Below are 72,089 nucleotides of genomic sequence, written 5' to 3'. Positions count from 1 at the left end.
AGCTTGTCGACAGTGCTTTCAAATGACACTTATTCAGCAATAACCTGCTCACTGACACTCTGGGCTCCACCAGGGTCACTCAGCTCCTGGCCTTATTACAGCCTACATCCTCGCTCCAAACATAGACAAAAGAGTTAAACTCAAGAGGTGAGGTGAGAGTGACTGCCCTTGACATCAAATCAGCATTTGACTGGTGCAACATCTAGGAGCCCAGCAAAATTGAAGGTCAATGGCAATCCGGGGCAAATCTCTTTACTGGTTGGAGTCATACCTAGTACAAAAGGAGATGATTGTGGTTGTTGGAGGTCAATCATCTCAGCCCCAGAACATTGCTGCAGGAGTTCTTCAGGGTAGTGTCCTAGGCCCAACCACCTTCAGCTGCTTCATCAATAATTTCCCTTCCATCATAAGGTCAGAAGTGGGGATGTTCACTGTGCAATCATCAATGTTTAGCACCGATACTGAAGCAATCGTGTCCATATGCAGCAAGACTGGACAGCATTCAGGCTTGGGCTGATAGGTGGCAAGTAACAGTTGCATCACACAAGTGCCAGACCATCTCCAACAAGAGAAAATCTAACCAAAAAGGAGGTATCAACCTAGTGTCAAAGCTAAGCAATCCCACAGCCAAAGGATTAGATCAAAGTTCTTCAATCCTGCCACATCCAGGTATGAATGGTGGTGGACAATTAAACAACTAACCGGGGGAGGAGGCTCCCCCGGCTAATGACTTTTAATGACATTACCATCACTGAATCTCCAACTGTCAGCATCTTGGACGTCATTGACCAGCAACTGAACTGGACCAGCCATATAAATACAGTGGCTTTAAGAGCATGTCAGGGGCTGGGAATTCTGTGGAGAGTAACTGACTCCCCAAAGCCTGTCCACCATGTGCATGGCACAAGTCAGGAGTGTGAGGGAATACGCTCCACTTTCCTGGATGAGTGCAGCTCCAACAAGACTTGAAGTTCAATACCATCCAGCACACAAAGCAGCCTGCTTGATTAACATCCCATCCATGACCTTAATTTACTCCTTCAACCAAATCACAACTGCACTGCAGCACTCACCAAGGCTCCTTTGACAGTACCATCCAAATCTGTGACTCTGCCAAATAGAAGGACAAGGTCTGCAGATGCATGGAACCACCTCCTCATGTTCCCCTCTAAGCTATGCACCATCCTTACTTGGAACTATATCACCATTCCTTCACTCCTGCTGGGTCCAAATCCTGGAGCTCCAGATCTAACAGCACTGTTTACCTACATCACATGGACTGGAATGGTTCAGGAAGGTGGGTCATCACCACCTTTTCAATGGCAATTAGGGATGGGCAATACAGGCTGTCTTAGCCAGTGATGGCCACATTCTGCAGAAGAATAAATTTAAAAAATCTTCTGTCATCTCATCTCCTATCACCTTGTGTGGCTTGGTGTCATTTTATAACCTCTTGTGAAGCACCTATTTATGTTTTATTACATTTCCAGTTTGCAGCAAATACCCTTTGCATCAGGCTGTATTACATGACACTGCCATTTTGTTTTCAGTATCTGTGGGATTTCTTTTTTGCATAGTATGACAAAGGATGGACCCACAGAGCTCTTCTTTCTTTCTGCAACAAAAAATAAATTACATTACATGAAAATAGGATGTGAAAATTATTGCACTTATCATGTGCAACACGTCCCTATGCAGTTACAACAATAATGCACATGAGTAAACTAAATTGAGGAATATTTTATATAATCCCAATATTCAAAAAGGAAATGAGACACGGGTTAGGGAACTATAGACGAAACAATTTAACATAAGCAGCAGTGGAAATACCCGGCAGAATTTTACGGGATACAAAATGTTAATCCAAAGGACATTTCATGCAGCCCATGAAGTGAAGCCAGCACACTTGTAGAAGTTATAGGTCATGCCTCAGAAATGGGTTGGAATTCTAAGAAGTAACCAAGTTAGTTGGTGAGGAATATGCAGGAAATGAAGTATTTTTTCTTATTTCTGATTAAGTTCAATACCTGAGGTTTTAAAGGGCTTAAAGCCATGCAGAAATAATGATGCAATTGCTTGCTACCTTAAAATTAATTTGGTCATAGAAAGTGAAAAATATTTTCATTAATAGATAAGTTTCAGTTTCAGGCATAAAAGATCCCACAACACCATTCCAAAAACTGCAGAGGAGTTTCACTGGTGTCCTGACCAATATTTCTCTCTTAACCAACACTGGTGAAAATAAAAAGACTGGTCATTTATTGCATTGCTGTTTGTGACCTTTAGCATGTAAACTGACTTGCCATTAATTCACAAATGTCATTTTGTGTAACCTGCCCTTCCCTTTGAATAATAATTGTGCCTAATTTTCTCTTGCAGTCCTCATAATGCAACCGTCTGGAAGCTATTCTATTATAAACTCTCAGTATCACATTTCTTTGCGAATGTAAATCATTTTTATGTTAATAACTCACATGAAGGACAGTTGTACTTTCCACCTATTATAAACATTATGTGGGAGGCATATAAATAGTTACTGGCATCTAGTGCTACATTGTCCTTTTAAAGCATAGATTCACTACCCTCACCCTTCTGCTTAAGCTTCTTGCATACTGATATCAAGGACTGACGATGACACTATCCATTTAAATTTTGTTTCAGCTCTGGATTCAGAACTAATCATTTATTAAAGCTGTATGGATTTTTCCTGTCTGCCTTGTTTTCAGAACTGTCCTTTTATTAAATGCATATGGATTTTTGAGTCTCGGCCTTGTAATCAGACAGTTCTTTACTAAACCCATATGGAATCTTTTCTGCCTCAGCTGTGTATTCATAAATACTAATTTGGTTTGCAGTTTTTTTCTCCCTCTCTAACTCACTTTGTCTGTGTTCAGTTCACATTTCCCATTCCATCAGTCTCTATCAAACTCCATCACTCCTCTTGCCAGTTGTCCATATTCTTCATGGTCATCATCTTGCCTTCCTGGTCAGCCAAATACTTCAACACCTAAAAGTCCACATCTCAACCAATTGTAATTTTTTCACCCAGTTGCTTTTCCTGGCTTTTGTGTGAAGGAATCAATATTTTCTGATTTTTTTCTCTTTTTTTTTGTAAATTAGCACCTGTATGTGTGACCTTTGGTTGACTGGCGATTATAACAGTCAAGGTATAGAATATGTAACATTTACGGTACAGAATATGGTAAGGATTGGTACATTTAATCTTACCTTGGAATAGGGATAGAACCCTGTTGGGAGATAGTGACAGGCCACAACGATCAGTTCAATGTGCAGAGTGAACGGGAGCCTGTGAAGAGCAGACAAAGAGGGGCGTCAGCCCCATGCACTAAAGCGCTGCCATTAGCTCCATGCTGCTAAGCGAGCTGGGGCTCAGGGAACCCCAGGAGGTGTTGGTAGCTCCACACTGCTAAGAGTTGGGGCTTGGGAAGCCCAGGAGCAGGATTTCACTGATGCAGCAAAGTGTTGGGGTTCAAGGCAGCCCAAAAGCAGTTGTCGGCAGCAGTGTGACTGAGAAGCTGTGTGTTGACGCTGGAGGGTAACCAGGTCAACACAAAGGGGCTGTAGGCTCAGCTCCGCTAGAAAAGAGAACCAAGATGATTGGGCTTGGGAGCAGATTTGAGAAAAAGTCTGGAATAGTGTGCCTTCTGGGTTAAGATTGTGTGCTGGAAATCGGGTAGATCTGAGCTGCTGTCAGTCGAGGATCAGATTAACTCTCTGAAGGATAGGAGCTGAAATCCCTCAGGAGTAAGACAGAATTTAAAAGAATTTTGGTGTCTCATAGTGATGACTGAAGTCTGAGTTGGTTGTTGAAAAATGATATTTGTTCATGGGATGTGGCTAGGCCAGCATTTATTGCCCATCCTTCTTTCAGAAAGCATTTTAAGAATGAACCACATTGCTGTGGGTCTGGAGTCACATGTAGGTCAGACGAGGTGAGAACAGCAAATTTCCTTCCTTAAAGGACATTAGTGAACCAGATGGGTTTTTACTAAAATGGTTTTGTGGTCATCATCAGCCTTTTAATTTCAGATTTTTATTGAATTCAAATTTCACCTTCTGCCATGGTGTGATTTGAATATCGGTCGCCAGAGGATTATGCTGGGTCTCTGGAATACTAGTCCAGTGACAATACCACTATGGCACTGCCTCCTCCAGACCTATCTTTGTTGTGCCTGCCATTTTGTGGTGTGCTTGACCTCAGTTTTCCTGTTAATTCCTGTTTACCTTGTTAATTCTGGATGTTAGCATATTTAATAGATAGTGTAGGTTGTTTGTTGTGCTGACTTTTTTGTATCGTAAACACTCTTTTTTGTTGAAAACTGAGGAAACTTGTGGATTTATTCTTTTTGCGAGTAACTGGGATTTCAAATTTCATATACTTGAACAAAAAGCTTTCTGGTCCCTGACTTGATCATAACAAAATTTGGGATTCTCATCTGGAAATCATAACAAAATTTGGGGGTCTGGTCTGGGATCATAATGATGGAAACAGTCCCTTGAATTTATCACTCATTCACCTTCAGGAATATCTAGTTTTGAACCCTTATCCAGTATTTGTGGTCTTTAGGAAATGTGTCACCAAGTCACTTAACTCAGGGGCCAGCCCCCACTGGTGAAACCTTAAGTTCAGGGTCAGATAATGCCAAGTTTCAAGCAGCATACCTTATACCAGCTTGGCCCAGTGGTAATTCTCTCCCCTCTGACCCAGTGTAGTCATGAGGAAGCACTATATTGTCAACGTTGTTGTGCTGTGCATAAGACATTAAACTGAGAGCCTGACATCATGCTTAAGCGGATGCAGACTTTCCTATTTTGTCAACTTGTTCATGGAATGTGGGCATCACATGCAAGGCCAGCATTTATTGCCAATCACTAATTTCCCTTGAGAAGATCGTTATGAGCTGCCTTCTTGAACCACTGCAGCCCATTTGGTGTGGGTATATCCATGATGTTGTTGTGGAGGGAGTTGTAGCTTGGCAAAATAACAGTAAAGAAGTGGTGATATATTTCCAAGTCAGATGGTACATGGCTTGGTAGACAACTTGTGTTCCCTAGTAGTTCTGGTAGTGTGCCAACTGATGGTAGACACTGGGGCATGGAAGGTGCTGTCAAAGGAGCTTTGGTAAGTTTCTGCAGTGCTCTTGTGGATGGTACACACTGCTGCCACTGTGCACAAGTGGTGGAGGGAGTGAATGCTTAATGTGCTGGATGAGGTGCCAATCAAGTGGGCAGCTTTGTCCTAGATGGTGTTGAACTTCATGCATGTTGTTGGAGCTGCTCTCAGACAGGCAAGTGGAGAGTATTCCATCACACTCCTGACTTTAAGATGGTGGACAAGCTTTGGAGAGTCAGGAGGTGAGTTACACACTGTACAATTCCCCAGCCTCTGACCTGTTCTTTTGGGCACAGTATTTGTATGGCTGATCCAGTTAATTTCTGGTTAATGCTGACCCCAGGATAGTGTTGATAGGGAATTCAGAGATGGTAATGCCATTAAATGGCAAGGGGCAGGGGTGGGGGTGGTGGTGGGGGGGGGCTTGTCTAGATTCAATTGTGATATAATTTGGAGAGGACCAGAGAACTTCTCCTGGTGTCCTGTGACTATCAAGACAGAGGTAATGTATATTTCTTTCACGTCACAGGGTGAACAGCACTGAGGAACTGATCTGAAATAAGAGAATTGATTTTCCATTCTGAGTTCATCTCTAATAGAGCTAATATCACCCATAATAAACTAATATGTCCTCAATTCTAGGATTATATCCTTCTCTAAAATTGGATGGGACAGAAATGGAAAAGGCAGCAAAACTGGACAATAACACCTACTACCTCATTCTAACCCTGAACTAAATTTCCTTCCTGCCCTCACAGGGACCATCACTGGCTGTCCCTTCCCCCATATAAATGTTAGTGAAGGAGATCTGGCTTTGGATTTCTATCCCATTTCCCTCCTGTCCATCTTGATATTGCAAGTCCATAGATCCTCCTAGTGGAAAATGGTGGTCGGTCCAGATTGATAATGTGCCATAAAAGAATGGGACAGAGTGTCGTAAATGCTTCCTTTCCCTCGAACCATTCCTTATGTACCTACCTTTGTAGAGTTAAAGTTCTGCTGAGCTCCTAAAATCTTCTGTTCCTTAAAGGTCCTTTTTCCCTTCATCCTCTTTGGGTGTGCCATGCAGCACCTAGTTTTGAATAGTGGTGGGAGGGGTGAGGGGGCTCAGGTTATATGGTGAAAAACCCTGCCAAGAGCCTGAATTTCCCTTAGGCTTCTTCTGCTCTGCTTCCAAAGTTTTTAAGAAAGTTCAATGGAAACCCAATTTGCCCAAGAGAAAATTCCTGAAGAAATGCTGGGATTTTCCAACCCCAGCACGGCAGGTCCAGCCACGGTGGATGTCGACTTCAGCGGGACCGGAAGATCCCACCGGCGGGTGGGGCTGGAAAACCCTGTCCAATTAGGCTCTGCCTGGTATAAATAAAGCTTAATAAATAACTGTACACAAGCTATACATTTGACAAGTGAAGGGCTACTTATTAACAAGTTCAGCATTGCAACATATATTCATCATTAAGCAACATTGGGCAGAACTGGGGCGGGAGGCGGGTGGGGGGGAGTTGCCTCAACTGCAAGACAGCCCTTGAACCACCCCCCACGCGCCTCAAGCTTGAAGTCCAACAGGTGACCCTCGCATGTGCTGCACATCTCTGCTATGTACTCACCTCTGAATTCCCCTCAAGTGCAGACCGCCAAGTGCATGCCTTTTTTATGCTGATGTAGAACACATCGACGTGCTTTCCCGCCGACATGGACAGACGATCCAGTAGGAGTGGGGGGGCACAATTCCAGCGGGCTGGCCTAATAATGATATGCAGATGTGTTATAATGAAGTCCCTGACGTCCGATGGCAGGAAATGCGGCCCGCTGGGTGGATGATCGCAAACTGGTTTCATATTGTCTGCTCATGCCACTGAGCACACCCGACAGCAGCAGGCACGGGAAATCCCAGCCATTGTTACATCAGAAGTTCAGGCAAAATAAGCTTAATCATTTAATACAAGTTCATCTGAAAGCTAATTTTACTGAGTTCAACTTGTTACTATTGAATCTGGAAGGTACAGTGGAAAAAAAATAACAAAATGAAAAGTATCTCACTGAAAGCAGTAACTAATGTGGTCATGAAAGTATCACATTGATTCAGTAGAAAGAAATAACTTGCTTTTATATGGTGCCTTTTACAGTCTTAGGACACTTTGTTGAAGTGTAGTTCTGTATTTCAATTTTCTATTTCACTTTATTGTCCATACGTAAATCCATTTAGGGTACATTGCTTGTTTGTTAAAAAATTACATATAAATGAATAACAACAACAGAAAAACACTATCACAGAGGTCCAGCTTTAATTAAAATATGTACTAAAAGAAGTCAGTAAGTTCCACCTTGACTGCATATCCTCACCCATACATCGAACTCATGTCAAAATTTCTTATACAGAAGGGCGCAAGAGAGTTTAGGAACGCCTTTGGCCTGCATCCGAGAGATTGTAACCTTTTCTCTGAATCCATCCAACAATCATACTGAGACAAGGGATGATTATCATTGCTCATGACACTTTTTCCTTTTGTCAAAACTCCTCAAGAACAGATGTCATCGAGAAAGATCTGCTGATCAAATACGCTTCCCTGTGTAATGTGGCACAAAATTTTATGCCTCCTGGGCGTGAGCCCAACCCGATTGGACATAAAAAAGCAGGAGAAGACATCAGGCGAGCATCCCGACATCATCCCGCATGTGTGCAATCTTCAGGTTGGTGGGTACGCATGGATGTCAGAACCGCACCTGCCATCAATTAAGAGGCCACGTAAGACCATTAAAAACCCAATTGATCCCGATTTTACATTGCCCATAAAAAACGGGCAGGCGGGCAGCCCACAGTTTGCAAAACCTCATCCAAGGGTGAGATAAAAAGGGTCAGCAGCATTGCCAGTGTGATTAGTGAAGAGTTTAGGAGATAGTTTGCTGCTCGTTGCTTATTTGAACATGACAGCTTCATTCTTAGTATTTCTAGGCTTCATTTTAGGGCTCACGGTGCCTTCGAGGCCCCTGGAAAATTTTAACTGTGTGGACCATTGCAGGTAACAGACAGCCTTCTGTCACCCTGGTAATAGGGATTGTGGTCACCGCTGGAGGCACCTCCTCTGAGGGAGAGAAAGACAGAAGGGAGAGGAGGCCAGGTGTCCCAATACAGTTTCCAGGGGACCGACTTGTAGGAGGAGAGGCGCAGGCCCAAGGGGCGCTGATTCAACATGTGGTCCAAGGCGGAAGCAGCTGCAGAAGACGCCACTATCCTGCTGCCAGGGAGTACAGGCGGCAATGCAGCTACCTCAATATGTTCCAGGTGACCTCCATTTGTCAGATGATTGGGCCTGAGATCACCTCCAACTGTGTGGATGGATACCCCATGCCAGTGGCTCTGAATGTCACAGTGACCCTCAACTTCTATGCCTCTGGCTCTTTCCAGGGATTAGTGGGGGATCTGTGTGGAGTGTCCCAATCAACTGTCCACAGTTGCATCAAGCTGGTGACAGAAGCTCTGCCCAGGCGGGTACTGGCATTTATTGATTTCCATATGGACGAGGCCAGCCAGGCTGATCAAGCCAGAGGCTTTGCAATGATTGCTGGGATTCCACTCAATGAATGTCCAGATAGTGTGTGACCATGGAATGCAGATTCTGCAAGTCTGTGCAAGGTATCCTGGCAGCTCCCATGACGCTTATATCCTCAGACACTCCCAGGTGCCAAGGCTATTCAGTGCTCTAGCCCTACTGGATGGATGGCTGCTGGGTGACAAGGGCTATCCATTGAAAAGATGGCTTATGACGCCTCTCCACCACTCAAGAGCCAAAGCAGAGTAGCGTTATAATAGCATCCGTGCCTCCACGAGGGCGATGAATGAGAGGACCTATAGGTCTTCTGAAGATGCGCTTCTGATGCCTGGACCGTTCAGGGGGAGCACTACAATACCCCCCAGAGCGGGTGTCACTGATAGTGGTTGCATGCTATGCCCTCCTCAACCTGGCATTGGCAAGGTTGGGGGGGCATTGGAGGAAGAGGATCTGGAGGCAACTCCACAGGCCACAGAGGATGAATCCAGTAGTGAGTCTGAAGAGGAACACAGTGAAGAGAATGCTGAGGGTGTGGAGGCAGACCTCTGTATATTTCAGGGAGGCAGGGGCACCTGGGATGCCTAAATCCAACGCTCCTTCAGCTAGGCTGCCAAAGATCTGCTTCCACATCATGCCAGGGCTGCCGCCTCCAGCCTGGATGTCTGAAATGTCCCTTTCATTTGAACACCAGTTCCGCTCAGTGCCTGTGCAATAAAGTTTCGAGCCACTCGTGTCCAGCATTACATACCGGTGTACCCTACACCAAAAAAAAAGGTGAAGCATACTCAGGCCATTATGACAAAAACAAAATTTATCTAAATTTGACAATCTAAACAAATTAACATAACCTTCTCTGGTCTGCATTCCCAGACCAGTAAATATAAACAAAACATTACAGAACAGGAGATCACCTGTGACCAGTCCCTCTTGTGTTCATGGTGCCTTAAACTTAAGTTTGCGGGTGCTATGTCTTGGTACCCACCCCCTCACTGGCAGCAGCATTGGAGCCAGCCTGTTGAATCTGGTGTCTTGTTGGCCTTGATGACCTTGATGGCCAGTGGAGCCTGTGCTGGCCCCGTCTGGTATGGAGCAGCCAGTGCCACAGCTGGCATCTCCCCAGTCATTGCAGCCTCATCAGATGCCACGGTCACTGGCAGAAGGGCGGAGGAGCTGCTGACGTTATCCAGAGCACCTTGAGAGGAGCCCGCAGACAAGCAGCTCATCCGCCAACATGAGGTCGCTCTGGACTTCCCTGCTCACCATTAATAGATGGGTACCTAGCTGGGATACTGTGTGCCTCACCCATCTTCCACACTGGTACTGAACACCTGAGCTCACAAGTGAGGACTTGCAGGTCTGAGTGCAACCCCAGGAACCCCTGATTCTGTCCCTGGAGCTGCCTCTCCATGAGAGTCACCTGGAGGAGACAGTGCACTCGGCCATCAGGGTCAATGCAGTGCTTATGCTCTGCATGGACTCCTTCAGAACAGAGACCATGGCTCTCATACTCTCATGGATCTCTGCTAGATCCTCCTGCATATTATGCTGGACATCCAGCATCTGCCAAATGGACAGCTCCAGAGGCTTATCATCTGCCTTTGACTCAGCATCATCATGGTGTCCAGCAGTCCTCCGACTGCCAGTGCCCTGGGCACTCTCTGCCTCCACCTGCTCCTCAAGTGAATGTGAAGTGCCCTCACCACTGTGGTCTAAAGATCTAATGTCCACTGAGATGTTAGTATCTGCGCTGTTGCCTGGCTCAGGCAGCAGGTCTGTCACAGGTGCACATGAAGCCTGGTGGCCTTCTGGCTCTTCGGGGTTGTGCGGTTGAGTCCATGCTGGCAAATCTAAGGGGGAACAATATGTCATAAGTTTAAGTCATCACGTAAGTCACTGTGTATGCCAGGCACCCTGGAGAGACAATGGAGATCTGCATCATGGTGCTATCGTCTTTCAATGATCAATGGGGACTCCAGTTTTGAGACTCCGGTCAATGATGAGATTACACAAGATTGTTTGCACAATCAGAAACTCTCAGCTCTGCACTCTTATCTTCATCTGACACTCCAGCCTCTCTGCTGCTGGTTGACCGAGGTACGTGGTGCCTCACCAGCTCCAAGGCATCCTGCTCGAATTTGCTTAGGATTAGGAGGATTTTTTAATTAATTCATGGGATGTGGGCTTCACTGGCTGGGACAGCATTTATTGCCCACCCCTAGTTGACTTGAGGGTGGTGGTGGTGAACTGCCTTCTTGAACCACTGCAGTCCATCTGGTGTAGGTACACCCACAATGCTTTTAGGAAGAGAGTTCCAGGATTTTGACCCAGGGACAGTGAAGGAGCGGTGATATATTTCCAATTCAGGATGGTGAGTGACTTGGAGTGGAACTTCCAGGTGGCGGTGTTCTCATGCATCTGCAGCCTTTGTCCTTCTCGGTGATAGCATTCGGGGGTTTGGAAGGTGCTGTCGAGGGAGCCTTGGTAACTTACTGCAGTGTATCTTGTAGATGGTACACACTGCTACTACAATACGTTGGTGGTGGAGGGAGTGAATGTCTGTGGATGTGGTGTCAATCAATCAGGCTGCTTTGTCCTGGATGGTGTCAAGCTTCTTGAGTGCAGTGGGAGCTGCACTCATCCAGGCAAGTGGGGAGTATTCCATCACACTCCTGACTTGTGCCTTGTAGATGGTGGACAGGTTTTGGGGAGTCAGGAGGTGAGTTACTTGTCGCACGATTCCTAGTCTCTGACCTGATCTTGTAGCCACAGTATTTATATGGCTAGTCCATTCTGGTCAATGGTAACTCCCAGGATATTGATAGTGGGGGATTCAGTGATGGTAATGCCATTGAACATCAAGGGGCGATGGTTAGATTCTCTCTTGTTGGAGATGGTCATTGCCTGGCACTTGTGTGGCACAAATATTACTTGTCACTTGTCAGCCCAAGCCTGGAAATTGTCCAGGTCTTGCTGCATTTGGACATGGAGTGCTTCAGTATCTGAGGAGTCGTGAATGGTGCTGAATATTGTGCAATCGTCAGCGAACATCCCAACTTCTGACCTTACGATGGAAGGAAGGTCATTGATGGAGCAGCTGAAGATGATTGGGTTTAAGACATTACCCTGAGTGATGTCCTGGAGATGAGATGACTGACCTCCAACAACCACAACCATCTGCCCTTGTGCTAGGTATGACTCCAACCAGTGGAGAGTTTTCCCTCTGATTCACATTGACTCCAGTTTTGCTAGGGCTCCTTGATGCCACACTCAGTCAAATACGGCCTTGATGTCAAGGATAGTTACTCTCACCTCACCTTGGGAGTTCAGCTCTTTTGTCCATGTTTAAACCAAGGCTGTAATGAGGTCAGGAGCTGAGTGGCCCTGGCGGAACCCAAACTGGGTGTCAGTGAGCCGGTTATTGCTAAGCAAGTGCTGCTTGATAGCACTGTTGTTCACCCCTTCCATCAGTTTACTGATGATCGAGAGTAGACTGATGGGGCAGTAATTTGCTGGGTTGGATTGTCCTGCTTTTTGTGTACAGGACATACCTTGGCAATTTTCCACATAGCTGAGTAGATGCCAGTGTTGTAGCTGCACTGGAACAGTACTTCAGTAATATTTTCAGAATATTGTCAGGGCCCATAGCTTTTGCAGTATCCAGTGCTTTCAGCCTTTTCTTGATATCACATGGGGTGAATTGAATTGATTGAAGACTGGCATCTGTGATGCTGGAGATCTTCCAAGGAGGCCGAGATGGATCATCCACTCTGTACTTCTGGATGAAGATTCTAGCAAATGCTTCAGCCTTATCTTTTGCACAGATGTGCTGGGCTCCCCCTTCATTGAGGATGGGGATATTTGTGGAGCCTCCTCCTCCAGTGAGTTGTTTAATTGTCCACCACCATTCAGAACTGGATGTGGAAGGACTGCAGAGCTTAGATCTGATCCATTGGTTGTGGGATTGCTTTGCTCTGTAAATCACTTGCTGCTTATGCTGCTTGGCATGCAAGTATTCCTGTGTTATAGCTTCACCAGGTTGATAGCTCATTTTTAGGTATGCCCGGTGCTGCTCCTAGCATACCCGCCTGCATTCTTCATTGAACCAGGGTTGATCCTCTGGCTTGATGGTAATGGTAGAGTTGGGGATATGCCGGACCATGAGGTTACAGATTGTGTTTGAGTACAATTCTGCTGCTGCTGATGGCCCACAGCACTTCATGGTTGCTAGATCGGTTCAAATCTATCCCATTTGGCATGGTGGTCATGTCACACAACACAATGGAGGGTATGCTCAATGTGAAGGTGGGATTTTGTCAGCACAATGACTGTGCAGTGTACGCTCCTATCAATACTGTCATGGACACATGCATCTGCAGCAGGCAGGTTGGTGAGGATGAGGTCAAGTATGTTTTTCCCTCACCACCTGCCACAGCCCAGCACTTATGTCCTTTAGGACTCAGCAGCTTGGTCAGTAGTGGTGCTACCGAGCTGCTCTTAGTCATGGACATTGAAGTCCCCCTACCCAGAGTACATTCTGTGCCCTTGCCATCCTTCGTGCAGGTTTCCTTGCCTTTATTTGACTTGATGCCATGAAACTTCATGGGGTCTGGAATTGATGTTGAGGACTCTCAGGGCAACTCCCTCCCAACTGCATACCACTGTGCCACATACCAGGGATGGTGATGGTGGTGTCTGTAAGGTATGATTCCGAGAGTATGAATATGTCAGGCTGCTGTTTGACTAGTCTGAGACAGCTCTCCCAATTTTGGCACTAGCCCCCAGATGTTAGTAAAGAGGACTTTGTTGGGTTGACATTGCCGTTGTCGTTTTGGTGCTTGGGTCAATGCCAGGTGGTCCATCCGGTTTCATTCCTTTTCTTTTTTGTGACTTTTTAGCAGCTAAGCCATCTAAGGGTCAAGTATATTGCTGTGGGTCTGGAGTCACATGTAGGCTGGACCAGGTAAGGACGACAGATTTCCTTCCCTAAAGGGCATTAGAGAACCAGAAGGGTTTTTAATGACAATTATTATTATTCAACTTTTAATTCCAGGTTTTTTATTGAATTTAATTCTACCATCTGCTGCACCAGGATTTGAACCCTGTTCCCTAGAGCATTACCCTGGGTCTCTGGATTACTAGTCCAGCCACAATACTACTCTGCCACCACTTCTGCTGGTTTCTGACCTTTTGACATTGTTATGGGTCATCTTCTCCTGAAAGGAGCAGCAATTAGTCCAATGTCTACTTGCAGCACCATTGCAGCCTGGCCAACCCCACCTGAGGAACAACTTGTGGGCCACATCTGAGTCATGGCCCTCGAGCCGCAAGGCACTCAGTCCAAACAGCCAGAGCTCACCCCCTTGGCCAGCTCTGGCATCATTGACAGTTGGGAGGGAGTTGCCCTGGGAGTCCTCAACATCAGTTCCAGACCCCATGAAGTTTCATGGCATCAAGTCAAACAAAGGCAAGGAAACCTACATGAAGGATGGCAAGGGCACAGAATGTACTCTGGGTAGGGGGATTTCAATGTCCATGACTAAGAGCAGCTCGGTAGCACCACTACTGACCAAGCTGCTGAGTCCTAAAGGACAGACTCTAACACCCCTGAGCTCCACAGTGGGCTGGCTAGACCTTAATGCTTCAATACGCTGATCTATGCCAACACAATACTCACCCTTCCCGAGCACAGCAGGTTGTTAAACATTTTGCAGCACTGCACCCATGTGCTCCACACAACCTCGTCCCTGCTGACTAGCATTGCCACCTCCTCCCAAGGTGTGGTGGCCTCCTCCTTCCATCTCTGGGGACAAGCCTGTTCCTCCTAGCAGCCACCTCCTCCAGGAGGACCACAAGGCGCTTGTCTGAAAACCGGGAGACCGAGTGCCTACCGGACCTGCCCTCCTACCTGATGTCTCCAGCTGCACTTGAGGCCATAGCTTGGGTCTTCAGAACACTGCAAATATGTTCTTCCCTGGCAGCCTTCAAGAAGCTGCCTGTGGCATTTTAAACTACCCACCGGATCACCATTGGAACTGGCAGCCAACAGATCTTTGCCCCCGCCCAGCCCTTCCCGATCATTGGGAAGACACATTTCACACTGGGCGGTCCTTGATTGGCCAGTCAGTGTGAAATTGTGATGGAGGCTGATTGCGTGTGGTGGCCTATTTCCTGACCAGTCATGGGCCCATGGATCGCACGTGCCCACCAAGGGTAAAATTCAGACCATGGGGTTTAAGCACACAAACTGCACAAAGCTTAAAAAACCAAAGCATGTCTTTGGATTACCCTTTGGGAAGGATCAGCCATAAGGCTTACCATGGAGTTCGGACAACTAGGAATGTATTTGCACTTGTTGTGGAGCAATCTGTTCTGCTTGCCTCCTCAGCCTGAGGTCTGCATCCCCAGCCACACAGACTGTCACTTCCCTGATGGTGGCCGCTTTTCTGGTTGTAGGAGTCCTGTCTTTCCAACAATCTGGAAAATGTGCCTCCTTGCATCAAAGAAGAACAATTGGGGTTTGTCACTATTGAGCCTCCCCAACTCTATTTGGACAGTCCAGTCCATCACTGCTTCAGCTAGGTGGTCCTTCAGCTGTGTGCCCCTGGTTGATTTGAGGGGCACGATGTGGCCGAACAGCTTCACCAGCTGCAGGAATACAGAGAGCAGGTCCTCTCCCGCAGCTTGCATGTGCTTATAAAACGTCTGTAGTAACTTTGGTGGGCTACTGCTGACCTCAAAAACCTGTTCAAGGACCTCAAAGATTTGCTACAGACTTCTCTGAACATCTGTGCCTCTTCCCAGTATTTCCCAGTGGGCTTTCCCACACAGATGTTCGATCACCCACACCGTCTGCTCACTCTCATAGAGGTCTCTGGATGTCAAGACCAACTGCGTATCATCAATTCAGTCTTCGGCCGCTGGCTCATTGGGTGTCTCCCGTCTTCTCTAAATCTGTCCAGCTTTTTACCTGTTGCCAGGTAGAAAATCCGATCAGGGTATTGTGTTCTTCCTTAACAGAGTCAAGGGAATGCACCTGGGGAGCCTCTGCCTGGTTTTAACCTGAAGGTTCAGTTTCCTCTGATGCCTGATGGCCAATAGTCTCTGTATCTAGAATGCTCACCACAGTGGAAAAGGGATAATCACAGATAGAAAAAGGTCGGGCCATCATCTTTGGTGTCAAGAAGCTACAGGAGCAGCTTTGGCCTCCCTCATGGACATTGCCAGTCTCAACTCATACCATTTGTTCCATCGCATCCACCAAGACCTGAGTCTGTGCTGTGGAATCCCGTAAGATGTAATGTGGGATTTAAGCATATGGACTGCAAAAAGGTTAAAAAAAACAAGGTTCCTTTATTCCACCGGCATCAAAGCTATATAAACTTTCAAGGGCAAGTGTAATTTCAAGAAACAAACCATTTACAGAGAATATTCACAGCCAATGCTCCAGCCCTCTGTCTTATTCGAAGCTTAGGCTCCTCAATGCAATTGCTCTCCAGGCTTGTTCTGCTGCCCCAGCTCCTGGCTGCAGTCCTCTTCTTCTCCCTCTCCACTGGACTTATGGTGCCTCTGTCTCTTCCAGCCCATGCTGTGCCAGAGGCCCTGCCTCCAGCTTTCTTCAGCCTGTGCTCCAGGCTTAGGTTCTGTCTTCAGCTTTCTTTATGACTTTGCCCAGGCTGACTGAATTCCCCTGTTCCCCTGTTAATCTCTTCTGGCAGGGACTTAGTGGCCCCACGATGGACAGGGCCCAGCCTTTGGCCCCACTTTGAAGCCGGGACACTGAGGGCCTGCTCACGTTTCCCAATACACCTAATTCAATTATCTTGGTACCCTTAAAGAGTCTACTTTCCTAAGCTAACCGTACCAGGAGCGACATCCAAAATGGATAGCACTCTGAACTATAGCTGAACAGAAAAGTTCTATGACTGTGGGATCTACTTACAAGATTTTAGTTTTCTGAGGTAATATATTCATGTATGTTGTAATATTTGCAAATATGTCCCACAAACTCAGCAATTGATTAGATCACAGTTCTTAGTCCTGCCACATTCAGTCACAGATGGCAGTGAACAATTAACAATAATGGAAGAGAGGAGTCTCCAGAACATCTCCAACCTCAAAGATGTTTAAACCCAGTTCACAACCATCTTCATCTAGAAGTATAGAATGGGGTGATCCATCTCGCCCATCTCCTAAGCGCCCACTAACACAGAAGGCAGTCTGCAGCTAATTTGGTTCACTTCATGGGATATGAAGACATGGTTGAGTGCAATTGGCATAGCAAAGGCTATGGACCACAAGAACACCATAGTTGTAGTGCTGAAGACTTATGCACCAGAACTAGCCATGCATCTTGCCAAGCTGTTTCAGTATAGCTACAACACTGACATCTACCTACAAAGTAGAAAATTGCTAAGACCTGTCCTGTTCACTAAAATACAATTGGACAAATCCAAGCAAGCCAATTACTGCCTCAACAGCTTACACTCAATCATCAGTAATGTGATGGAGGATGATATTGACAGTGCTATCAAGCAACACTTAACAACAGCATGTTTGCTAAAGCTCAGCTTGGGTTTCACCACAACCACTCAGTTCTGCACCTTATTACAGTCTTGGCTTAAACTTGGAAAACATATGAATTTCAAAGGTGAGGTGGCATTGACTATGCTTGAGCCAGCATTTGACCAACTGTGGCACCAAATAGCCTGAGTAAAATCAAAGTCAATGGGGGATCAGGGGAAAACTCTCCCCTGGCTGGAGTCATGCCTAAAACAAAAGGAAGATGGCGGTGGCCCCACAACATTCCTGCAGGGGTTGCTCAGAGCAATGTTCTTAGACCAAACATCATTGTTTCATCAACAGCCTTCACTTCATCATAAAGTGGAGGTATTTGTTGACAATTGCACAGCACTCAGTTCCATTGGTAGTTCCTCAGATAACGAAGATGCCCACGCATGCATGCAATAAGAATAGGGGAACACCGAGGCTTGGGATGATAGGTGATAAATAACATTTGTACCACACAAGTGGCGGGCAATGACCATCTCCTCTTGGTGCTCAAAGGTATTACAATTTCCTATCATCTACATCCTGGGGGTGAACATTGATCAGTACACTAACAGGACCAGCCACACACATTCTCACTTCATGACTTCAAAAAGACTTTTCACTACCTGTGAGATACTAGTCAAGTGTGTGATGGAATACTTTCCACTCATCTGGGAGAGTGTGTTATGGCATGGTTGATGGTAAATGCTGAGCTGCCCAAATCCCAAAGGGAAACTTAAAACAGCTGCCAAGATGGTTTTTGCAATTTGTATAATACAAGGAGAGGTCCTGAAATCCGGAGAGGATGTCCCCGACTACTTGTGATGATTTTAGAGTAGAGCAAATACTTATTTTTTAAAAAGCATAAATAAAATTACACTTAAACACAAAAATGGCTTCACACAGTAAACAGTGCTTTAAAACAGTTCCACAAGATCTTAACTTGACTACACTCAGAGTTAACCTTCCCATTTTCTGTACAGCAACTATCCTTATGAGTTTTAAAATCTATAGGATTCCAGTAATTTTTAACCACACAGCACCTTTTTCCTTGGGGTGTCCTCTGAGGGTTGTTACCCTCAATTGGCTCTTCAAGTCTCACCTTGTTCACTCTGTCTTCTGGGAGTTCTGACCAGCTATCCTACTGTCTTGTGGGAGATCTAAGTAGCTACCCCCTCAGATAGGCTTCTGACTTTCCTTAGACACATTCCTTCCCTTTGATCTCTATATTGTCACAACCATTCTCTTCAGAAATGCTTTCTTCCCAGAATTGATGAAACTCATTTCATTATCTTAGCTCTTAGACTTAACAAAAACAAACTAACTCCATCTTTACCTTCCTTACTTATACCTTTTACAACCTGCATATATCCCCCTTTGAACTAAAACAACTCAATTCAAAACTGCTCCTGTTATTGCTTTATGTAACAGTCTGATTGAAATTCCTCTTGGTTCATTAAAATATCAAAATCACATCTTACTGTTGGTTTTAGACTCTTGCAGTTACTCTGGCTTTTACTGCAATTACCATATTTACAACCCCAAACAGCTTGTCTTTCAGTACATAAGAAATACGACAGTGTTATTACCAGAAGAAAAAATATTACAATTTTTTTCTTTTCTTTACATGTTCAGAATCAACAACATTCAAGAATCTCAACACCATCCAGGACAAAGCAGCCTGCATGATAGGCACCTCTTTGTTGTAATATTCGCAACATGGCTGCAGTGTTTTACAATCTACAAGATGTAATGCTGTTACTCACCAAGGCTTTGTCAACTGCATTTCCAAAACCCCTGACCTCTGCCAGCTAGAAGGCACATAGCTGACTATGTTGCAATTTTAAAGCATTGCGAATTCCGAATGTCCATTAATGCTATGTTGATATGACCGGCTGATATGCAGGATTAGAGATAACACTATCCAAAGGCGTTTATTAGCCGATGCTAATCTAGACTTCATTAAGGCATTAGAATTAGCTACCGGGATGGAGAGTACTGTTAGAAATTCTGAAGTTATAAAAAATACACAATGGTACCTTCCAAGAGTAGCAGATGCACGGGAACACCATCACTGCCAAGTTCCCTCCCAATTCACTCACTATTTAACATGGAATATATATTGCTGCTCACTCATCATTGCAGTACCATGGTAAAGTGAAGTACCCTGTCCTTTAAGAGAATGCAAGTTTACTGATCATGTGACAGCACTGATGAATCACTGTGCAGCGCGGCAACTGGAAACTGTAAGTCTAGTTCTGGAGGTTTCTGAGTGAGCATGTATGACCTGGTGCTCTACCATATGTCTCAATAAACCATGACTGTTCATTCTTACATCAATCTCTCCCCATTATTGATCGCAAGCGGCAATTGATGAGAACATAGGAAGCCATGCAGTTAGAGTTCGGTTGGGCAACGGACTCATTTACCCAATAAGAATAACAATGAGGACAAAGAACAGAACAAAATACATTTCAACACGGGTGAGCAAAACCCGTGGAAAGAGTTTGTGCACTTGCCTTGTAAAATAAGTGACTGCCGGCAATCAGAACAGAAAGCAGTGCTGCAGTTTGAAATTAAAATAACCCTGTAGAATGGTGATTGTGGGGATCCTGCCAAAACTGGAAAAGAGCAGGAAACCCAGTACAGAAAAGCCAACAGCTGCAGAGACAGAGTTTTAACAAAAAGTGACTGCCCATAAAGTGGCAATACATTTAAAAGGGTAAATACATGCAAAATGGATATGGGCAGAAAATTATAAAAGACCCCAGAGAGAGCACGAGTCCATGGTAAACCAAACACCTAAATTTGTCATTACCTGGAAAGCCTATCAGTAGTGTACCCCCTTGCGGTTGTTCACGATGCCGCATTTCGGGCATGTTAATCCATTAGGCCCCATTTCAGATGATTGACTGCAGTATGTCCAATGCCTCACGTTCTATTTACTGCTAATGACATTGTGGGAGGAGGAGAAGAAGAGGGCGATTCTTTTGTCCTCTTGCGAAAGCAAAACATACAGGCTGATCCACAGCCTTATGTCACCTAACACCCCAGGCTCAAAGACTTTCAACAAGCTAATAAAAATTGTACAGAGCCACCGGAGACCAAAGCCCTTAGTTACTACACACCGCTTCAATTCAATTCAAGGAACAGGCTTCCAGAGGAGACCATAGCTGACTATGTTGCAATTTTAAAGCATTGCGAATTCCGAATGTCTGTTAATGCTATGTTGAACGATCGGCTGATATGCAGGATTAGAGATAACACTATCCAAAGGCGTTTGTTAGCCGACGCTAATCTAGACTTCAGTAAGGCATTAGAATTAGCTACCAGGATGGACAGTACTGTTAGAAATTCTGAAGTTATAAAAAATACACAATGGTACCTTCCATCTGCTAGAGCAGGACAATCCGGCAACAAAAGGCATGATTTTGGACTCCACAGAAAGACGGGAAATGCTCTCCAGCTCCAGACCATTGAAAAACAATAGTACTGCAATGGAAACCTGCAAACTGAATGATTGAAATACACTCAGGTCTCCAGTGAGTGAACAACAACTCAAATAAGTCGAGTGCTTTTTCTGCCACCACTATGGCTACATAAGGCAGCACTGCAGAGAAAGGGTAAAATAACACTATAAAGGCAAAAGGAAACATTGTGAAATAGGCCTCATGGAAGAGCCAGAAGAAATAGAATCAGACATCCATTCGTTATATAACCTCAAAGTGGGTGGAACTGAGCCGATCCAAGCAACCATAATGATCAATGGAGAATCCATTAAGATGGAAGTTGATTCGGGACCATCAATGTCCGTCATTGGAGAGCATACATTTAGATATCTGAATAAAGGATCCTATCCTTTGAAGTTAGAAGTTTTGGACACAAAGCTGAGGGCATACATGGGTGAAGAAATAAATGTGAAATGGGTATGTCAAGTCAAGGTACGTTTTGAGGAACAATCTGCAAAATTACCTCTGTTTGTAACGTCAGGCATGGGACCGAGCCTCCTCGGAAGGAACTGGTTGGGAGAGATAAATCTTGAGGGCTTGCTAAGTTCCCAATTTGAAACCAGAAGTGTTGCTGCAAAAAATGAGTACGCAAAGATCCAACAGAAGAAACCCATAGAAGTGTTACACTAGGACAGGGTCCAAGCTGAAGTCAGCATCCTTTGAAAGGAAATGGAAAATCTATTAAAGGACTTTTGCATGCTAAAAAATTCAATCAGCTCCTAATTTGTGCCCCGAAAAAGATATGAAGAAGAAAAGGAAGATTTAAGGCTGTCTCTGGCTGAGCTAAGGAATGAATTAGCTGAGAAGGGGCAACAATATGTGATTCTCCAGGAAACCATTAATGAGAATATGACATAATTGGAAGAGCGGAAGCAGCAGCTGCGTAAAAGCCCTTAAGGTTTAAAGCTAGAAGGCCCTGAATTCTCAGAAGAGCTGTTGGAAAACCTAACTATTGAGCTCATTCATGTTCAGCTCATGCCTGAGTCTAGTCCAGCCAACAGTGAAATTAAAGAGAAGACAGAGATACGGGTCAGTGCTACCAAGAAAAGGACACACAGGAAGAAAAAGAAATATTATTGACAGTCCTCAGAAAGAAAAACAAGAAGAATTTACTCTTTTCCTTTTCCTCTTTCTCCTCATACATCATGTAGCTCATTGTTGTATTGCTTTGTGCTTATTGCCCTTTTTCTGTTTCAACTTGGAGAGGAGGGGCAGCAGGAGTGAACATGACTATGTCTGGAAGATGGTGAAATCATCCACTGAGGGGCATTGTGGCCAACTGCCCCTGAAAAGGAGGTCTCGGAAACACCAGCCGAGGCTGTTGGGTTACGACACTCTGCCTGTCAAAGAAGGCCTCCTGAGAGACTTGACCTGTAAATAGTTACTGTGTAAATAGTTAATTGGTTTTAAGCTTGTTAGTTTCACTTTTAAGTAAAGTGAGGTACCATGTCCCTTTAAGAGAATGCAGTGATCAAGTGTACTGTTCATGTAACAGCACTGATGAATCACTGTGCAGCGCAGGCAATTGGGAACTCTGAGTCTAGTTCTGGAAGTTTCTGAGTAAGCACATACAACCTGGTGCTCTGCCCGATGTCTCAACAAACCATTACTGTTTATTCTTACATCAGTCTCTCCCTGTTATTGATTACAAACAGCAATTGATGAGAACATCAGAAGGCGTGCTGTTAGAGTTCAGTTGGCTAACTGACTCATTTACCCAAGACATAAAAAGTACCATGGGAGCACCTTCACTACATGGACTGCAGTGGTTCACGGTATCAGCTCAACACTTCCTTCTCAAAGGCACTGAGAGCGCATACTTCCACCACACTGTGTTAACATTATTGTTATAACTCAGCTCTTCCTTATGGCTTTTCCTAGTCTGATTGATGCTCTGCAACTACAAAACCAACAAAAAATAAATCTTGTTATTAAGAGCTTCCATCTCACTGAGGAGGCTTCAGTCCAATCCACATCTAACAACCTGCTCACATTTTGACAGCTGCAACAAATTGAATCCCAGCAGCTAAGGCAATCAACAACATTGTAAACCAAACAACAGACAACATCCTTAAGGTCAATTTGCCCTACCTCCAAATTTTAACAGATACCTTAAAATATTACAGTGCCTGGGTCCACATCTTTGCCAAAAACTAAACAGTTCTTCCTTGGGCCATACCCTATCTGAGTACCAAGTTTCAATTAAATCTGCGCATTAATTTTTGAGCTCTATTGTTGACAAAAAGACTGGCAATCAGGGTGAAAACATTGTTTCCACCCACCTTCAGTGGCAGGGGTAATTTGGAATAGATAAAAAGTGCTGACCTTGCCAGCAATGCCCACGTCCCATGAAAAAGTAAATAAATGTGAACATTATTTCTGTGTGCAGGTTTTTTCAGCAGGATTGTGTTACAGTCCAGTACAAAGCTACAGATGAAAAACAAGCATGTCTTTAAGAAGCTATGCCCTTGATTCTGACTCTCCTGTGGGTGTGAAATAGCTAGGTAAAGAGGTAAGTCAGAGTTCCAGAAATGAAGCCTCAGCCATTGTAATTCTTCCCAAGGAGGGAAGTTAGCAGTGGATGATCACATGGTGCAGAATTATCTCACCAATATGCAATATGTGATTTGTATAGACTTTAAGGGCTGCCTAGTAGAAGAACCCCTGTGTTAAGGAAGGGGTGGGACATCATGGCATGTGAGCTAGGCCTAAGCTTTCCTTGTGGGACCTTGGGGGAAATGTAAAAACACTTGACTGATAGGGTCTCTTTGTCTCTGAGGTATTCTCAAAGCATGAAAACTATCTTATCTTCCCAAGTCAGGCCTGTAGGCAAAATTACAGCTGGGCTCCAATCATTTCATTGGCACCTGATCTCTTTATGCAAAGAAGGACTCTACTGGCTTGGGTGGGTATCTTTGCCAATTCCTGAGCAGGTTAAGACTTGGAATGGTGAGTTCCTGGCATTTTTCAGCCAAATAAGTTACCCAGAAAATTTTAGCAGCATACCTGCCAGGCAGGTAGGGTGAAAATCTTTGCCTATATTTTGAATTGCTGTCAAAAGACAACCTTCCACCATCACTGAATCTAGGTCAACAATTGAACAGTTGGGACTCGTGAGCAGTGCAATTAATAACTTAATTAGTTTTGTTTGCATATTTCTTGCCCTGGGGTTAGGATGTAAATGCAAAGTTACAAAAGTCCAGATTAAAATTAAATTGATGAAAGTTAATGGAATGAAAATTAATTAATCACTTAGGGTGTGAAATTCTGTTGGGGACATATCAGCAATCAGAAATGCACATTTTGCATTTCCCATGCATAGAGCATAGTATTTCTAATGTTCCCAAATTGATTTACTCCTAGCAGCATTTACATCATACAGCTCCTCACATTTGCTGCCTTCCAAATGTGGGGCAGGAGGCATTGGGAGGTTTCCTATTTAAGAGGGCAAGTATTTAGAATTGCTCCTTAAGTATTCACCTGAAATTCCTGTTGTCTGCAACTGTTCAAATCTGCTTATTCTGCTGTGTATAGTGCTGACTCAGGGCTCAATCAATTCCATGGGGAGAGGGAGGGTAGGTCCTATTACTGAAACAGCCCTGTGCATCATACTGAGGGATGCTGATAGCAAGAGTTGTGTGCCTTTTTTTTTTGGATGTGGGCACCCTCCTCAGCAAACTGGAGACATAGTTGCCTGGGAAGAAGCAGTCATGCAGTGAATACGATTCCTGCAAAAATAAGGAGGCCATTCTCTCGAATAAGGAAGAAGTTCCACCATTTAGAGAAGTTTGCTAAGAAAATTGCCTGTTACAGTTAACTCTTAACAGTGCACTGCCTACAATACAAACGGACTTTACCTTCAAACAGGTGCAAACTCAGATGAAGATTCCCTTATTAGACATGACATATCTCTGATCTTCCCGGTAAACTTAGAATCATAGAATCATACAGCACAGAAGGACGCCATCTGACCCATTGAGCCTGTCTCGACTCTTTGAAATAATTGTCCAATTAGTTCCATTTCTCCCCATCCTGTTCTATTCTCAGAGACCTGCTAATTCATCCTTTTCAAGTATATATATACAATTCCCTTTCAGAAGTTCCCATTGGAAATGTTTCTGCCATACTTTCAGTTGGTCCATTCCAGATCCTAACAACTCGATGCATAAAAATAATTCTGGTCTATATCTTTGGTTCTTTTGTCAATTATCTTAAACCTGCCTTCTGTGGTTACCAACTCACCTCACCAGCAACCAAGGAATGATCCGGTCATCGCCAGCCAGCTGGATGACTATTTTCAAAGCCTGTGAGGACCTTGATTTCAGGGATTCCTCCACCAGTCAGTGACCTCTCCCTTTTGTTGTGTGCCAGCTTGTCCTGCATGAATACAGATAGTGAAAGTGTAAGCAGGATGCCTCCAGGCCAGATCAGAAGGATGTCTGGCGTGTGTGGGTGGTGAGTAATGCCATGGACGGGATGAGGACACGATCTGCAGGGCAGATTAGGCATGCACGAGATATTGAATGCTAATATCTCTTAAACTGGCAGTGAGTGAGATCTCTGTGAATGTGTGATGGGTTTGTGAGTGTGAGTTGAGAGTAATGAGAAGAGTGACTTACCCTGGCAGAAATAAGGAGATCATTCATCCTCTTTCGGCATTGGGTGGCTGTCCACTTTTGCAGGGTGTTGGCACTGACCACCATTGCCACCACCTCCCATGCTGGATTGGTGACCCTGCTTGCTGGTCTTTGCCCAGAGTAACAGTAGAGGACTTCATGGCAGGCTTCCAATGCATCCAGTAAGCGCCCAAAGGAGGTGTCACTAAATTTGGGGGCAGCATGTTTCCTCCCTTTGGCAGCCAAGAGGGAGGAAAGTGTTTGCTTTGTGCAGGAGTGCCCTTTAAATATCACACCTGGATTATTGAAGGCTTGAGGTGATGGCAGGGCAGGTGAATCAGAGGCTGCCCTGTCAGCGAAGCGGCATGTTCCCTGTGAATACATTATTAATGAGGCGGGGCAAGCCAGGAAGCGAACGAAATGGTGCAATAACCCGCCATTGAGGCTGGCAGGTAAAGCAGCATTTTTCATGCCCACTACTGCACTTAGTGCACATGGGATGATTAAACCCTTTGCCTTATGAGTGAAATTTTGCAATTGGTATTTTTTTTGCATCTGATTAACTAATAAGTTCCAACTTGTAGGCTGAATGCATGAATCACTTTTGGTGAATGTGGCATGTCAGCAGTGCTGCATTTGTTATTGTGTAGGTATGTTTTCAGATGTCCGATTGCAATAACATTTCTCTGTATCTTCAGCATCGCTGATGGAAACAGTTATGGACTATTGCGCAAATTTTACCAGTTCTCCATATAATGAGCAAACTGGCATATACTTAATAAGTGCCTTCACCTGTTCAAGGCTAGCAAGGTTATCTGTTGTAACAGTAATCTTCAGAAAAAATCTGCACCTAAAATTGCCACAGTCTGGATAAAATGACAGTTATTTTCCTTTACCACCTTTAACAATTATAACTCTTCAGGATGAATTATTTCACCTTCATTATTGAAGACAGTTCTTCCTGCTGTAGCTTTTCAGATACACCTTGACTGTGTCCCGAAATTTGAACAATTTTATTCTGCCATCATCTTCTAGTGTGATAAGTTCTGCGCTAATATCACAAACTGAATTTTTATGTTGTTTAGTATTATATGAAGGAAAATATGCTTGAATGTTATAACAGATTTTTTGAGTTCCTTTATAAATTATGCCTATTTTCAAACTTTAACCCCCTTCAATGCCCGTTGTCAGGAATTATCCCAAACTGACCACTTGATATTTTTCTATATCAATTAAGTATAAAATGGAAATCTAAAATGCTCCATCCCCTCCCCTGAGTTGTCTCTTTTTAAGACTAAAAAAGTTAGGCAATTTAGTGCCTCTAATCTACTCATTGTTAGACCAAGAATTAGCTTTGTTGTTCTCCTCTACAACCCCTCGAGAATCTGGAAGGTTCCTTCTTTTCATAAAACCAAAGCTATCCACAACGCCTTAGGTAACTCAGACCAGAATACTGACTGCCCTTTTTGCCTACATAGCAATAGATATTGCATTTCATAGTAATTCATTGCTTATGAAAAGTTTGGAGACATTCATTATGACAATATTTGAGATGTGATAAGGCAAAGTATTCCTTCATCATACACTTTCAGCATGACTTTAGGGGATTTGAACTGAACTGACAACATTATAAACCATCACCCTATCCATTTTATGTATTGTCACTTCCTATTAAATAAAGCAAGAACTTGCATTTATATAGCACCTTTCATGGCCTCAGGATATTCCAAAATGCCTTCCAGTCAATTAAGTATGTGCTAAACAATATTGGTCTGCAAACCAGAGAGATGTTTCCAGCTCTTCAAAGTAATGCCATGAGATATTTCATGCCCTGAGATATTTCATGCCCCCTTGAAAGGGAAGACGGGATCTTGGGCTTAATGTCTCGTTCCAAAGATGGCACCTCCGAGAGTGCAGCAGTCTTTCAGTACTGCCTTAGAGTGTCAGTGCAGATTAAGTTCTTACGTCTCTGGAGTGGAACTTGTACCTACAACCTTACTCCTTGGCAAGTGAATCTCATAACCAACATCATTCAAACAGATTAATTGGTCATTATTTGTTGCGTGCAAATTAGCTGCCACATTTTCAACAGTGCCTACATTTCAACAAGTATTTGGAGAAAGTGAGCCACAACTGACATGACATGATTGCAAACTTATCAACATATTACAAGTATTATCATGCGGCTTTGAATAGTGGGTGCTCATCTGCATATGTGAATAAACTATTAAAATGTATGATCTTTGTAATCATTTATTGTATCGACAGCTTTAATTTTTAATATATAAATGTACTTATTTTCTTGTCATATTAATCAAAGGCAAATGTTTGCTTGTCTAACTGCATTATTTAAGAAACAAAGAAATAATTTTCATTTATACAGCAGCTTGTCAAATCCTTAACGCATCATAAAGCATTTTACATCCATGGATTACTTTTGAAGTACAGTCACTGTTATTATATAACAAACTAAGTCTAATCTCAAAAGCATCACATTAAAAGCAATTGACTAATTTTACAGTTTCATTAAAGTCAGCACAACACTCATTTTCAGTTCCTCACGTCAATACTATGGTAACCAAGCCACTGCTAAAAGAAATTTTAGGGTGACACTACTTTCTAGAGGGAAAGATTATTTTTTCATGGGTAGAATTTTATGGCCCCTCCCGCCGGCGGGATTTTCCATTCCCACCGAAGTCAATGGAGTTTTGAAAGGCTCACCGCAATTTATAGCCCTGCTGCCAACATGATGGAGCCGTTAAATTCCAACCCTTGTGTCAGCTGTTGCTCAGTTGGTAGCACACTTCCTTCTGAGTCTGAAAGTTGTAGGTTCAACTCCAACTCCAAAGTCTTGAGCACAAAATCTAGGCTAACGCCCCTGTGTAACGCTGGGACATGTTGTATTGTTGGTTCAAGCAAATGCGCTAGCTTTTGTGTGACTTTTTAAACTGAGGTCTAGTCTGCACACTAAGGTGGGCGTAAAAGATCCGATGGCACTATTCAAAGACAAGCAGTCATGTTCTGACCAATAATTATCACACAACTATTAAAACAGGTAAACTGGTCATTATCTCATTGCTGTTTGTGGGACGTTGCTATGTGCAAATTGACTGTTATGTATACAGTGCAGCTGTGACTACATGTAAAAAGTACTTCATTGGTTGTAAAGCTCTTTGGAACACTGTTGTTGTACAGGTGTTGTATAAAGAAACACTAACTCCTGTCACGGATCAGAAAGTTGTCAGAGACAGATGTACATGAGCATTTGTCTCACACTGTGGCTGCTGGCTCATACAATAGCACAAGAAAAAGGGGCAGGAGTGGACCATACAGCTCGTCGAGCCTGCTCTGTCTTTCAATAAGATAATAGCTGATCTTGGGCTTCAACTCCACTCCCCTGTCTGTTCCGCATATCCTTTAATTCCCTGAGAAACCAAAAATCTGTCTATTCCAGCCTTAAATGTATTCAATGATGGAGCATCCATGACAGCTGGCACAGAGAATTCCAAAGATTCACAACCCTTTGAATAAAGTTATGTCTCCTCAACTTAGTCTTAAATGATCGGCCCCTTATCCTGAGATTGTGCCTCCGCATTTTAGATTCCCTGATAAGTGGAAGAAAATCTCTCAACCCTTTCAAGCCCCTTCAGAATCTTATATGTTTCAGTGGGATCACCTCTCATTCTTCTAAACTCCAGAGAAAATAGACCCAATGTGCTCAGCCTTTCATCATAGGACAACCCCTCATCCCAGGGACCAATTTAGTGAACATTCACTGCACTGTCGCCAATGCAAGTATATCTTTTCTTAAATATGGAGACCAAAACTGCACACAATACTCCAGATGTGGTTTCACCAAAACCCTGTACAATTGCAATAAGACTTATTTATTCCTGTACTGCAATCCCCTTGCAATAAAGGCCAACATAGCCTTTGCCTACCTAATTGCTTGCTGTGCCTGTATGTTAACTTTTTACATTCCTTGTACGGACATACCCAAGTTTCTTTGAACACCTCATCCACACTTAGAATTTTGTCACTTTTTTAAAATAATCAGCTTTTCTACTCTTTAGACCAAAGTGAATAATTTCACACTTCCCTACATTATAATCCTCCAGCTTCTTATTGCCCACTCTCTTAATCTGTCTATATCACTGTGCAGCCTCTTTGCATCCTTCCCCACTGCTTACCTTCCCACCTAGCTTTATATCATCAGCATACATTGATACACTGCTCTCTATCTCTTCATCTAAGGCATTAATATAGATTGTAAATAGCTGAGGCCCCAGCACTGACCCTTGTGGTAGTCCGTTATTCACTACTTATCAACTTGAAAAAGTTCCATTTATCCCCACTCTCTGCCTTCCATTTGTTAACCAATCCTCTATCCATGCTAATATATTACCTCCAACTCTGAGCACACTGGTCTTGTCTAATAACCTTCTGTGTGGCTAAGGTAACAATCCAGAGATAGATGTTCTGCATTTTAATTGGATGATAACTCCTTAAATTCTCTTAGCAGAGCATCATTCCTAGTTCTACGCATATCATTGGTTCCCAAGTTGACCATGACAACTGGATCATCCCCTGCCTGCTCCAAGTTCCTCTCCAGCTGCAAGGAGGTGCCCTTAACCCTGGCACCTGGCAGGCAACACAACCTTTGGAGCTCCCAATCATGGCTACAGAGAACAGTATATCTATCCCCTTGACTATATTGTCTCCTATCACCACCACATTGTTATTCACTTCCAACCCCAACTTGAATGGCATCCTTCACCAAGGTGCCATGGGCCTGTCTGCTCATCTACCTTGCAGTCCTCCTTCACATCCATGCAGGTAGCAAGTAACTCATTCATAGCTGTTGGACAAAGTCAGGGGCTGAGGCTCCTCCATCACAATTGGCTGGGTCCCCTTACCTGCCTGACTTACCGTCACATCCTCCTGTCCCTGACCAGTGACCAACACTAAAGACCTGCCTAGCTTAGGGGGTGTGACTGCCTTCTGGCACAAAGTGTTCAGGTAGCTTCCCCCCTCACAGATGCATTGCATATGTCTGCAACTTGGCCTCCAGCTCAATGACTCTGAACTCCTCAAGCTGCTGACAGTTACTGCAGACATGCTTGTGCTGGATCACATTGGTGTCCAGGAAACCCACATTCCTCAGTCACATCACCTGCCACCTTTATTATGTGTTAATTAATTTATTACTTTAATTAATTTTAATTAATAAACCCTACTACTCCCGCTAAGCTTTACAACTGCCACTACAAAGCCTTTACTACTAATAAAACCTTACAGTTACCAATAATTTTGTACCTGCTTTTAAACGGTAAATGAGCAAAACGAGCAAAATATTCAGTAACCAATCGCTTACCTGGTTCCCTGCGATACCATACTTGGTTTCCTCTGAATGCAGACAACAGTCCATAGACTCAGCCTCAGCGGCAGCAGCAGCACCGGGTCACCCCCCTCTTGTGCTCTTTGAAGCCTCTGTGTCTGCTCTCTTCCTCGCCCTCTCTTGCGTTCGTTTAGCCACCGGGTCCACGGTCAGTCTTGCCCCCCTCAAGCTCTTTAAAGCCTCAAGGTCCGCTCTCAGTCTTATGCCCCCTCTCAGTCTCACCCCCTTTTGTGCTCTTATAAGTCTCCAGGTCTGCTCCAGGCACATGCATAGCTTTGGAACTGTACCTCTTTTAGAACTTGTAGAAGCTGGATCCAGCTATAAAGATAATACACAATAGGCTTTACACCCTTGCTTTTGGAGGAAAGAAGTTGAGTTCAATTAATTTGGGTCCCTTACTGGACAGTTACAGAGGGTTGATTACATTGAGAAGCCTTCTTTTCATGAGATTTCTTAGTTCAATCAATTATTTTTGATAGTGCCATTGCTACATAAATATTGAAGAGGGGAACATAATGAATTTCAAAGAATGAATGAATTGTTACAATTTCCAACATATCTGGCATTGATGTGTAAACTCTTCTTCCTCTCATCACACTACACTGAGGGTATGCGAGTCATTCCTGCTGATTGAGTTTATGGACAGTTTGTGGGAGTCAGCACCTCTGTAAAATTTGATGATTCTGTGTTTTTGCTTTCTCACTGTGATGCCAAACGTGATGAACTTGATGGCTCTGCTGGAAAGTATGTCAGTCATCTGACAAATGCACATCCATACTCCAACTCAGTTGCCAAATAAAGGTCACCTGTGGTTGTCTGAAAAGAGCTTGTTCCTTAAAAATGGAATCCAGTAGTTATTTTTATAGCCACAGAAAGAGCTATGCAGACAAATGACTATGGCTACTATTTATCATGTAGTCAGTGACAAGGCTGCCCTATTGCCTCTTTGACAATCAATTGTTCTGATACAACATCTGATCAGCAAGACTGGCAAATGACTTGTGTCCTTTGTATATTTTATGTAGGATAATATCTGGATGACTGCATCCTTCTTAGATGCCGCCTGAATTATTTATCTTCTCTAACTGCCATGACCATCATGTGCCACTGTTCCTCCTCCTCCTCATCCTCCTCCTCTGTGATTTGGCGTACAAGATTCTGTCAAAAGATAATGCCGTTCTTGCGCTTGAGGAACAATGACTGTGAATGTACTGGATATAAACAAAGGTTGGCAAAGAAATTCACGCCAGAAATTGCACTTGTTGTGAGACAATTTTCTGTAAATGACATGATGTACTACATCAATGCAATATTAAATTTGGACCTTCCGAGAGTGAAATCTTTTCAGCTTTGACAAAACTTAATTGTGTCAGAAGCTAGCTGTGTGTTGATGGAATTCCAAACAGCTCAGTGAAGACAAAGCTTGATATACAGTCACACAATAGAGAAATTGAGCTTAATGCATTCAAGGTTAACAGAAGAAAGGAAGAAAACACTTAACCTTTAGAATGTGAAATCAATGGGTTGTCTCAAACTGGGTGTGCTAACAAAAGGTAAAGTTGCAGAAAGAATTTATGCAAACTGTCAGTTTGGAGTAAAAAAAGGCACCTAAACAGAATTACTACTTTGGAATTACTTAACTGCTCAGCTCTGGTTGAGTATCATTTGTTACGACTGGGTGAGGAGGAGTGAGCTGGTTCCCCTTCCAATCATCCCCCTTGGTTGGTCACAACAAAGGTTTTTAAAATTTCTTTTCCCCATTGGTGCCTTTTCCAATCCAAACGGAATTGCCAATCAAATCAACAGAGCCAATCAAACAAGGTTTTTTTTAAGTCAAAGAGAGAATAGGTTTATTAAACCGGAGAAAAAAATAACATAGAAGCGATCACACACACACACACACACACACACACACTAGAAGTAAGAAAGTCAAGGATCCAATAAAAAGTTAATAGAATACATGATTAAGTCCATTGCTTGTCTTTGAAGTGTAGGGTTTTTGTGGCTGTTTGAAGTGAATTGATTTCCAATAGAATTTTGGAGTTGACTTTGTTCAGGTCTGCACTTTGTTGACGACACTCTTTTAGCTTCAGAAAGAGAGAGAGAGATTGTTCCTGCTCTTTTCCAGTGGTGTTTTCAGATAACTATCTTGTTTCTAAGTTTCTTTTGCTCTTCCTTCCTCTGACTCTACATGGCAGACCTTTTAAACTCCTGTCTGTATATTTCCAGAAGGGAATTTGATTCACCTGCCCTGCTTTCATTGTTGCAGACGAAAAAATCCCATTTTTTGACCTTTGTATCTCTGAAACTTTTGACACATTTCAAGGGAAAAATCAAAAATAGACAGGGGCAGTTTTGTCCCCCATAGTCTGGTTATCAGTTCCCAGGGGAAGAATTTTGTCATTGGCGAGTGGGAGTGATGCTCGATCGCCAACACGTAAAATGACGAACGGTGGCATTGGGCAGGTGTCCCGACGTCACTGCATGTCATTTAGATTGTTGGTTCAGTGGGCTTGCAGCCGATGCAGCTGCATGCCTGCCGAACTATCAAAGGCCTATTAAAACCATTAACAAAACAATTAAAGTTGTTAAGAATGCTGCCCGTCCAACCTTAAGGTCGGCGGGCAGGTGGAGAGCCCAGGCGGCCTTCACATTTTTCATTAAACTTCATCCACGGGTGGGATGAGGTTTCATGATGGCTTTATTATTTAAATAAAAATTTTTGAAAAAATTAATGGACATGTCCCAGCTCATGTGACAGTTTCACATGAGGGGACATGTCCTTAATTTTTTTTCACATTTATTATATATTCCAGAACTTAAACCGATCTCCCTGATGCACCTCCACGCCTCAGGGAGATTCCTGCACCCTTTCACACACATGTGCAAAAGACTTAAGGCCCCAACTGAGGGAATCCACCCCCGCCCGCACAGGGAGTGCACAATGCTTCTAGGTGTGCGTCACACTGGGTGGGCATAAAATTGGCCCACCCACATAAAATAGCGCTGCGCACCTGATTGGGGGCGCCAATCAGGTTCACGCTCGTTCCTGCCCACCTCTGCACAACCCCACCCAACTGGGGGAAAGTTCAGCCCGAGGTAGAACTACAGCTGATCCAAGTCCATCACATTGTATTTTTAATGCCTTCCTTTTAAGGGTGTCTCTGTTTGAAATGGACCTCCTGCAGGTGTGAAATTTGATGTGACAGGTCTGCATTGCAATTCATATAGAAATGTTCCAGAAAAGTGGCCAACTTTACAGTATCAGCCATCAGGTGACTCATGGCAGCCAATTTTTGATCAGTGTCTTTTCTTACATCTTTTTAAAATCAGGTCTTCTTTAAGCAGTTCAATATGCCTGTGGTTAGCTGCTAATGTTTTAAGTAGCTCTTAGTCAGTTTCCTGTTGTTGTGACACAGTGCATCATCAAAATAAATAGCTTTTTTAAATTCATTCATGGGATATAGGCGTCACTGGCTAGGCCAGCATTTATTGCCCATCCCTAGTTGTCCTTGAGAATGTGGTGGTGAGCTGCCTTCTTGAACTGTAGCAGTCCATGTGGTGTAGGTACACCCACAGTGCTGTTAGGGAGGGAGTTCCAGGATTTTGACCCAGCGACAGAGAAGGAATAGTGATATATTTGCAGGTCAGGAAAGTGAGTGGTTTGGAGGAGAACTTCCAGGCAGTGGTGTTCCCATGTGTCTTCTGCCCTTGTCCTTCTAGATGGCAGTGGTCACAGGTTTGGAAGATGCTGTCTAAGGAGCCTTGGTGAGTTCCTGCAGTGCATCTTGTAGATGGTACACACTGCTGCCACTGTACGTTGGTAGTGGAGGGAGTGAATGTTTGTGGACTGGGTGCCAATCAAGTGGGATGTTTATGAACACGTACTTCCGGGTACCTCTGCTCCTGCACCTCTTTTGGAATTGTACCGTTAATTTTATATTGCCTTTTCTCGTTCTTCCAACAAAAAATAATCATTTCACACTTCTCTGCATTAAATGTCATCTGCACTTGTCCACCCATTCCACCAGCCTTTCCAAGTTCTCATTTGAAGTTTATTACCAGTCTCTTCACAGGTCACAATACTTCTGAGTTTTGTGTCATCTGCAAATTTTGAAATTATGCCCTGTACAGCAAAGTTTAGGTGATGTAGATATACCTTCAGTTGTTTAGGCCACAAACTCTAGCATACCCTCCATACACCTCTCTGCCTCACTTTCAACCTGTAAAGCACAACCTAAAGTCTACCACTTTGGCCAAGCTTTTGATCATTTGACCTCATATTTCCTTATGTGGTTGGGTGTCACAGTTTACTTTGTAATGCTCCTGTGAAGTGTCTTGTGACATTTTAGTATACATTAAATATTCTATACAAATAAAAGTTGTTTTTCAGTCATTTAACATTGGGTTGTTCAAAGGTGGCAGGTTGATTTTGTGAGTGAAATGCCTATTTTTTGTGATGAACCTATTTTTATTTATATTAACTAAATTATCACTTTTAAATATGTCAAGGAATATTTTTTAAAGCAACATTTAAAAATATATTTTAAGCGCTGCTCGAATGCATTAGTTCATGGCAGATTTTGCAAGCAGTGAAATGCTAATATGTTTCAGCAGAAACATGAAAACACACTTTCTAAAATGATCTAATTTTCTGTACAATTTGCACCTGTTTTACCAATTGCACTCAAAGCGAAAACCCTACCCCATAATTTTTACAGCAGAGAAATCAGCCATTTGGCCCAACAATTCCACACTCCACATGAGCGTCCTCCCATATATTTTTATTCCAACACCATTAATATAGTATTTTGTCCCTTTCTTCCACATGTATTTATCTAGCTTGCCCTTTAAATGCATCTATAAAACTACACACATCAACTACGTCTTGTGCTAGCAAGTTCCACATTCTCTGGGTAAAGAAGTTTCTGCAGAATTCTTTATTGGTTTTATTAGTGACTATCTCATAATTATGACTCCTAGTTTTAGTCTCCCCTACAAGTGGAAACATCCGCTCTTCAGCTACCCTTCATAATATTAAAGAGACCTCTATCAGGTCAGCCTCAGTCTTCTCTTTTCTCCAGTAAGAAGCCAGAGTCTGCTCAATCTTTCCTGATTTGTGTAAATTCTGGTATCATCCTAGAAAATCCCTTTGCACCTTCCCCAGGGCTTATTCTCCTTTTTATAGCATAAAGGCCAGAACAGATCACATTATGCCAAATTAACCTGACATAGGATCTCCCCACCACCACCCTCTTTGCATATGAGCTTATTCCTAATCCCATGTGCCAATCCTGTTCAATTCTGCCTCAAGGTTTCAAGGAAAGGCTCTAAGGCCAGTTGTCACCTCTAGAGTGGAAACAGTAACAGCTTCCATAGAAGTCCGGAAGAGCACCGGTTCAGGGTCTTAAAGGCTTAATGAGGACTACTCAATCTGCGTTCATATAGGCCATTGGCCTAGCTGAGCCCATGCCTGACCCGGGTGAATCACAAGACGTGCTTCTACATGTTGCTGCAATGTGGCAGCAGAAGACAAGACAGAGCTTCTTCTCTGGAAATGTTAGTGAATTGAGATCAGAAATAAGTTTCTCAACGGCTTTTTTTTTGAAAAATATACCTTATCCATAAAATATCTGGAACATTCCAAAACATTTCAAAATCATCATCACATAAGTACAATCAGATTCAACTTTTACACGTGTATTACAAGGTGCATCAATACAATCAATGAATATTACAATCATTTCAATCTGGTCAATGCAGACAATCAGACAAAGGTCTTCGAGTTATCAACATACATCATGTGCACTCTGAGATGCTTCAATACATTTATAATGCAATTAGTATTCACTGCATACATTCATTTTGAGCTGTACAGCCCAAGGGGCTCTCAATAGTTCCCAGTCCCTCGGTGCACTGTGGCAGAAAGATCTTAGACAGCGAACTTTCTCCATTGCACCTTTGCGGCGGCTGCCCCAAGCTTTAGTGCATCCCTCAGCACGTAGTCCTAGACCTTGGAATGTGCCAGTCTGCAACTCTCAGTGGGGGACAACTCTTTGCGTTGGAAGACCAACAAGTTTCGGGCAGACCAAAGAGTGTCTTTCACTGAGTTGATGATCCTGCAGCTGCAGTTGATGTTTGTCTCAGTGTGTGTCCCTGGGAACAGCCCATAGAGCACGGAGTCCTGTGTCACAGAACTGCTCGGTATGAACCTCGACAGAAACCACTGCATCTCTCTCCAGACCTTTGTTGCAAAGGCACAATCCACAAGGAGGTGAACAATGGTCTTGGCCCCACCACACCACCTCGAGGGCAACGTGCAGAGGGGTTGAGACCCCTGGCGTGTTGGAAGGATCTGAGGGGGAGGGCCTTTCTCACCACCAGCCAAGCTACGTCTTGGTGCTTGTTGGAAAGTTCTGGCGATGAGGCATTCTGCCAAATTACTTTGACAGTCTGCTCGGGGAACCATCCCACAGGATCTACCCTCTCCTTTTCCCACAGGGCCTCTAAGATGTTACATGCCGACCACTGCCTGATGGACTTGCGGTCAAAGGTGTTTCTCTGCATAAATTTTTCCTCGAGGGACAGGTGGTGCAGCATGGTCCAATTACTTGGAGTGTTCCGCAGTAGCGTGGCCAGACCCATCCTTTGCAATACCGGGGACAGGTAGAACCTCAGCACATAGTGACACTTGATGTTTGTGTACCGAGGGTCTACGCACTGCTTGATGCAAAAGCACACAAAGATGGCCATCAGTATGAGGGCAATGTTGGGCACATTTTTTCCCCCTTTATCTAGAAGCTTGTACATCGCGTCCCTACAGACATGATCCATTTTCGTACTCCAGACAAAGCAAAAGATGGCTTGGGTAATCGCCATCGCGCAGGAGTGTGGAATGGGCCAGACTTGCTCCATGTACAACAACAGCTAAAGTGCCTCACACCTGACGACAATGGAGAGGGAGCGTCGTTCCCACATGCCCAGTTTTCTTTTCGCCATAGACATTCAGTCCTTCCAGTTTCTAATGCATGCCCCAGTCCCTCCGAACCATATCCCCAGCACCTTCAGGCTGTCAGCCCTGATGGTGAAGGAGGCAAAGGGTCGGTCAGCCCAGTTCCCAAAGAACATGGCCTCACTCTTCCCACGATTTACCTTGGCTCCCGAGGCCAGTTCAAACTGGTTGCAGATGTGGATCAGTCTGCGCACCGATAGCGGATCCAAGCAGAAGATGGCGACATCGTCCATGTACAGGGAGGCTTTGGCCTGAGTGCCTCCACTGCCTGGGATCATCACTCCTCTTATGCCTGGATCTTTCCTGATGGACTCAGCAAACAGTTCTATGCAACGCAAAAACAGGATAGGGGAGAGAGGGCAGCCCTGCCTGACTCCAGATTTAATCGGAAAGCTATCTGATTCCCACCCATTGATTGAGACTGCGCTACTGATGTTAGTGTATAGCAGTTGGATCCAATTACGAATTCTCTCCCCAAACCCCATTTTGGAGAACACATCCATCATGTAGGTGTGCAATATTCTGTCAAAGGCCTTCTCCTGATCCAGGCTGATGAGGCAGGTGTCCACACCCCTGTCCTGCACATAGGCAATCGTATCCCTGAGCAGCGCGAGGCTGTCAGAGATCTTCCTGCCCGGCACAGTGCAGGTCCGGTCAGGGTGAATCACCAATTCCAGAGGGGACTTGGCCCGCTTGGCGATGACCTTGGACAGAATCTTAAAGTCCACATTCAACAGTGAAATGGGTCGCCAATTTCTAATTTCCTCCCTTTCCCCCTTGTGCTTGTAGATGAGGGTGATGATGCCTTTCCTCATGGATTCTGACATGCTGCCGGCCAGAAGCACACAGTCATACACTTCTAGCAGGTCTGGGCCCATCCAGTCCCACAGAGCCAAATACAACTCCGCTGGCAAGCTGTCATTTCCAGGAGTTCTATTCTTCTCGAAGGACTCAAGGGCCTTAGTCAGTTCATCAGGAGTTAACGGTTTGTCCAGGCTCTCTTGTGTACTGTCGTCTAAGACCTCCATGATAAAGGACAAGAAGGACTTGGAGGCTGTGCTGTCTGTGGGCTTCACGTCATACAATCCAGCATAAAAGGATTTGCTGGTCCTCAAAATGTTGGACTGCGATGACTTTACTGAGCCGTCTTCTTCCTTCAGGCTGCTGATCACAGAGCTCTCTCTGTGTACCTTTTGGAAGAAGAAACGTGAGCACGTCTCATCCTGCTCCATGGAGCGGACTGTGGAACGGAAGATGATCTTGGAGGCCTCTGAGGCAAAGAGCGAGGCTTGCTGGCTCTTCATCTCTTGGAGTTCCTCCTTGACAGCGACCCCCCATCGACTACAGCTGAAGAAGGTTCTGCATGTTTTTCTGGAGTTGGGACATGTTCCTTTCTAGCTTTCTGGGCACCTTTGAGGATGAAAAACCTCTTGATGTTTCCCTTGATCGCTTCCCACCAGTGTGCCAGGGACTCAAAGAGGGTTTTCACGGTTCTCCAACCTTTGTAATCCCTCTTGAGCTCCTCAATGTTCTCTGGGGTCAGCAGTTGCACGTTTAGCTTCCATGCCCTACTGCTCACCCTCTGGTCTTCCTCGAAGTGACAGTCAGCCAGTAGGAGGCACTGGTCAGAGAAGAACACCGGCTTGCCGTCAGTGGATCTGACTGTGAACGCGCGGGACACAAACAGGAAGTCTATCCTGGAATGGATGGACCCGTCTGGCTGCGACCAGGTGTATCTATGCTGCGCTCCGTCTGCAGGGTTGCTGAAGACGTCATGCAGCTTGGTATCCTTAAGCGTTTCCATCAGGGATCCGGACATAGCGTCCAATCTGCTATCGGCCCTGCCGGATGGTCCAGCCGCATCGATGATGCAGTTGAAGCCACCGCCCAGAATGACCGTCCTGGAGGTCTCCAGCAGCAGTGGGAGCTGCTGAAAGACCGCCAGCCGCTTGCCCTTTTGTGCCGGGGCGTACACGTTAATTAACCGGAGTGGAGCATTCTTGTACATTACGTCTGGTACAAGGAGGCACCCGCCCACCACCTGCTTAACCTCGGAGGCGGTGAAGTTGCCTCCCCACAGGAGAATACCCAGGCTGGAGGAATGAGAGTCGTTCCCTCCCGACCAGATCGATGACCCATGGGACCACCATCGTGACCATTGCCTGTAGGAGCTGAGGTGCGGTATCACACACTCCTGCAGAAACAACAGGTCAGCTTTGACATTGGCAAGATTGTCCAAGGTCACAGCACATAGCGTAGTAGTTTTAAAGCTACGCACATTTATGGATACAATCTTTACACCCATTTTAAAGCATTTAGTCTCTTACCAAACCTGTTGTCTCTGAAAGTCCCAGACCTTAGGTCTGCTCCTGCATACCCATAGTGTTCACAAATTGCCTCACTTTGGATGGGCTGAAGAAACTTTCCTGAACTTCCCCATTGGCAATGTTCTGCTCAGGTGGCATCTGGGGGTTCATGCAGAGAACGGGATTTGAAATGTCCTCTGTTGGAGAAGTTTCTCCAATCCTCTCCCCTTCTGGGGCGTTGCTGCTCCCGGCTTCCCGGAGCTGGGGTGCGCTGAGCACTTCACTGCTCCCAGATTCTTGGAGCTGGGGTGCACTGGCCTCTTCGGGTTGTGGGCAAAGTTGGGGTGTGCTGGTCTCCTCATTATCTCCAATGTTCTGGAGCTCGAGTGTCTAGTCCTCCAACTCCCTACAGCTTTGCTGCTTCTTCTGTAGATGACACCCTTTCCCTTCTTCATCTGAAGAGCAGCTGCCCTTGTCATCCGTGTTGGATGGGAGACACCTCTTGCCACTTGTCTGGGAAGTAGCTTGGTCCCTTCTTAGCCCCTTCTTCCTTTTGGCTCTCTTCACCAGCTGCCACTCCCCCTGCTGATTTTCCGCTGCTTCCTCCTCCTTGATTGATTCGCTCTCCTGACGAGTGGGAGGTTCAGGAGGCAGTGCTGTTGATTGGCTGTCTTCTGCCTCAATCTTTTCCTCCACCTTGTCTCTCTCTGTGTCCTCCTTTGTCCCGTTGTTCTCACTGGGGGCCATGGTGATTGGAGTGTTGCAAGTGTCCTTGGTAGTAGTGACATGAAGCATTTCTTCTGCTTCCCTCTCGTTGACTTTGGCTGCCTGTGCATAAGTGAGGCAGCATTTGTGGCAGGTCCTGTAGAGGTGACCTGCTTCGCCACACAGGTTGCAGCAATTATCTGTTTGCAGTCCTTTGTCTGGTGCCCTTCCTGTTTGCAGTTCTTGCAGAGGTTGGTGCTGCAGTTGGCCGCCACATGACCAGACTTGCCGCATGAGCGACAAAGTTTAGGCTTCCCAGCGTAGATAAGGTAGCCACGGCTTCCCCCGATAGCGAAACTGGAAGGAGGGTGGAAGATGGCTCCCTTACCATGGGTCTTGAGCGTTACTTTAACCTGGCGTTTGCATGTCCAAATCCCGAAGGCGTCTCTAACCTCAGTGCAGCTCCCAACCTTGTCGACCTATCAGGTGAGGAAGGTGAACATGTCGGCGACAGGGACGTAGGGGTTGTAGAGATGCACCGTCACCACATGGTCCCATTGCAATGGCAGAGCAAAGACCAGCTCCACCGTCAGGATCTTCATCGCCGGCTGGTCTCTCTTCTCTTTGAACACCTTCAGGAACTTGACGCAAGCTGCCACACGCTTGAAAGAGGACATTGACTTTTTTTTTTGGAAAAGTATACTTTATTCATAAAATGCAAGAGGGCATTGACTTCACTGAGCTGAGTATTACTTCAGTTCTCCAGGGCTACATCAGTAGAGACCTAGTCATGAACCACATGACCTCCTGTCATTAAGGTAACAGTGATTGGGAGGAAGATGTTAACTTCATGCCTCAAGAAAAATTTTGGCACACAGGGTAACTGTATGAAAAGGGATAGTTGAGTAATGTGGCACAATGAGGGGACAACATGAGAGTAAACAAGCCTATTCCTTGTCCTTTGTTATGTTAATTTTCCATAGGAAGGTCTCTTGTTACCCCTTTTATTTGATGATTAACATTTGCAATGCCTTCTCCAAGGGAGGATATCAACTTACTGCGGGTGTGTTGCAAATGTAAAATCAAGAAGCCCGCAGCTCCAGCCCTTGCAAACCACTTCCACCATCAAAAAATATTGTTTTTGATTATATACTGAAATTGTGCTAAAAATAGCATGGAATTAATTTGCAGGCTATTAACTTTCAGACTTGTCCAGAGTTCAATGTGCTGCCCAGTAATGGAAGGTTAAGAGTTTGATTACGTTCATTGGCTACAAAGTGCTTTGTGACATCTGGTGATCATGAAAAGTGCTATACAAATGCAAGTCTTTTTGGCTGCTTACTGAAAATGAAGTTTTCACCTCACTCATATTGCAACAAAATGCAAAGGTCACATTCAGTACTTGGTACCATTGCTAAATCAAACGCTCTATTATTAAGGGGCTTTAGCATGTTAAAGATTACTGTTTGGTGACACTGAAACTACAAGTTAACATAGGAGATCTGATATGGCATTGGCTGGAGAACATTTCCCCTGTGTCTTATGTATACCAAAACCGTAAATACTTTGACAAGTGGCATTTTCTTGCATATAGGGCAAAAAGAACATCTGAGTTAAAAAAGAAACTTTTAGGTGGGTTAAATTTAGACCACCTGGTACTGTTTTCCACAGACTGCTGCATGGTTATTGCTTAGTTCTACATCACATTATATAACAAGGCTGAGGGTTGGCTTGGTTCTTGTTTGTTTATTAAAACGATGCTAACAGCATGTTGAATTCTTATAACAATCACCAGAAGCATCCAGCAACTGCTTGAATAAACAATAAGCATTCCTGTCTTGGTTGGATGGCTCAGAAGTCATCCACTTGAAGCGTTTTCATATGTTGGCAGCAAAATGTGGATTTCTGCCCCCACATTATTTTTCAGCTATCATTGAGGGGGAGTGCTAAGCCTTAGTAGGTGTTTTTTATGAGAACAATTCAAGGGATTTTTTTCCCTAATGGCGACAAATGTCAGCTCTCCACATGTTTTATCAGCGAATAATGAAATGTGAAGCCAACAACAAAAGGGAAGATGAATGCCTAAAAAAAGTATTTTCTATTTCAATTGCATTCATCATTTTATGAGATGCTTTTCCCAATCTCTTTTTATGGTGCAGACACCACACCACATCCCCCAGCAGGCAAGGGGCCTTCATCTATCTGTGTTCCAATACTATTATTTAATTAAGTAGACAAAAGCAATGCAGGTTGACTCATCCCAATTTTTCTCTCACCCTGTGGGAAATGTCACCCTTTTGTTCAGTGCTTCACCACTGGGATTGGAATTCACTGCGGACATTTATTAAAGAACAGTCCCTGCTTTCTAGCTTCCTGCCATAAAATAAACTGCCAGGATTTAATTTTATACTATCATATTTTACTGATTAAAAACAAATTCAAACAAGTTATGAAATGAAAATGATGAAGACAATTCTCCAAATACACATTTTACAGTGTTTGAGATAACTGAAAAAGACAAGAACTATGCAAAATAATGTCAATTAAGTATTGTTGATTTTGTTAAAGTTAAAACCACTCAATTTCTGTACAAGCATATAAAAGTTAATTCAGATATTTGTCTTCTGTTTTTTACCTTGATAATTGTTTTGCAAAGCCATGGTATTCCTTGATCAATATAATGCTTATCAATTCAGTTCAGTCAGCCAAGTTGTGACCTTTTAGTATTGAGTAAACAGATTACTAAGGAAAATTTTTTTGATATGAAAATAATGAATTAAGTTATTATTGAAATGTAAGGTGTTACTTTTACACATTTTAATGCAAATCTATAAAACATCAAGGAATTGTCATATTATGGTGTTACTAAGATGGCCCGCTTGCATATCTGTGCTTTGTGAATTGATGTGGTTGATTCTAACTCCAAGCAGATTTTGGCTGTCTGGCTAGTGGAGCATATCAGCTGGCTGCTTGATAGTCCTGGTGGAAGGTCTGGTACATTTAGAGAACCAGGCCTCGCTAGCATTCAGCCAGCTGGCTGCAAGTGAAAAACAAGTGTCCCAAGTCAGCCCACCACATGTGGGTTACATCAAAATAGATCTACTAGGTCATGGGAGGAATAATCTAATGAGTAATGAAACCCAGAGTGGCAGTGGGCAAGGTTTCCTTTATGGAGCCAGGAGGAACAACCATGCTCCACTCGGGCCTACATAAATATATAGGAACTAACTGCCAGGACCTGAACTGCTAGTTGATATTGGACAAAGAAGCATGGTACACGTTCTACCTCATATTTCCTCAAAATTACAATTGTGTTATGTCCATCACAGTACTTGCTTTTAAGTGAGCCTTCTACCTAACTCAAGCAGAACCCAGAGGTAGGCCTGAGAAGATTGTGGAGGGCAAAGCAACCGAGAATAAGTTGCATCCCTCTATTTTTGGTGTGCTACTCCTCTGATTCTGGAAATGGGAGGCCTCAAGAATCTACCTCAATATATTTATAAGAATGCAGAACAAATGTGATATGTTTTGAGTTGCTCTGGATATAATTAATTAGTAGCATTCTAATGCTAACGCAATAACGAAGATTAGAGCTTTCAATAAAAAATTATTTTGTTGAGTAACATTCCTCATAAAGGCAGTGGAAATCAGGAACACTCATCCTCAAAAAGCTCGAGAAGTTAATTAATTTGAAAATTTCAAAACTGAGTTTTGCAGATTTTTGTTAGGTAAGAGTGTCAAGGAATATGGAGTCAAGTCAGGTAATTGGAGTTAAGATATGGATCAGCCATGATCTAATTAAATGGTGGAACAGGTTAGAGCAATTGTGTAGTTCACTTCTGTCCCTATTCCCTCCCTATGCTTACTTGTATTATATGTAACAATGCAATAGACCTAAGACCTTTGCACTCTATGGAAGTATTTAGTCAATTTTCACGGAACCATAATGAAGTATTTGAATTTAAGCAAATGAGTTAAGTGTGCATTCCAAAAGTGATGTAAAATGTAGTTTAACTGCTAAAGTACTGATCATAGGCTTTTTTAATCTTTCATGGGATGTGGGCACCAGTGGCAAGGCCAACATTTGTTGCACATCCCTAAGACCCAGCGTCTTGATCCACCACCAGCCATTTGGATCAACTGGCCATTTCAGAGGGCAGTTAGAGTCTACCACATTGTTGTGGGTCTGGAGCATAGATAAGGATGACAGATTTCCTTCCCTAAAGGGCATTAGTGAATAAATTGGGTTTTTATGGCAATCAATGATAGTTTCAGGGTCACCATCACTGAGGCCAGCTTTTAGGTCAGATGTATTAATTAAGTGAATTTACTGAGTAATTGAATTTAAACCCCATCATCCCATCCAGATGGGATTTGAACTCATGTCCCCTCAGCATTAGCCTGACCCTTTGGGTTACTCGCCCAGTGACATTACCACAACACCATTATCACTCCCACAATTTATTAGGTTAACTGTATTTGGCAGAGTAAAGGTAAAATTATTATGTATGCTTATGGAATATATTAAGGGTCTGAGGGCGGAATTGTCCCAGATTTGCACTAAGTGTGATAGCAAGTGGGAAAAGGATGTTTTACCCATTGGCTGCAAAAGCAGGTTTTTGCCCCATGTTGTCCCATTCCCGCCTCATCAGTTATCCATTCCTGGGAAACAGGCTGGGTTGCTGATGGGACATCCTCTGATTTGCCTGCCCTGCCATCAGCTCAGGCCTTCAGTAAGCCCAGGTGTCATGTTTAAAGGACGCCCCTGCAGGAGCTGGCACTCTTCAAGGGGTGGGAAGGTTCTGGGAACTGATAGCTGCCAAAGAGAGGAAACATGCTGCCACCAGATTTACTGATGCCTCCCTTAAGCACCTATTGGACACAGTGGAGGCCTGCTGCGGAGTCCTCTACTCCAGCTCTGGGCGAAGGCCAGCAAGCAAGGTCACCACTCCAGCATGGGGGACAGTGGCAATGATGGTCAGTGTCAATGCCCTGCAAAAAAGGACAGTCAACCAGTGCAGTAAGCAACTGAATGGTCTCATCCATTCCACCAGGGTAAGTCACTCTTCTCATCACTCTCAACTCACACACTCACAAAGCCACCACACTTCCACAAGGATCTCACATCTCAAGGTAAAACACCACTAACTTTCACACACATCCTCACATCTCCATCAGGCTCTTATCCTCTGGAGCTCGCATCGTCATCCCATCCATGCCTTCGGTCACCGCACAATCATACCAAGCAGGGCCATGCATCCTGCTTACACTCTCTCCATCCATTTTCATGCAGGAGAAGCTGGCTTACAACAGCAGGGAGTGGAGGGATCCACTTTAGGTCCCTCACTCATTTCAGGAGCATACCATCTGGTAAGGAAGTGGACCATGCCTATGGCGACAGTGAGGGCAGCGGTGAACACCCCATGAGGATCCTGCACCACATCATCTCTCTCTCAATGCAACTGTGAGTGCTCTCTCTCCTGCTATTGACTCTGCTGCCATGCATGAATTATCTCTACTTTGGTCCACAGGGAAATCTGTCAAGCAACTGACACCCTCAGCCAGCCAGTTCCTCAGCTCCATGCCGGTCTGCACCTCCAGCCAAAAGGACACCTCCTCCATCAAAGAGCTGAAAATAAGCAGCCTGAAAGACCCTCACAGCACTTACCCACACAATCCACCAGTGCAGAGACACACACCTTGGTGGGACCTAGATCTAGAGCAGGCTTGGACTCACCGTCTGGAAGTCACCACACATTCACATGTCCACAGGAGACAGGTTCAGCCGAGCTCCTTGGCACTTGGAGGATGGCAGAGGAAGAGGCATCTGTGAGGTTCTGGTCAGATGATGAACCTCTAGATTTGGCCTTCCATCTCATTGTGGAGAATCAACAGAAGGTGGGGGAACATCACGCAGAGTTGTTGGAAGCCCTCAACAGAATGGCATGCACATCAGAGGAGTGCGTCCACCTGCTCTCTGATGAAGTGGTGCCCATGTGTGCACATACGGAAGTCTCCAAGGGAAGGGTGGTGAACGCCATGGAGACCCTGGTCCAGCAGAACGTGGAGATGCGTGCAGACTTGCACTCCATCGTGGTAGACTTGGGTGAGTTCCTGTAATGGCAAAGCGAGGGGGAAATGTCCTCGACATCCCTCCAGGTGTTCCTTCCCCTCAAGGAGTCAGTTTGGGGCCCTCAGGCATCTAAAGGAAGAAGGAGCAGCAGCTGAACACCCCTGGGTCATCCACTCGGGAATCTCAGAGGCTATCCTCTCTCTCTGATTCCCCTTTGCCTGTGACCCCCTCAGCCTTGTCCTTTGCCATGTCAAAGGGAGCATCTGGCCCACAGGATGACAGCCAAAGCAAACCATGGTACCGGCTCCTCTACCACCCCGCTTAATGATCATCCTTAGCAGACCCTGACCAAGACACTGATGTTCAGAATCCACCCAACATGTGAAACACATGTTTCTCCAGGGTCCAATAGCTTTAGGGCTCCAGCATTTTCTGCTCCTCAGATGCCGGCAATGTGAGCAAGACCCTAATGGTAAGTCACAACTTCTGCATGTCATACTTGTCAATCGTATTCTGGGCCAGCGTGTTTTCCCGCCGACGTGAGCAGTAAGTTTGATGTGGGGGATGATTCAGATGAACAGGGCTTATAATTAGATATAGGTTATTAGTATGAAGTTCTCGACATGTGGCGGAGGGAAAGGCGGCCCGCTGTTGATGGGTGGAGCAGGCGATCGTAAACTGGTTTCACAACAGCATGAAACCGATTTTTGGTTTTCCTGTCATATTATCCGCTCAGGCCCAATACCAACGGGGACGGAAAATTCCGACCTGAAGCTCCTGCTTATCTGCTGAAAGTGTAATGAGGCAGGACTTCCAGCAGCTAAGGTTCCCCAGTCCCAAATCCAGAGGATGGGAACATTTGGCATAAAACGGATAACGACTGTCATCAGAAGCAGGAATTTCAGAGCGGTATCTCACCGCTCCGTCAGGGAAGTGTGCCATTCCAGTGTTCGGAGATTTATTCAAGTCAACAAAATCTCTTTTACAGCAGCAGCCCTTTGAATGACAGTCAGTAACCCGGTGGCTTTGATCCTTGTGCCAGGTTACTATTGTGGATGCAAACCGGTTTTATATATCTCAGTTACTTATAAAAATGTGATTTTTCTGAAGTGCTCAAAGCACTTCAGACCACTTCAGGACATGGTTTCCTCGCGGCGAGGGCAGCATTCCCATCTGATTCTGTAGCACACTACGGTTTAAGTAATATAACATTTTTTCATCTTCTTACCATTCATTCTTAGGAAATGCACATCACTGACCATGTCAACATTTACTGCCCCGACAACTCTGTGTTTTCCTAGGCAGCATCAAGGGGCAGGTAAGAGTTAACCATGGTGTGGGGCTGGAGTCATATATTGTCCAGGTTAAGTAAGGATGGAAGGTTTCCTTCCTTAAAGGACATAATGAACCAGATGGGTTTTTATGACGATCTGACAGCTATTTATTGCTGCTGGTTTACATCCAGATTTATTTTAAACTGAATTCAAATTCTTAAACTGCCCTGATGGGATTTGAACTCATTCTCTGGATTATTTGTCCGGCATCATAATCAATGGATTACCATAGCTCTTATAAAGCAAGCCCTATATGACATTCATAGCAATAATTGCTGCTTAAATCCCTATACATGCTAAAATCTTCCAGAAGAAGGAAGAGAAAGATGCACCCACAATCATCCCTACCTCCGTATTCCCTTTACCGATATTTTCCTGCATCTACATGAAAGCCATCTCTTAGTGCTCCCTCCCCAAGCATCAGTCTCTCTCCCTGATCCCTTGTCCCTGTTAGATTTTTGCCATTGCCAATCTGTCCCAGAGAAAAAAATCCTATCACTTCTCCTTCCCCTTTCCCCACATCCCAGGAATCCCAATCCATACTTCTCATAGCTCAATCCAAATTTCTATTTGCTTGTTTTGGAGGAAGAAGAGGAGGATTTGAGAATACATGAGAGACTTAGGCCTACATCAGATAAGGTCACCATAGTCTTACAAACTGTACTTACAGACTAAGGTGCACCTGCCTAGGCATATCAGAGGAGATCTTTCTTTACTACCTTCTCAAGGGAAGCAATTATAGAAATATGCCATCCCCTCCAGCAAGATGTTCAGAGATGTTCCATGACAGGGACAGTTCTGTTGGTGGTTGCCAAAGTGATTACAGCATTGTAATTTCATGCCACAACAGCAGGCGATAGATGTCAAATTTCACAATCAGCAATTAGCCAATATAAAACTGGTGACAGCTGTTTGTTTGTGAAGGTTAACTCCTTCAAAATTTTCCAATGAAAAGCACCAGAACACTGAACTTTCATCATGTGACTAATTTCCCCAAAGAGCAGGACATTATTCATGGCTTTCACATGGCCATATGTTATCTAAGTTCCAATTTTTACGATCACAATAAGTTCCACTCCGGTAATGTGCATTTATGCACGTGAAAGCCTGTAACATTGCTGGCCATTATTACATCTTAAAGCAGATTTCCCTCTTGGTGCCCCCTGCTTGTTGCCTGAAAGAGGCATTATCACCGAGGTAAGCTGTACCTCTAACAAGATAAATGCCTTTAATTCTCCTGTTCCAAATCATGGTCCAGATACACTGCCAACTGTTACATCACAGGATGTAATAGACCTAGCAGAACAAGAAGTTAGGTAAAGGTGGAGGAGTTAATCAAGGATGGCATTGGTGCAATAGTTAGAGATGACCTTGGTTCAGGAGATCAGGATATGGATTAGGTTTGGGTGGAGATGAGGAATAGTGGAGTGAAAAAGTCATTAGTGGGAGTGGTCTACAATAACCACAATGTAGGACAAAGTGCACAAGGAAAAATATTGGGTGCTTGTGATAAACGGACAGTAATAATCATGGGTGATTTTAATCTACATGTAAACTGGAAAAGTCAGATTGCCAGTAGTAACCTGGATGAGGAGTTCATAGAATGCAGCAGATACATGGGAACACCACCAACTGGAAGTTCCCCTCCAAGTCACTCACCATCCCGACTTAGGAATATATCATCGTTTCTTCACTGTCGTTTTGTCAAAATCCTGGAACTCCCTCCCTAACAGCACTGTGGGTGTACCTACACCACATGGACTGTAGCGCTTCAAGAAGGCAGCTCATCACCATCTTCTCAAGGGCAACTAGGGACGGGCAATAAATGCTGGCCTAACCAGCGAAGCCCAGATCCCATGGATGAATAAAAAAAAAAATAAAATTGGCTGGCAAAAAGCATAAAATGTGCATAAATGTGTCTTATTCTGATTGTCAGCAAGTGGCGAGTGGAGTCCCACAGGGGTCAGTGCTGGGGTATCAACTTTTTACAATTTATATCAATGACTTAGATGAAGGGAGTGAAGGCATGGTAGCTACATTTGCAGATGAGACAAAGATGGTTAGGGAAATATGTTGCAAAGAAGATGTAGGGAGGCTGCAGGTGGACATACATACGTTGAGCGAGTGAGAAACAATCAGGCAGATGGAGTATAATCTGGGAAGATGTGAAGTTGTTCACTTTGGCAGAGAGAATAAAAAAAGCAGAATATTACGTAAACGGAGAATGGGTGCAGAATTCCGAGTTGCAGAGGTTTCTAGATGCTCTAATGCATCAGGCACGAAATGTTACTATGCAGGTACAGCAAGTAATTAAGAAGGTTAATGAAATGCTATCCTTTATTACAGGAGGAATGGAACATAAAAGTAATGATGTTATGCTCCAGTTATACAGGGCATTGGTGAGATTGCATCTCAAATATTGTGTGCAGTTTTGGTTTTCATATTTAAGGAAGGATGTAAATGCATTGGAGGCAGTTCAGAGGAGGTTAACTAGGTTGATACCTGGAATAAGCAGGTTGTCTTATGAGAAAAGGTTGGACAGAGTGGGCTTGTTTCCAGTGGCATTTAGAAGAGTGAGGGGTGACTTGATTAAAGTATATAAGGACCTGAATGGTTTTGACAAGGTGGATGTGGAAAGGATTTCTGTTGTGGGTGAGTCCAGAACCAGGACTCCGTGTTTTAAAATCAGGGTCGACCTTTTAGGGCAGGGATTAGGAGACCTTGGACCCCCCCCAAACTCTGAACACCCCCACCTGCCCCCCAACCTCGGGGTCCCCCCACTACCTCCAGACAACAGCCCCCCCCCCACTCCCCACCAGATCTTCAAACACACCCCCACTCCAAACTCGGACCCCCTGACCTCCGGACCCCCCACCCACTGACCGCAACCTCTGAATGCACCCACCCCACCCTCCCAGATCTTGAAGCCCCCACCACCTCGTTTCCCACCGCCCCCCCCCCCCCCCCCCCCCCCCCCACCCCCACCCCCGACCTTGGGCCCCCCCACAGAACTCAGACCCCCTCAACCCCCTCCTAGACCATGGACACCCCCGACCTCCAGAGTCCCCCACCACCCTCTGACCTCCGGCCACACCTACCCTGCCGACTCCCCTCCCCGAAGGCCTCAGACACCCCAAAGACATCGGATATTACCTCCCCGCCCCCACAGACTTCACACCTCCCCCAGCCCTTAGAATGCCAGACACCCTCCCAGACCTCACACCCACCCCCCCGACCTCCAGGCATACACATCCCCCTATAAGGCCTCTGACCCCACCGACCTCCAAACACATGCACACACACACATATACATACACACACACATCCCCCGACCTCCAGACACCCCCAACCCACAAATCCTATCCACTTAACTTAGACACTTACCTTCCCTCAGCATGTCATTTGACCTGGCCCTTTAAACTTACCTGCTTTACGGTAGCAAGTGCTGCAAAAAAGGGGGCGCGGCCTATTTGATTACACTGGATCTAGACTTTGCTGAGGCCTGTGAGGATTCTTTTGATTCAGGCCCTAACCAGCTCCGGCGATCGGAAGTGGCAACACAATTTTCAAGACCAGGTAAGCGTGCATTTATCCCTTCTAATTTCTGCGGGCCAGCACTTCCTGATGCTAGTCGGAGGTTACAGTCCATCTTGTTGCAGTCAGTCCAGAGGTGGAAAAAAAGGGGATCTGTCCTACCATCTCTCCCCTGTCTGTAACCCAATGTTGGAGATGCCATCTTTCAGATGCAATGTTAAACTGAGGTCTGCTATGACAGCACGATTTGAAGGAGCCGAGGGAGGATATCTTAGTTGGTACCATGGCCAACATTAATCCCCCCAACTAATGTCACTGAAAACAATTAATTGGTCGCCTCTGTGGAAATTGTGCAGGAACTTCTGATGTGCAAATCTCCTCCTCCCTGGGACTATCCATGAATGTCTCCGACTCTGAGTTAGAGTTGGAGCCTTCCGACAGTTACATGGGACTTACCTAAATAGTTGGCCAGATTTATAAGAATGTTGCCGGAGCTTAAAAATTGTAGCTATGAGGAAAGATTGGAGAGCCTGGGATTGTTTTCCTTAGAACTGAGGAAGCTGAGGGGTGACGTGATTGAGGTGTACAAGATTATGAGGGGCCTAGAAAGAGTAGAAAGGAAAGGCCTGTTTCCCCTGGCAGAGAGGTCAATTACAGATTTAAGGTGATTGGTAGAAGGATTAAAGGGGGCATGAGGAAAAATTTCTTCACCCAGGGGCTGGTGGTTGTTTGGAATTCACTGCCTGGTTTGGTGGTGGAGGCTGAAACCCTCAACTCATTTAAAAGGCACTTGGATCTGCACCTAAAGTGCTGTAACCTGCAAGGCTCCAGATCAGGTGCTGGAAGGTGGGATTAAAATGGGCAACTCATTTTTTTTATTTTTTATTTTTCGGCTGACACAGACACAATGGGCTTTTAAAAAATTATTCATTCAAGGGATGTGAGCTTCGCTGGCTGGGCCAACATTTATTGCGCATCCCTAGTTGCCCTTGAGAAAGTGGTGGTGAGCTGCTTTCTTGAACCGCTGCAGTCCATGTGGTGTAGGTACACCACAGTGCTATTAGGTAGGGAGTCCCAGGATTTTGACCCAGTGACAGTGAAGGAACAGCTGAATGGCATCTTTTTATGCTGTAACTTTTCTATGGCTCTATATAATATTTACCATTTATCTGTGTATGAAACCTTATCAAATGCCTCCTGGACATCTGTATAAACAATAACCATAGGCATTCCCCTGTCCGCCATGTTTTGAATTCCTGATAATTTACAACTACATTAATCAGACTTGACCAACAATTCAAAAATCCATGGCTACTCTCTGATTAGCTCATCTTTGTTCATGTGCTCAGTAAATATGTCCCTGATAAAAGATTTCAATCATCTTGCCATGAATGACATTAAACTGACAGATTTGTAGACTTCTGGTTTCTCTCTCTCTCTCTCTCTCACTCTCTCTTTTTCTTTCTCTCTCTCTTTCTTAAATGATGGAGTAATGGAGTGACATTTGCAAGTTTTCAATCCAAATCCAAATTCACAATTCCTGAATCTCAAGAGCTTTGGAAAATTATGCCTAAGACACCTAAAATCTCTCTAATTGTTCATTTTAATACTCTAGGGCAAAAGTCATCAGGTCCAGGAAATTTGTCTCTTGGTAGATTTTTCAGCAATACTCAGGATTTGTCTCTGTTACGTCCCATTATTTTTTTTCCATTAATATACTGTTCATTTACTGACATTAAATCCAGTAAGTTCTCTTGAATTATTTTAGGTTCCCTTATTCCATGGGTACTTTGCCCTTTCCATCACATAAAAATGAATACCAAGTATTCATTTAACAGGTCTGCTATTCCCTAATAAACCATTGCAGTCGCACCTGCATCTGTATTTATTTGCCCACTTGCCCCTTACCACTTTGTTTTTTTCTTAATATATGTATACATGCTTTCACATAAAACTTTACAGTAAAGAAACAGGCCATTTGGCCTGTTGTCCTACACATGAACTTCCGCCCACCTACATTTACTGTTAGTACTTTAATACCTTGCAAGGTGTTTTCATACTCTATTTTTGCATCTTAATTTTTTTTTCCATAACCTTTCATGGTATTTTTATACCTCTCCTAGCCTATAGTGCAAGCTTGGAGACTCCTAAGTCAAATCTTGAGGGATCTCAGATGTAACTCTTTCTTGGGAAGAAACTGCCATTTATAGTTGGCCCCCTACTTTCTGATTTTAAATCTTATGTATCCAATGTTGCACTTGGCCCTTCCTTCATTCTTCTGATAAACTACTTTCTCTTACAAGCTGGTCATGCTTTTGGTTACCTCAGACTGAGTTCAAGTACAAAGCTATTTGAAGTTTCATCAGGAATTACCATACCATTGTTATCCTTTAACAAACTTCTGGTCAAAACAGTCCAGTCAAAAATCTAAACATTGTACTGCAGCACATATTGGGAGTGATCACTCCACTGCCAAAGAAACACCTCCTTGATGTGGTGGCGAAGGTGAAGGGGGAGGGGGAAGGGGGAGGAGAGTTTCATTTAAAAATGTGAAGAAAAGTTCCATATTTCATTTGAAACAATGGAGCTAAAATCCTGATAAGGTTTGATACCAAATATGCATTATATGCTCTCTGCACAACAGCTGTTCAAAATCTATAGTAAATTCTTCAATGTCAAAACCGAAAGGAAACATCTGAGAAAACATAAGGTAGCTAATAATTGCATTATTGCTTCAAATTACTCATATTTACTGTATCAACCTGCTTAAAAAAGATGCTGTTGCAATTGCAGGAGATCCTAATGTGTTTACAATTAGTGGCATATAGTTCCAAGATGGTCAGTGGGGAGAAAACGTAAGCATGTGAGATTATCTTTCTTTAATTCCAAGAAACAATGCCTATTAAACTCAAGCAGTGTGTTAAGTTTGCCGCAATATTTAATTGAAAGAATTATGTTTCAATTCTTGAAAGAGGGAAGACAACACATGTACAGCACATTCAATTTAGCCATTATTGAAATTGAAGTTCATTCAAGGCATTCAATCGTAATTGTATTCACAATACAGCAAAACCTACAAAGAACAATGTCACATTGCTGGAATAATATAGACAATTACTGAATACCTTATAAAAATTGAGTATTACAGTGGAATGTGTGCGTACAATTTAAAAAAAAACAAATGTTGCTATATTCCCATGTCCTACAGATGTGAAGTAACTTAGGTTACTATGGCACTTCTCTGTCATTCATCTGGTATTTCTCAATTTCCCTATGGATGATTTCCATATGGTCCCTTAAGGGACCATTTTTGACTGAAAAGCTTACCTGTCAGACCATTTTATATATGGAGACCTGCATAACCAATTGTCTTTTTTTTTGCTGAAAATTTAAGAAACAAAAATGAGGTGCAGAAGACCTGGATCAACATCACCCCCAGGAATCAACAATTGGCACATTGTTTGGGATGCTCACTGTCACAGACAGAATAGAAATGTTCTTTTACTACCCATAATCAGTTTGTTTTGCGTGGAAAGAGTTGTGTCTCTTCTTATCCTTGGATTATGTATTCCAATTAAATAAAACAGCAGCAAGTTTTCACGAGTTTTAAAAAGGTTATTTATTCTCACGCACACCCCGAATTGACGCAAAGTCACACACTCCATCTCATGCAACAAACCACACACACACACAGACACACACAGACACACACATGCACACAAGGTTTGGATAGAAATAAAGATAATGCCCTTTTATAGTTAACAGTTAATTCAGTCTCTGATTTATGATTACTGGTCTCCCACATGGCAGGTCTATGGTTTCTTGAATGGATTCAATTATTTAAAGTTGAAATTAGGGTCTTGTAAAGCGAAGAGTTCACAGCAGGCTGTGAGGTTTTAGTAGCCAATATCTAGGAGCTTGGTTCTCTGGTGAACTTTGAAACTGGAACAGGTTGGGTACTTTGGCCACTGGATGACTTGCAGCTTTTTTCAGAGTCTAGTTCTCAGACTGGCTAACAAGTGATAGTTCTGATGGATCTGCTGGGTTCTGGGGCACAGTCCCTGATCACCTGACTGCTGGATTAACACTTCTGAGTCCCATCCAGTCTAGCTTGGATGGGGTAGGTTATTGCGATACAATGGGAAGTTGAGAGTGGCCATTGAGTTTTGATCTTCATTTATGTCCAGTATGAAACATGGAGATAGACAGTCTGGAAACTCCATAGATTTAGGTGTTGGTCCATCCTTAAACAATGAGTTGTGTGAATTCCTCAAATGGTTTCCTCAGTGATGTCCATATTTAATCAGATATTTGCCAGAGATCTGATACTGTCTGAAGTCCAATTGCCAAAAGTCACATGATTTGTGGCAGCTATATTGTTTGTGTTCATATTTAAAAATATTGATTTAAGAGTTCATAATATGACATGCCTGTACTTGGCATGACATTACTTTTGCAGCCAGTCTAAATCCACAAGGATATGTTATCCTATGTGTATAATCAATAACATTTTCAGGTTCAAGTATGAATGAAAGCGGCCACAATACCTACCAACCTCACCACGGAAAGGTAGGAATGTGAAATTATCACTACCTCCCAGAAAATAACTATTACATTTCTTTCCTATCAACCACACAAGCACAAAGTACAAAACTAGTTTTTTTTTTAATTTAAATGCCAGTAATTACTAATCTCTTCAGTGCCACACATCACACACACATGCCCATTTACACCAGTACTGAGGAAAGTGGGAGCAGTAAGTTTGGGATAATCCATATCTGAACCCTGCTGGGACCAGTGTTCTAGTGAGCTGCATAACTATGTCAGTAGAGAGGATTTTAATCTACATAGTAGGGGCAATGGATCAAATTTGGGAGAATCAAACAGTAGAGACAAGGCAACAGAGAAAAGTACTAATAAAGTCATACTGAGTGTGTGACTTTGTGTTAATTTGGGGTGAGTGTGTGAGAATAAATAACCTTTTTTAAAACTCATGAAAACTTGCTGCTGTCTTATTAAATGATAAGCAGGCCATGACAGGAGGGGATAGAGAGTACAAATTTAAGAGTAAATCAGCAGATAAGGCTCAAGATTACAAAAATAATAAAAGGACAAAATGAAAGGCTCTGTATCTGAATGCATGTAGTATCAAAACAAAACAGATTAACTGATAATGCAAATAGAGATAAATAAGTGCAATCGTATAGCCATTACAAAAACATGTTGGCTGCAGGATGAAATAGATTGGAACCTGAATATTGAAGGGTACATGACATTTAGGATGGACAGGAAACTAGGAAAAGGTGGAGGGTGGCTCTTCTAATTAATGGTGGTAATTGTACAATAGAGAGGGATGACCGAAGTTCATAAACCAGGATTTACAAGTGGTTTGGGTAAAAATGAGAAATTATATAGGCAATAAGTCACTTGTGGGAGTGGTGTACAGGCCCCCTAACAGCACCCACATGGTAGGACAGTATAAAGGAAAAAATAGCAAGGGTTTGTCAGAAAATCATGAAGGATTTTAATCTACCGATAGATTAGAAAAATCAGATGGGCAACAGAGACTAGATGAGGAATTCATAGAATGTTTTCAGGATAGTTTCTAAGAATAGCACATTCTGGAGCAAGCTATGGTAGACCTGGTACTGTGGAATGAGATAGGATTAATTAATGACTGCATAGTGAAGGTGTCCCTAGGTAGCAGCAATCATAATACGATAGAATTTTTCATTCAGTTTGAGACAGGGAAGAGTTGGTCTAGTAATAGTATTTTAAACTTAAATAAGGCCAATTATGAGGGTATGAAAGCAGAGCTAACTAAAGTGAACTGGCAAATTAGGTTAAGGGATAGGTCAATAGAGATGCAGTGGCAGAGAGTTGAGGGAATATTACAGAATACAAAGAATAGATACATTCCAAAGAGAAAGAAAATTTCCAAAGGGAGGACCCACCAGCCGTGGTTAACTAAAAAAGTTAAAGATAGTAACAAACTTAAAGAAAAAGCATATAATTATACAAGGATGGGTGGCCTGTCTGGTGATTGGACAGAATATAAAATAATCAGAAAATAACTAAATGATTAATAAGGAGGGAAAAATTATGAGTATGAGTGTCTGGGATAAAGTTAGCTAGAAATATAAAAACAGCAAGAGTTTCTATAGATATTTAAAAAAGAAAAGAGTTAACAAAGTGAGCTTTGGTCCTATGGAAAGTGAGTCTGCGGAATTCTGGTATTTTGCATTGGTCTTCACTGTAGACGATACAACTAAAATCAAGAAATCAAAGAAAGGGAGGAACACAAGAAAATTACAATTACCAAAGAAGTGGTACTGAGCAAATTGTTGGAGCTGTGAGCTGATAAGCCCTTGGGTCCTGATGGACTTCATCCTAGGGTCTTAAAAGAAGTGGATAAGTGATCTAGTTGATGCATTGATTTTAATTTTACAAAATTCCCTAGATTCGGCGAAGGTTCCATGAGATTGGAAAGTAGCAATTGTAACTCCATTATTCAAAAATGGAGGAAGACAGAAAGCAGGAAACTACAGGCCAATTAGCTTAACATCTGTCATAGGAATAACGTTAGAAGCTATTAGTAAAGATGTTATAGCAGGATGCTTGGATAAATTAAAGGTAATCAGGCAAAGTCAACATGGTTCTGTGAGAGGGAAATCATGTTTAACCAATTAATTGGAGTTCTTTGAAGAAGTAACATGAGTTGTGGATAAAAGGGAACTGGTGGATGTACCGTGCTTAGATTTCCAGAAGGCATTTGATAAGGTGCCACATCAAATGTTATTACAAAAAATAAAAACTCATGGTGTAGGAGGTAATATATTGGCATGGATAAAATATTGGTTAGCTATCAGGAAAATGAGAATTGGCATAAATGGGAATTTTCTGTCTGGCAGGATGTAAGGAGTGGTGTGCCATAGGGATCAGTGCTGGGGCCTCAAGTTTTTACAATTTATATAAATGACTTGGATGAAGGGACCGAAGGAATGGTTGCAAAATTTGCTGACAACACAAAGATAGGTAGGAAAGTAAATTGTGAAGAGGACACAAGGAAGCTACAAAGGGACATAGATATGTTCAGTGAGTGGGAAAAGATCTGGCACATAGAGTATAATGTGGGCAAATATGAGAAGATCCATTTTGGCAGGGAGAATAAAAAAGGAGCAGATTATCTAAATGGTGAGAGATTGCAGAGCTCTGAGACCCAGAGGAATCTGGGTGACCTAGCGTTTGAATCACAAAAGCTTAGCATTCAGGTACAGATGGTAATTAGGAAAGCTAATAGACTGTCGTTGTTTATTGTGAGGAGAATTAACTCCAAAAATTGGGAGGTTTTGCTTCTGTTGTACAGGGCACTGGTGAGATCACATCTGGAGTGTTGTGTACAGTATTTGTCTCCTTATTGAAGGAAAGATGTAAATGCATTAGAAGCAGTTCAGAGAAGGTTTACCAGACTAATACCAGGAATGGGTGGGTTGTCTTATGACAAAAGGCCTTTGATAAGGTGCCACATCAAAGGGTAGCTAACAAGAAAAAGAGAGTTGGCATAAATGGATATTTTCTGTTTGGCAGGATGTAAGGAGTGGTGTGCCATAGTACAACTGAAGCAAAACCTCCCTATTTTTGTAATTAATTCTCCTCACAATAAACAATGACAGTCTACTAGCTTTCCTAACCTGTTGTGATTCAAGCGCTAGGACACCCAGATTCCTCTGGGTCTCAGAGCTCTGCAATCTCTCACCATTTAGATAATCTGCTTCTTTTTTATTCTCCCTGCCAAAATGGATCATCTCACATTTGACCTCATTATACTCTATTTGCCAGATCTTTTCCCACTCACTTAATATATCTATGCCTCGTTGTAGCTTCCTTGTGTCCTCTTCACAATTTACTTTCCTACCTATCTTTGTGTTGTCAGCAAATTTTGCAACTATACCTTCGGTCCCTTCATCCAAGTCACTTATATAAATTGTAACCTCACAGATTAGGCTCGTATCCACTGGAGTTCAGAAGAATGAGGGGTGATTTGATTGAAACCTTTAAGATTCTGATGGGTCTTGGCAGGGTGAATGTGGAGAAGATGTTTCCTCTTGTGGGAGAATCTAGAACTGGGGGTCACTGTTTAAAAATATGTGGTCACTCATTTATGACAGAGATGAGGAGAATTTTTTTTCTCTCTCAGAGGGTCATGAGTCCTTGGAACTCTCTCAAAAGGTGGTGGAAGCAGAATCTTTGAATATTTTTAAAGCAGAGCCAGATAGATTCTTGATTAACAAGGGAGGCGGGAGGTGAAAGGTTATCGGGGGTGAGTAGGAATGTGGCGTTGAGGTTACAATCAGATCAACCATGATCTTACCGAATGGCAGAGTAGGCATGAGGGGCTGAGAAGCCTGTTCCTGCTCCTAATTCATTTTTCGTCTGTAAATAGTGACTATGCAGATTGCATGGAATACATTTAATATCAGGCTAGGTCAATACATGGACCCGAGTTCAACATAATTCCTTCATCTTTTGATATTTGGGTGTATGTAGGAATTTTTGGAATCATTATTTATCTGATATCCCCTGTCGTTTGTACATATTGATGATTTATTTTTCTTCAGTAAAAAACCCTGACTAATGTTATAATAAAGGCAAAATACTGCGGATGCTTGAAATCTGAAATGAAAACAAAAATTGCTGAAAACTCATCAGGTCTGATATCATCTGTGGAGAGAGGTACAGAGGTAACATTTTGAGTCCAAAGGGAAGTAGAGATGTGGTGAAATATATACTGATTAAGAGGGGTGGAACCGGTGAAGCTGGATAGAAGGCCAGTGACTAACGTCATTAGTTCTACAATTCCAGAGTTGAGGCTGGCTGTGGTCTCACAAAGCACTTCATGCTACATGTTGATAATGAAGCATACATAGGGTGTGTTAAAAATGTAATTTCATGGTTTATATGTCACCAGAGAATTGTCACAGTACAACCCAAAGGTATTCAACTGGGAGAAAGTACGTTGAAATCTGAGAATTCCTGGCACCATTGAGGCTGAAGGTTGAAATGGAAGGAAAGATCTGGCATCTTCAAAAAGAATGTGAATGGACACAGATAAATTAACACAATCTTTTAAGGAAGAATTTTTGTCCTGAAAAAAGTCCCAGGTCTCATGTAAAAGAGGAAGGCACAAGGTGAATCACTTTTAACAGAAGCAAGCGTTTATTGCAAAATAAAATGAACAAGCCTTCTTGCACGTCAATGCTTTGAACAGTGATTTAACAATCGCACCTAATATATTATTACCTATGCTGGGGATGGTTTGCAGTTAGGAGCAATTCTTCATCTGATATTCTTCTTCCAAGCTTTCTGTCCTTTTCTATCTCCCATGTCACCATTTTTTTATTCTCATTGCTGCACTTGTGCCTTTCTTACCAAAATTATTTTTCCCCTCTTGGTAATCATGTCCCTTCTCCTGCTTAAGTACATCTTGTTAATTCTTCTCCACCAAAGTGAGGGTATGTAACAGATAAGTGATAAGTAGTAGTTTATCATCCTTATTGTGACAAAGAACAGCTGCGAGGTTCTGGACAATTGCTCCAACTTTTAGGTGGAAGGGTTACTCACAATTGGCCATCTATTGATCTTGCAGAGAGCCAACACAGGCCTAATGAGCCAAATAGTCTCCTTCTGTGCTGTAATCATTCGATGATTCTATCTAAGACAAGGAGCTTGCATGACCACTTTATTAACAAATGAACTTTGTGCTCTGGAGCCTGTGAGTTCTGAATATTATTGACAGATACCTTTAATAGATTCTACAGAGCATGCCAACTCCATGAAAACAGTTTGCTGCTACCCAATAATGCCCAGAAAGGAGAAAAGCACATTCATTTTTAAAAATTCATTTTTGGGATTGTCATGGAGATATAATAATTTTCATAATATTATTGGAATTTATTGTAAAATAGAGTAATAGTGGGATCTGTGTCTATGGGCCTGTGTGTGTGTATTGTGTGGATGGGATTTAATTGAATTAAAGAATCCACGGGCAGGATGAGGTTTCCAACATAAAATAAAAATGACTTAAAAAAAATATATATTTATTATATATCCCTACTCATGTGACAGTCACATGAGGGGACTTGTTTTATAACATCTTTCAAATCTTTATTTTTTTTGAAAACTCTTCACTTCCCTGAGGCAGCTCTGTGCCTCAGGGAGATTTTCAAGTGTGCTCTCAAGCACATGCCCAAAGTTTGTGCTCGCCCCGCTTGCCCTCTGCCCCCACCCCACACAGGCAGCACTGAGCACTGCCGCTCGCATGTCACGCTGGGCAGGCTTTAATTGGCCCATCAGCATGAAATTGCAGTTGGGCCCCGATCACGGGGAGTGGTTGGCTTCCTGATCAGCCCGTCCAGTCCCCGCCGAGCCCACCCGACAAGGGCAAAATTCTGCCCAGTGTGTTTACTTTTCCCAAAGATTACTGATAAAATTAGTACCAAGATGGATTTTTATTATTAGAGAGGTTAAGATCAAAGACATAACGAGAAAATGAAAATTTGCATTCAAAGGGGAAAATATGTTTAAAGGAAAGGAGGCTGTGTGTAAGGGCAGGCATTTTAAAATCTAACACAAGTGTGAAATGATTCCAGCATCTAAGCCTCAAGCTGCTGTCTATTAGGAACCGAAGGTGGGAAAAACTCACTTTGAATTTAACTGTCCAGGGTATGTGCTTTGCCTGTGTCTGCCTAAACCTATGTGTTTTACTGTTGCCTTAAGAGGATGTAGGCATCAGTGGAAAGGTCAGCATTTATTGCCTATCCTTAACTTCTTAAATACAACTTGGTTTGCTTGACCAGTTCAGTGGGAATTTAAGAGTCAACCATTTTGCTGTGGGTCCATAGTCACGTACAGCCTAAACTGGGTAAAGATGGCAGATTTCCTTCCCTAAAAGGTATTGGTACAGCAGCTAGGTTTTATAGATAATCCAGTAATTTCATGGCTATGTGTAATGACTTGACATACTGGACAGGTTTCTACTTAAAATAGATAACTGTATTACAGAGCTCTTTCTGAAGCTAAGTGCTTGAATCAGGTCCATGATTAAAAATCCCCCCTGGGTTACCTGCATTTAGGGCTCATTCATCAGAGTGTACAAGAAGAATCACATGACCCCTGATAGGCAGTATGAAAAGGCTATACCTTCAATCATTACATTTCCTCCTCCTTTAGTTTTTTTTAACATTTCCTATTTACAAATAATGTTTTAATCCACAACATATACATATATACAGGACAGATGATAAAAGATTAAGGCCGGGATTTTCTAGCCCCTTCGCGGGTGGGACCCACCACAGGCGAGGAGGTGCCCCAGCCAGAAGCCCTTGACTTGCGGCAGGACCAGAAGATCCTGGCAGCAGGCTGATGCAGAAAATCCCGCCCTAAGCCTCTTGAGGTGGTTTTCTTATTCGGTTAGAGCGACATAGCTCTACCACTTGAAGTTCTCCCATCAACATGATCAGGAACTGCAGCTTTAGGTACATCATTAGAAAGTGGCAGTTCAGGGTTTGGCAACTGTGCTAGACATCGGGCATATCTATTCTATCTAGAACTGTTATCTCGGGGATTAATGATTCAATGTTAATCACAGGTGGAACAGATGGTTGTTGGAATGTCTCTCTACTCCTTAGCTGATCCACATGTTGTTGAACAATTTGGTCTTCCACTTTCACTTGGAAGGACAAGAGACCAGTTTCTGAGACAATTGTACCAGCAGCCCAACAAGGTCCACTTCCAAAATTCTGCAAGAAAATTGTATCTGCTGCAATAAATCCTTGAGCTTTGCTATGAATTTCATAATTCAATTTTTGATTACTCTGATTCTTCTCTACCCTCCCATCTAAGTTTGGAAACACCAGACTTAACCTTGTATGTAGGCAGCATTTCATCAATAATTCAGATGGTCTTGAATCCTTAGTTGAAGGAGGCATTGTGCTCTAATTGAGAAGAAAGCAGGAAATTTGAGTTTCTAGAGTACCTTTGGATAACCTTTTCATTCATGATTTGGAAGTTTACACAGCTCTTTCAGCTAAACCCTTTGATGAGGGATGATATGGTGCTGTTTTAATATGTTTAGTTCCATTTAAACTCATGAATCTCTGAAATTCTGCACCGGTAAAGACTGTACTGTTGTCCGAGACAATGACTTCCGTTAGGCCATTAGGCAGCTTTTAAACAGTTGCACTCTACGTTGGTGATCTGACTTCATACACGTGTAGTCTAGCCCAAGGTTGACCAGGCCACTTCCACGGATGCAGTGGAGCTGAAACGAGCAACTTCTGTTGTTGCTGACACTGGAGACAGTGCTTGACCATGCTTTCAATGTCACTCTCTATGCCTGGACATCAGACATAGTGTCACGCAAGCATTTTCATGTTCAATTTGCCTGGATGCGCACTGTGAAAACTTGTAAGAGTGGTGTTCTTCCTTACGAAGGGACGGCAACTCTTGATCCCGCAACAAGATTCCATCTTGACAACTCAACTCTGTTTTTCAGGCATGAAATGGTCTCATCTCTTCAGACACTGGTGAATTTGACCATTCTTGCAACACAAGGGGGAGAATTTTCTCCGCATTGGGGGTGCTGAGCAGGAGCGGGCGTACAGCCAATCATCGCCCGCGGATCAGCTGCACGCCACCATTTTACGTCGGCGGGCCAATTAAGGCCCGCCCAGCGTGACGCGCACCCAGAAGCGGGGGGAGGATGCTAAGTTGAGGCCTGCACCTTTAAGGTTGGACGGGCAGCTCTGTTAATTATTTTAATTAGTTTTTAAATGGCCTTAATAGGTCTTTGACATTTCTGTGGGCGGGCAACCGACTCTGGTGTGCACCCACCGAACTGAAGATCGGAATGACGCGCAGTGACGTTGGGACGCACACCCAACATCACCGCACATCATTTTACAGGTCGATGTGTGGAACCGATCCCCGCAGGCCAATGAGAAAATTCTGGCCAAGGTCTTTGACTTTTGACAAAATTGGATCCCTGTTCCTCCAATTCCTTATTTGCTTCGCACACACAGGCGAAAAGTCCAAGAAATTCAGAACAAGAACAACTTCTTTTGGCACTAGAGCATGTACAATGCTATCTGGTAATGGTAGACAACTGGGTGCGTACGCATTCGCAATATGCAAGCTAGGACAGTACATAAAGGTATACTCATATGCAGATAAAATCAAAGCCCAACATTGAATTCTTGCTGAGGCTATTGGCAGAATGTCTTTATCCTCACTAAATAAACACATTAATGGTTTATATTCTGAGACAATGGTGAAATGTCGTCCATGCAGATACTGGAGGAATTGCTTCAGTCCAAATATTACTGATAAACCTTCCGTTTCTAATTGGGCATAACCCTTCTCAGCTGTAGAAAGGGTTTTGGAGGCATAGCCAATTGGCCTTTCTGATCTGATTTCTGTCTTTTCTTTTTCTGTTTTCTGCAGAGTTTTGTCCCGTCCTTCATTTTGATTTCACAGTCGGCCAAATTTCTCTCTGGTGAAATCTTAACTTGGTTTAGTTCAGTAGTTTAGCTACCCGTGGCTTCATTACCCACTCACATCTTGAAAAGTTCCACGACTTTTCCTTCTAATGCCTCTTTTGTTTCAACCAGCTGAACTCTCAGCTCTTCTGTCTCCTTTTTGTATCTCTTAGCTTCCTCCTGGAACCTTGAGCTGAGATTTCTCTGCCAACTGTTTCTTCAGTTTGCTCAGAGTGGCACTAAATTTGTTTTGTTTCTCTTCATAATTTGCAGTGGAAGCAACTCTGACCTGAAGGGTCCTTGCATCCTGTGAAGGTCCTTTGATTCTTCTAACTTATTTCAAAATACACTGCCATATTTCCTCAGCAACTCAGGATCTCCTCCTGTTCTCACATGGATTATTTCAGACCAGTTGAGCTTAATTTTTTGTAGCCTGCCTCGGCCCAGAAGACTGGGACCTTCACCTGTCACTATGATTACTGGAAGCTGGGCTGTCGGTTGGCTATATGACACAGGTACAGAGGCGATGCCCTCTACCTGGATGGATTCTCCAGTGTATGTCCTCAATTGAGCCATGGTTCGCTCCATATTCAGTGGCTGGGTACCTTACTTTAGGTATTTAAATGTGTGCTCTCCCACCACTGTGATTCAGGCTCCCATATCTACCTCCATTATTAGAGTCTTCCCATTCACTTGAATTGTGATGTTTATTGGTTCAGCTTGTACTGCTTTGACATTGTACAGGGAATGGATATTGATATCAGCAGCTTCAAGTTCTGTTAGATTATTCGCTTCAATCATTTTGGTCTGTTGCCTTAAAGGCTGTCTCAATTTCGCAATGTGTTGCTTTATTGCAGTAATGGCATTATGCCTCCTTAAACCTGCAGGTGTCCAGTATGTGGTTACCCCCTCATCTACAACAGGTTAACTTTGGAGTAACTGCTGAAATGCTTCCACTGGGCCTTTTCATTTTTCTAGCAGCAGAGACTGTCTCTCACTTCACTGCTATGTCTTCATTTTCACGCCATGCCCGGCAGTAGGTTTCCACCCCACATGAAGAATGGCACATGTTGCACATACTGTAAAGCCTGCAAGACTCACAGCACTTTCCATGGCTAGTGCTATTTCCATGGCATGCTTCAAATCGATGTTGACTTCTGTGAGTAAACGACGCTGAATGGTGTCATCGTGAACTCCACAAACTCATTGGTCCCACAACATATCATTGAGTGTGTCTCTGTAGTTGCAGTGCTCAGTAAACTACTTCAGCTTCGCTATATAGGCTGCGATGGATTCCCCTGGGGCCCCTGCTCTGCAGTTAAACTTAAATGTCTGCATTATTACAGATGGCTTCGGCTGCAAATGCGTCTTCACAAGGTCTACTAATTCATTAAAAGATTTAGAATTGGGCGCGTTCAGGTCCATCAGGCTGCAGATGAGATTATATGTTCTGCTACCATATTCACTCTGAAGGATTGCTTTCTGCTTCTCCTCCACCATAATTTCATTCGCCACAAAATAAAAACCAAAGCGCTGTCCATCCTGGCTCCAGTCTTCCATAGACGTATCATAAGTGTCAATTCTGCCAAAGAGTGGCATGACTGGTGAGTATATTTTTAATTTTTCCTTAAGAACTGATGTACTTACATTCACAAGGTGAGGTGCAGCACTCGCGCTATTTTACCCTTGTCGCTAAATGTAATGACTTGACATACCAGACAAGTTTCTATTTGAAACAGATAACTTTATTACAGAGAGCTCTTTCTAAAGTTACGTGCTTGAACCAGGACCACCGCTAGACAGCCCCACACCCCGCACCCCCGGATTACCTGTGCTGAGGGCTCATTCACCGGAGTCTCCAAGAACAGTCACATGACCCATGATCGGCAATAGGAAAAGACCATGCCTTCAATCACCATACCATGGTTATCAATATCAGCTTTTTTTTTCGATTTATTTAATTAAATTTAAATCCCTAACTGCCATGGTGAGGTTTGAACTCATGTCTCTAGATCATTAGTCCATGTTGTTGGATTACTAGTCCAGTAATATTGGCCGAAGTCTTCCGATCAGTGTCGGAACCATTCCAACTGACACTGATTACCAGAAAAAAATTGTTACTTAAGCGGAAGCGATTTTTCAGGCAATATTTCTGATCCTGGCCTGTCCCTGGATCCTCAGTCGGTGTAGTCCTCGATGCAGCGCAGGAGAGTTGAAGTCATGCACCCCATGATGCAAGAGGACCTGGGAATTCCTCTTAGGGGCAGTTTTGAGATTTAAACAGCAAGGTAACTTGATTCAAAATTCTCCACCATTTTTCATGTATTACGCATTTTTTTCATTTTTGTTTCTATATCTTTTAAACATTTAATATTATTGTTGTTCAATAATTCTAAATATATTTTTTTCTTTTTTTCTTGTCAGCATTTAATATAATTTAATAATTCTAAGTGTAGCCAACTGAAAAGTACTTATGCTTTCACATGTAGAAAATGTCAGTGCAGCAGACTGTGAAGAAGAAGAGAAGTCAGAGTTTCTCAGATGTTGAAATGAATATTCTCCTTGCTGAGCTGGAAGCAAGAGGGAACCATATCCTCAGAGGTGGCAAGGCAAAACCTCCAGGGAAAGTATAATCCATTGCCTGGAAGGGTGTAGCGATCTGCAACTGTGATCAGCATGAATAGCAGTTTAATGGGTAAATGAGTTCAGTGGCCAACCGAACTCTAACTACACGCCTTCCTACGTATTCATCAATTGCTGCTTGCAGTCAATAACAGGGAGAGACTGATGTAAGATTAAACAGCCATCAACGCCCCTTCGACCTTTTGGTTATGACATCTTTTGCAATCTCTCCTTTGCCTCCAGCTATCGCTGGCCATCCACGCAGATTCATCTGTCCCACCCCTCTTAAACAGCATATATTTCACCACATTTCTACTCCTCTTTAGTTCTGACGAAGAGTCACCTGGACTCGAAACATTAACTCTGTTTTTCCACAGATGCTGTCAGACCTGCTGGACAGAATTTTGCCCTGGATGGGCAGCTGATCACCGCCGCCGAAACGGGCCCCGCCGCCATTTTAAGTGGGCAGGCAAAGTGCTGCCTCAGGGAGATCACTGAAACTCTGTGAAACTCTAAAAATAGAAAAATTAAAAAATCATTAACATGTCCCCCTCATGTGAAAACGTCACACGAGATGGGACATGTTAGTGAAGAACGCAAACACTTTATTAAAATTTTTACACTCGATATCAAACCTCATCCCGCCACTGGATGAGGTTTGTAAAAAAATCACTTACCCGCTTGCCCGTTGGGCCCGTGCACTGACCCAAAGTTCGCACGGGCCCCTCAAAATCCTGGTAGATTAGTGAGTTAATGGCCTTAACAAGGCCTTTAATTAATGGCGGGCGCACGCCCTGCTGCATAGTGCGCCCGCCGACCGAAATATCGTGATGCTGCGCGCTGACGTTGGGACGCTTGTGTGACATTTTAAGCGTTGGCGTGCGGACTCCGCCACCTGCATGCCAGCCAAAAAATTCTGCCCGATGAGTTTTTCCAGCAATTTTCGTTTTTGTTTAAGATTAAACAGTGATGGCTTATTGAGACATAGGGCAGAACACCAGATCATATGTGCTTCAGAAACGCCAGGACTAGACTTACAGTTCCCGTTTGCCCCCACTGTACAGTAATTCATCAGTGCTGTCACATGATCAGTGCACTTGCATTTTCTTAAAAGGACAGGGTATTTCACTTTACCACATCCCTCCGCCTTTACTTAAAAGTGCAGCTAACAAGCATAAAACACATTAACTATTTACACAATAACTATTTACAGGTCAAGCCTCTCAGGAGGCCGTCTTTGATGGGTTGAGCGTCATAGCCCAACAGCCTCGGCTGGTGTTTCTGAGACCTCCTTTTCAGGTGCAGTTGCCTACCATGTCCCTCAGTGGATGATTTCACCATCTTCCGAGTGCAGTCACGTTCACTCCTGCTGCCCTTCCCCTCCAAACTGAAACAGATAAAGGGCAACAAGCACAAAGCAATACAGTGATGAGCTACATGATGTGTGAGGAGAAAGAGGGAAAAGGAAAAAAAAAACATTTTTTGTTTTTCTTTCCAAGGATTGTCAATAATGTTTCTTTTTCTTCCTGTGTGTCCTTTTCTTGGTAGCACAGACCCATATCTCTGTCTTCTCTTTAATTTCACTGTTGGCTGGACTAGACTCAGACACGAGCTGAACATGAATGAGCTTATTAGTTGGGTTTTCCAACAGCTCCTCTGAGAATTCAGAGCTTTCTTGCTTTAAAATTTCAGAGCTTTTACGCAGTTGCTGCTTCAACTCTTCCAATTCTTTCCTATTCTCCTGGAGAATCGCATACCGTCGATCCTTCTCAGCTAATTTGTTTCTTAACCTGGCCAGAGACAGGCTTAACTCTTCCTTTTCTTCTTCATATCTTTTTCAAAGCACAAATTGGGAGCTGATTGAATTTTTTAGCACACAAAAGTCATTTAATAGATTTTCCATTTCCTTTCGAAAGATGCTGACTTCAGTTTGAACTCTGTCCCAGTGTAACACTTCTCCCATTGGCTTCTCCCATTGGGTCTCTGCATACTCTCTTTTTCTTGCAGCAACATTTCTGCTTTCGAATTGGGAACTTAGCGGGCGCTCAAGATTTATCTCTCCCAGCCAGTTCCTTCAGAGGATACTTGGCCCCCTGCCTAACATTACAAATAGGGGTAATTTTGCAGACTATTCCTCATACTGCAACTTGGCTTGACACATCCCTTTTCACATTTATTTCTTTGCCCATATATGTCCTCAGTTCTGTGTCCAAAATTCCTAACTTCAAAGGATGGGTTCCTTTACTCAGATATCTAACTGTATGCCCTCCAATGACGGACATTGGTGCTCCCGTATCAACTTCCATCTTAATGGGTTGTCCGTTAACAGTAATGGGTACATGGATTGGTTTGGTTATACCCACTTTGAGGTTATATAACGAATGGATGTCTGATTTTATTTCTTCTGGCTCTTCCATGAGGCATATTTTACGATTTTTCCTTCTGCCTTTATAGTGTCGTTTTGGCCTTTCTCTGCTGTGCTCCATTATGTGGCTATAGCAGTGGCAGAAAAAGCACTCGACTTGTTTGAGTTGTCATTCGCTCACTGGAGGCCTAGATGTATTTCTCTCATTCACTTTGTAGGTTTTCACTGCAGTACAGCTGATTTTCAATGGCCTGGAGCTAGAGAGTGTTACAGTATTACAGTGCTACAGTCACGTGATCTTCCTTAACAAGTATTATTCTTAAAGGCACATTACACGCTAAAGAAAACCATAATTACTATATCCCTCCCCCTTTAACTCAGCTAAACATATTATATTTACAAGTACATATTTTTCAAGACAACATAATACTCACACTGGGTAAGGAACTTACAAATTCAGTCTTTCAGGTGGTTTCCTGGTACGTGTGGAACATCGCAGCTCCACAACTTCAGATTCTTTGTCAAGAACCTCCTTTTCCGGTGCTAACTGAACATCAGGTGCTTCAGTGGGCACTTGCATTTCTTTATCCTCAACTCTTACAGGAACATCAGATATGTCAGTCCTGAATTGACTATCCTCAGCAGGAAATGCAGACCCGGTCATGATCACTGGTGGAACCAAATCTTGGTAATTTTCCTCTCTCTTCCTTAAATGGTCCATATGTTTACGAATGATCCGGCCTTCCCACCTCTTCATGATAAGATTGAGGTCCAGTCAATGCATTTATTTCACCTGGTAATCAATTTGGTCCTTCCCCAAAATTTTTCACGGCCCTCACGCAACTATTCCTGTCTTGTCTAGTTTTCTGGCTTCCTTGACTCCTTTCCATCTTCCCCTCTAAATTTGACATTATTAAGCTCCATTTAGTCCTGAGACAGCATTTCAACAATACCTCTGCGGGTGTGACACCTGTTGTAGTGTGAGGGGTAGTCCTGTAATGAAAAAGAAACCGTGCTAGCTTGGTTGCCAAGGAATCACCAGTGAGCTTTCTCATGCCTGTCTTGAACATTTGTACTGCCCTTTCAGCCAGTCCATTTGAGGAAGGGTGGTATGGTGCAGTTTTCACATGATTGATACCATTGAGGCTGATAAACCATTGAAACTTAGCACTCATTAATGCCATGCCACTTTCGAAAATGACTACTTCTGGTAGTGTGTGAATGACAAAACTCTGTCATAGTTTCTCAATTGTAGCGTCCGATGTTGGTGGCTTCACGTCATATACATCCAACCATTTTGAATGGGCATTGACAATGAGCAGAAACATTTTTCCCAGAAAAGGTCCAATGTAGTCAATGTGTAACCGCACCCAAAATCTACCTGGCCACTCCCATGAGTGTCATTGGCAACTTTTTCAGTTGCTGACATTGCACAGAGTGCTTTACTAAACTTTCTATTTTGCCATCCATCCCTGGCCACCATAGATAGCTGCTATGATCTTCATTCGGGAAATTCCGGGATGAGCACTGTGTAGTTCAATTAAAAGTGGCTCCCTTCCCTTTGGAGGAACTATCATTCGTGCTCCCCACAATAAGACGCCATCCTGGCTGGTTTTTCATGTCTTCTGTTGAAGCACAGTTTCACTTTGTCGGATACAGGCTCCTCTGACCAACCATGTAGGTTATATTTGAGATAGGACTGGGTTCTGACTTGTCCAGTCTCTGAACTGTTGAGCACATACTGGTGAGGAATCTAAGAAATTTAACAGTAAAACAAGTTCTTGTGGAACTGGGACATGCTCATCATTTTCTTGTAAAGGCAAACAACTAAAGGCATTGGCGTTTGCG

This window comes from Carcharodon carcharias, chromosome 12, assembly GCF_017639515.1.
Source record: "Carcharodon carcharias isolate sCarCar2 chromosome 12, sCarCar2.pri, whole genome shotgun sequence".
Classification (NCBI taxonomy): Eukaryota; Metazoa; Chordata; class Chondrichthyes; order Lamniformes; family Lamnidae; genus Carcharodon; species Carcharodon carcharias.
The sequence above is the reverse complement of the archived record's forward strand: the minus strand, read 5'-3'. Positions refer to the sequence as shown.